Source organism: Phoenix dactylifera, chromosome 2 (assembly GCF_051530095.1).
Source record: "Phoenix dactylifera cultivar Ajwa chromosome 2, Ajwa_hap1_PhDact_Kaust_v1.1, whole genome shotgun sequence".
In the NCBI taxonomy this organism is placed as follows: domain Eukaryota; kingdom Viridiplantae; phylum Streptophyta; class Magnoliopsida; order Arecales; family Arecaceae; genus Phoenix; species Phoenix dactylifera.
In genome coordinates this window covers 10,486,626-10,558,714 of record NC_143191.1, presented here as the reverse complement: position 1 = coordinate 10,558,714, position 72,089 = coordinate 10,486,626, and the positions used below count along the sequence as shown (strand labels likewise).

Here is a 72,089-nt window from a genome sequence, read left to right as displayed (position 1 = left end):
CGCGAGCCGAAAAACTTCGCGCGCCACTTGCGGGTTTTCGAGGGCCGAATCGCCCTCGAACACCGACCAGGTGGGTGCGAAGGGCACCCGTTCTTCCGAGCTCAAAGGGCCCGGGAGGCCAGCGTCATCTGGCCTAGGTGGAGCCGACCCCGAGGCTCCTTGACTGCTCCCCGGCTGGGAGCTAAGGGACTGGGGTCGGGCGAGCGACCGATCTAACCGCCGCACAACTATAGCGGGGCGTGCAAGCACGGGACCCGCTGAACTCCTCCCCTGGTCGGCAACTGGAGCGTCCTACCGACCAGGGACCTGCGTCAAGGGTGCCGGGCATGGGGGCGCCATCGGGGCTCTGGAGCCCGAGCCCCCGGAGCCCGCGCCCTCTCTCCGATCAGCCTCAGGGCGCGCGGGCTGAGAAGGCCCCGCCTCGGAGTCAGCGGGGCGAGAAGGCCCCGCCTCGGAATGCGCAGGGCGGGAAGGACCCGCCTCGGCCACCACTGCCGCCGAGGGAGTCGAGGTTGCCGAGACCTTCTGCTTCTTTCTCGGCTCCGCAGGCTCCCCCGAGAGCTTGGCTGCCCTCTTCTGGAAGCGGGCGTAAAGGACTTCGCTCTTGGTCACCATTTTTGCGATGTCTGTAAAGATAAACAAAATTAGAACATTTGAACAATTAGGAAATAAAAAGTTGCTGCAACTATCCTTACCCTGAGGACGTGCCGAGCTCAGGCCCACGTTCACCAGGGCGTCCTCTCTAATGAGGCCGTTCAGCAAAATCCCGTCCCCAAGGCTGCGGATGGTGTCGAAGATCTCCTGCTCACGCGGAGAAAGCTGGGGGAGCCTGTTGATGGATTTAAGCTGGGCCGGCCTCCACCTGGGGTCAAACCCCCAGGACCGTTCAGAGCCCAGGAAGAAGAATTTCTCCTTCCAACCATGAATGGATGAGGGGGCACCATGAAAAAGTGGCCGACCCGCCCGGAGGGCGATGTAGAGCCACTCCCCGTCTTCCGGGTTCGACTTAAAAATAAAAAGTCGCCGGAAGACGTTGACAGAGGTAGGAATCCCCTGCAGTAAACACAGTGACAGGAAACCCATCACTGTCCTCCAAGCGTTTGGAGTGAGTTGCGCCGGAACCAACTGGCATACCGCCAGCAACTCATTCACAAAGCTGTGGAGAGGAAATCGGAGGCCGGCCCAGAGTGACTCCGAGTGCACTCCGATCCGGCCTACCGGAGGATCGGTTACCCGATCCCTTCGCCTGGCAGGTTCCAAACGGAACCCGTGAAGAGGAAAAAACCACTCTTCGGCCATCTCGACCTCCAGGACACTCATGGTGGACACTACTTCACTAGGCAAAGAGCCCATTGCAAGAGAGGGAAATCAAAAAGAAGGGGGACCTGGGAAAGATGCCGGAGAGAAGGGACTTCGGTCTGAGGAAGACTGGGAGAATAGGAAGCTGGAAGCAGAAAGCAATAGAGAGAGAACAGGGGGCCGGGGGAGAGTTTATATAGACCTCCCCAACGGCCCGGATCAGCGAAGAAAGCGCTGCGTCCTGGTTAGATGATAACACGTGTCGGTCTAAAAGACAGAACGACGTGATAGTCAACTTTAAAGACCACGCAATAGCACGTATCTAGTAGGATAGTGATTACGGGTATCGATCCACAGGGATTGGGGTACAGTTGTTTTTCTTTAAAAATAAAAATATTTGAAAAAGATGAATTTGTAAAGACTATTAAAATAAGCAATTTAATAAAAGAAAATGCGATTAAAGTGATATCAATTTAGGAGAACCTAGGGCAAGGAATTCACCGCTAACATCGGAACAAGGGTTATTTATATTTTATTTCATTCTTGGATTAACATGCAAATTGGCTACAAGCCTAATAAGCATTTAAATAAAAATTCACAAAAGTAATTTGGGCATAATCCATCTTCAGTAGGCATGAAATGTCTACCCTAATCTAAGGTGGCAGCACATCGCATCTTCCCTAAGCATGGACTATCTTATATTTACTTAGTGATCATGAAGAACAGTTGTACGAACATCATACTTAAAATCACAGAAATTAAATATGATTCAAAAGAAGATATCCATTAAAAACAATAAGTTCATACAACCCCAAGAATATAAAATAAAATATAAAATCCTTATCCCTTTGTTAGGGCTGCATCCAGCCCTTAAAGAGAAGATCAGCCCTGCATGGAGTTGGAGACGGCAGCAGCAGCACAGCAGCGGGCTCCCATCTCTCCCTCTTGCGATTCCCTTGAGAACGGCTCCTTCTTAGCTCTCAGGGGAAGTTATTCCCAAAATAACCAAGAAATCTTCTCTCTCTTTTTCTTTCTCTCATGTTTTTTAATTCTCCCGTGGGAACATAGCTGTGAACCCGAGCTCTTCTTCTTCCCGTCGTGAATTTGGCCTCTGAGGAGATGGGAGAAGCCTCCCCCCCCCGGTGGGGGGAGAAGGAATGGGATCAGCCCCCTCCCCTGGTGGGGAAGAGGAGGAATGCCCCCCTCTGATCAAAGTCTTCCCTTTATATAAGCGGCCCATCTCCCTCTCTCTCTTCCTTGTGGCCGTTCCGGATAAGGTTGTGGATGCTTATCTTACGGGAGGGAGCTTGGACTCGGTTGTATGATGGAATGATCTGGAAGTTGGGAGGAAGGAACTCGGGATGAGCGTGGGAGCTGTCCGTGAAGAAAGGGAACGGTTGGGTAGTTGGGATCTCTGTTCTTCCGTGGCGGATGCAGAGGATTGGAGTTTATCCGGGTTGTATTTGGACGTGGAGATCACATGGGATCCGGCTTTGGGATATAGATTAACGGGATGAAGGCTGGGATTCATCACAGATGATTCGGGAGGATATGGCTCATGAACGAGATGCACGGAGATTCGTGAAAGGAATTTGTTCGGGATGAGCTCAATGTTGGAAAAGAAAATTGGGCTCGACTCTAATTGGTTGGAAAGATCCAATTCATGGGGTGTATGCTATTTGGGTTCAGGGGTCATCCCAGATGAATTTGATTCGACCTGCATACATTAGATGGACCAATAAAATCAAGCAAAATCGAATTATTTTTAATAATGCAATGATGAAGGGGAACACGTTTTCTTTAGTTAAATTTATAAAATATGTGAATTAAAATAATGATAAGTGCTATGAATAAGATATTAATTTGTACATTATTTAGCACTTATCACACCCCCCAACCTACATTTTGCTAGTCCTCAAGCAAAATAAAAACTAACTCACTTTCGCAGGAATCGCGATTGCATTTACCGTATGCAATAAGGCTTTAAACCCCTAGGTGGCCCTAGTGGACGAGTTTTGTCTCGTGAGGGTTTCCGGCTCAGATACCCACAAACTGCTGTCGAAAGAATTTATTGTTTTATAAAATCTAATTTCAAATGCATTAATGCCAAGAATTTCAAAAGCACACAAAGTTTTAATTACTAAGTCAGCCCAAATCCTAAGTCAGTATGCAACTTAAGTTGAAGTCATTAAGTTTCCGTTAGGGAGTTGTAAGACTTCTTTATACTTGGGTGCTCGGTGACATCTGGACCATACACCAGCTAAGGCTTTAGATCCCCAAAATACTGCTAAAGCTAGTAGTTTCCAAGAATTGGTCAGATAAGACCTAATCACTGATTCAAAATCATTCTATCTTGCAGGATTTCGAGAGTTGTGGATGTTTACTTTAATACCTTATGGGCTTTATCTGTAATATTCCAGTTTACTCGAATTTTTACAACGATGGCTTTCACACTATCGTCTTTTTCAAGGTTAATATTATTTTCTCTTTTCTCTTTTTTTTTATTTTTTTTAATTATTTTTTATTATTTTTTATTATTTTTTTATTTTATATTTATTACGCACTTTTACTCTTGTAATGATTCCTCCATGTAACGAGCATTCAGTCAACACTCCCACGCCAGATGGCATAAGGTGTTGGGCATCAAGACTCCCCTACGGACCTATGCTCGGGTTCCTCATTACGAGCCCGCTGACCTTTGACGATAGGTAGCCCTTTTCGATGTACCTGACTAAATTCACCTTTTTTTTTTAAACAATAAATATGGGATAATAGTGAATTAGATAGGAATGATTCATCAGGACTCAAGGTTGCTACTAGACTTAGCAACATAATGTTGAACCTAATCCTTAGAAGTGCAGGCCATGTGTGTTGTGAAATTCCAAAGTAAAATTATCTTACAACTTGCTAAAAGAATTTTTAATGAAAAGAACTCAAATTGACTTATTCCTGACTAATCATTGGGCTTTTTAGATTTTATATACTTTGTGTATTTATCATTTCAGCACTAAAGCATAGAAATTAGGTTTTTTTTTTTTTGAAATTCACTTAAAAATGTGAAAATTTGAAATTCACTTTTTTTTTTGAAATTCACTTTTTTTTTGTGAGATTCACTTAAAAATGTGAAAATGCGAAAAAATCCTTCAAAAATTTGAATCCTATACCCCCCAACCTAGATCAGACATTGTCCTCAATGTTTTTTTAATATTATATTATTATTTTTATTTTTTTATTTATTTTTTTATTTATTTTTTTATTTTAGTTTGGACGAAAATATGATGCAAATGGAGGATAGAAGCATTTTACCGTAGTTGCATCAGTAATATGAGGATACCTGAAAAAAAACGACAAGAAAATATGCAAAAATAACCTACGAGAATTGGGTTGCCTCCCAACAAGCGCTAAGTTTAACGTCTTCAGCCAGACGCAGTGCATCCTTATCAAATCATACCGGGTATAGTTGATTCTAATGTTCTGATCTCAGCTCGAATATTCCTAAGGGTCCGTTCTATTTCAGGGTCAAAAGGTAATAGTTCAGGAGATCTGGAACGACACCCTAGCATGTACTAATACTTTTCAGATCAGTCACGTACAGTCAAGCATGCACTAAAAGAAAAATACATCAAATCCTTGTATTCGCCCTAAAATCACTAGACAGCTCCTAACTGGTTTGAAGATGGCACCTAAGCCTCCAATCCGGTCTAATGACTGAGTTGACCAGGTAAGCTCCCAGGTAAGTGGGGGGGTCACGATGCGTTGCAAAGGTCCCACTTAAAAACCACTTGCCTCGAACAGATGAACTGTCTCCCTTGGGACAAAGCTTGCCTAGACATCAACTGAGCCACAGAGCGAAATTGGTGCAACTTTCGGTGATCTTCGTCCTATTGAGCTCGAATGTCCCTAGGGGCCAACGTCTAATTGATTTTAATTAAGGTGATAGCTATGTGCAAATTGGTTCACCTAATTTGGGCAAGAATCTGGTGATGAAATCCAGTTCTTATCTTGATGGGGTGATTGCCCTTACTAAGTGCGGATTAATTGGTGTATGTGTATCAAGCATGCATTCACACTTTTACTAAAATTAAAATCAAACAATCACCACAAAATTTCAAGCAAACTGGGAATCAATTTCAATAAGAAAGGTTCAGATGTTACCAAAGGGAATTTCCTCAGCAATTTTTTTATTTTTTTTTCTTTCGGCAAACCTCTACAGCAGTTCCCTTTTTGATCGTCCCAGATGTCCTCTTCGATTCCTGATCAAGAAAAATCAAAAATTAGTGAGAGAAAGGAGATAAGAAAAGTATCAAAAATAGAAAATATTTTTATTTTATTTTAGATATATATATTTTTTGAAAGTTTTTTTTTTGAAAGTTCTTTTTTTTTAATGAAAAGAAAAACAACTATGCTAACAATCCCCGGCAACGGCGCCAAAAATTGATAGTCAACTTTAAAGACCACGCAATAGCACGTATCTAGTAGGATAGTGATTACGGGTATCGATCCACAGGGATTGGGGTACAGTTGTTTTTCTTTAAAAATAAAAATATTTGAAAAAGATGAATTTGTAAAGACTATTAAAATAAGCAATTTAATAAAAGAAAATGCGATTAAAGTGATATCAATTTAGGAGAACCTAGGGCAAGGAATTCACCGCTAACATCGGAACAAGGGTTATTTATATTTTATTTCATTCTTGGATTAACATGCAAATTGGCTACAAGCCTAATAAGCATTTAAATAAAAATTCACAAAAGTAATTTGGGCATAATCCATCTTCAGTAGGCATGAAATGTCTACCCTAATCTAAGGTGGCAGCACATCGCATCTTCCCTAAGCATGGACTATCTTATATTTACTTAGTGATCATGAAGAACAGTTGTACGAACATCATACTTAAAATCACAGAAATTAAATATGATTCAAAAGAAGATATCCATTAAAAACAATAAGTTCATACAACCCCAAGAATATAAAATAAAATATAAAATCCTTATCCCTTTGTTAGGGCTGCATCCAGCCCTTAAAGAGAAGATCAGCCCTGCATGGAGTTGGAGACGGCAGCAGCAGCACAGCAGCGGGCTCCCATCTCTCCCTCTTGCGATTCCCTTGAGAACGGCTCCTTCTTAGCTCTCAGGGGAAGTTATTCCCAAAATAACCAAGAAATCTTCTCTCTCTTTTTCTTTCTCTCATGTTTTTTAATTCTCCCGTGGGAACATAGCTGTGAACCCGAGCTCTTCTTCTTCCCGTCGTGAATTTGGCCTCTGAGGAGATGGGAGAAGCCTCCCCCCCCGGTGGGGGGAGAAGGAATGGGATCAGCCCCCTCCCCTGGTGGGGAAGAGGAGGAATGCCCCCCTCTGATCAAAGTCTTCCCTTTATATAAGCGGCCCATCTCCCTCTCTCTCTTCCTTGTGGCCGTTCCGGATAAGGTTGTGGATGCTTATCTTACGGGAGGGAGCTTGGACTCGGTTGTATGATGGAATGATCTGGAAGTTGGGAGCAAGGAACTCGGGATGAGCGTGGGAGCTGTCCGTGAAGAAAGGGAACGGTTGGGTAGTTGGGATCTCTGTTCTTCCGTGGCGGATGCAGAGGATTGGAGTTTATCCGGGTTGTATTTGGACGTGGAGATCACATGGGATCCGGCTTTGGGATATAGATTAACGGGATGAAGGCTGGGATTCATCACAGATGATTCGGGAGGATATGGCTCATGAACGAGATGCACGGAGATTCGTGAAAGGAATTTGTTCGGGATGAGCTCAATGTTGGAAAAGAAAATTGGGCTCGACTCTAATTGGTTGGAAAGATCCAATTCATGGGGTGCATGCTATTTGGGTTCAGGGGTCATCCCAGATGAATTTGATTCGACCTGCATACATTAGATGGACCAATAAAATCAAGCAAAATCGAATTATTTTTAATAATGCAATGATGAAGGGGAACACGTTTTCTTTAGTTAAATTTATAAAATATGTGAATTAAAATAATGATAAGTGCTATGAATAAGATATTAATTTGTACATTATTTAGCACTTATCACGACGCATTTAATTAGGGCTAGCGCTTCGAACGTCGAAGCGCCCCATCGGATCGTGCGGAAAGGCGTCCGCAATCGAAGATCGTGCGGCCCCATCATGAGCCCACGACGCGAGGACGCTTCGCAAAAGGTGTCCCAATAATGAGGCTTTTCGGGAAAGAAGAGACGCCGCCTATTAAAGGCACCTCGAAGCGTTCGATAACTCAAAATGCGCAACGAATTAAAATTTTCGGAACCCGTAATACCCCAACTAAAACTACTTCCCGCGCTCCAGCTGGAAGCCAACTGGAACTCGGAAGTCGGGGGGTAGTGTTGGGGGAAAAACCCCAAGTCATGCCATAACGGAGGCGCTCGGCCAAAGAGTGCCGACCGGAAAGGCGCCTGGCCAAAGAGCGCCGACCAGAGAGCTGCTCGGCCAAAGGATGCCGACCGAAAAGGCGCCTGGCCAAAGAGCGCCGACCAGAGAGCTGCTCGGCCAAAGGATGCCGACCAGGAAGGCGCTCGACTAGAGGGCGCCGACCAGAGTACGCGCCAAGAAGTGCCCAACCAAAATAAGCTGCTCGGTTAGAAAGTGCCGACCAAAGACAGCGCCGAGGCGCTCTGCTAGAAGGTGCTCGCCTAAAGGGCGCCGACCAGGAGTACTCAAAGCAGCCCCGCCACAGGGCGCCCCATTGGGCGACCAGCTCGGCTCGGCACCCTTGCCGAGCCGATGCCTTAACCAAATGTTCAACCTCCGCCTAAAGTCCAAGGGACTTGACAACTCCTACGGCTTGCGACCTGCCACTATCTCCAAGCCATCAAGGCATAAGATCTCCGCAGGCATTCGGCACGACCTGCCATTAATGCATGAGACTCCCTCAAGTCTCCGATGCACTCAGGCATTTAATGAACACGGCCCAAGACGATCTCCGGATCACTGGACCATCAGAGCGCATGGCTCTACCTGACCGCCGGTTCATTCGGTAATAAATGCACTTACCATCCACAGACCCCAGGCCCGCCACGGCCTGCGGTTCCACCACTCCAACAGGTCCGATCGACCGTGACAACTCCCTGGTTCCGGTCTGATTCGGCCCCGTTCTCCACTACGCCATAAATGGGCCAAATCGTGCCCAATTATTACGGACAGGGACAAATCCCCCGGTCACCTCCCAGGTAACGTAATCCCCTCCTATAAAAGGGAACCTGGGGAGAACTAAGGGGGGAGGACAACAAAAAACGGAAACAGACCCCCGGGACTGAACCCTCCGGGAAGCACAGACACAATTGATGACATCATTCCCTTCGTCTTCTTGATCTGATAAAATACTGTGTCTTCTCCATACACTTCCTCTCCCCCGCTCTCTCCACATACTTGCCCCCTCTGACTTAGGCATCGGAGGGCCGGCGCCGGGGAGCCCGGCCACCGGTTTTCCTTGCAGGACTTGCACACCCCCCGCGGCGGAGGACGCAGCCAGCCGGCGCACCGCCGTCCGCCTCCTGCAGCAGCGGAGCTCCTCCTTCTCCGGCTTCACGGCGGCCCCCGGGTCCAATTTCCAGCAACACTTACAAAAATAAAAGCTCATTTTGTCTCAAAGTTTTGAATAAGATTACAATATTGCATGCTTAGATACAATGTATTATGTTCCGCTCTAAAATCTTGGACCGTATAATATGCATATCGCATTAATTAAAAAAATAGATTACTCCTTATAAAAAGATAATTATTCTCAAATTTAAATGATTTTTAATTTTTCTAATTTTTTTAAACACACAAGAGTTTTTATTTACAACTCAAGCCTTGTTCACATATACTAAACCATAGCTGAAACAACATGAACTTGTGATAGATCCACCCACTGTGTCTACTTTCTCTCTTAATAAACATAATTCATCAACCAAAACAAGGAGTGTATTTATAAATTTGACTGCAAACAAACTATATCTATTATCCAATACTTCTTCCTCTTGTAAGTATAAAATGCCAACAATATATTTGATTCAAAATCTCATCATAGTTGTAGTATCTTTAAAAAAATGATGGGAGGTGATGTAACATCACACTTGTTGCTGGAATTTGGACCCGGGGGTGACCGCTAGGCCAGAAAGGGGGAGCTCCGGTTGGAATCGAGGATGAAGGGCGGCGGTCCGTCGTCGGGCGGCGTCCTCCTGGAGACCTGCAAGAAGCCGGTGGCCGGGCTGTCCGGCGCCGGCCCTCCGATGCTTAAGTCAGCAAGGTGTCGATATGAGGAAGAAGATGGAGACGGTGCGGGAGAGAGAGAGAGAGAGAGATAGAGCCAGCCCCCCCTTTTGGGTGGAGAAATTCTCCTTTTATAGGGAGGACCGGGTTACCTGTGGTGTGACAGAGCAGGTTGTCTGTTTGTACAATTGGTCATTAATGCTCGATCATGTAAGTCAATGCTATCATTGTACAAGATCAGGCCGAAGCCTTAAGCCGTCGAGGAGTCATGCCATCATTTGTAGGCTTGCGTATTTGCCGTAAGAGGCTCGATGTTCGTAGGTGATAGAGGCCATACGCTTTAATTGTTGAGTGAATCAGGTGTCTGCATAGCCCATACGCATTAATTGCTGCCAAACATAAGACGTAACCTTTCAACCATCTGGAGAGAAGGTAATCTCAAGCCATCAAGGGGGGTCTGCTCGGTCGACCTCCGTCCGAAGGGGTCTGCTCGGTCGACCCCCGCTCGGGGGGGTCTGCTCGGTCGACCCCCGCTCGGGGGGGGGGGGGGGGGGGTCTGCTCGGTCGACCTCCGCTCGGGGGGGTCTGCTCGGTCGACCCCCGCTCGGGGGGGTCTGCTCGGTCGACCCCCGCTCGGGGGGGTCTGCTCACCGAAGTATGGCGATGTTTTTCTCCTTAACACTACCCCCCGACTTCCGAGCTCGAGCTGCTTGGGAGTTCGAGCGCGGGAAGTAGTTTCGGTTATGCTTTAAAAAAATTTCGAATTATCGCGCGTTTCCAGGTGCCTTAAATAGGCGGCGCCTCTTTCTCCGAAAACGTTTCATCAGGGTGCCCTTTCGTTTTTCGAAGCATCCTCGCGTCGTGGGCTCATGATGAGACTACACGATCCGACGCGACGCTTCTGTATTCGGGTGTCGGTTCGGAGTGAATGCGGCGCCTTTAGTTTTTAGGTTGACGCGTGTCACGATCTGAGCGGGGGGCAGCGCTCCGGTTTGCAGATCCAGACTGTCGGCGGGGGATATATATATATATACATCCCTCGTCGGTCGCCTCCCCCTGTTGCCTGCATCTCCCTCCTTCCTTCTTCTCAGTCCGAAGTAACCGATCTCCGGTGAACCTCTGTCAGGTCTTTTTCGTTCGTTCAGAGTTTTCTTTTCCTTCCTTTCTTCTTTTCCAATGGGTTCTGGTCCAGGCGAGCTTGGGTCTACCATGGGCGAGGTTGAAGTCGAGATGGTCGAGGAGTGGTTTTTTCCTCGGCGAGGGTTCCGTTTGGAGCCCGCCGGATTGGGGGATCGAGTAACGAACCCCCCAGTAGGCCGGATCGGAGTGTATCGGGAGGCACTCTAGGCCGGCCTACGGTTTCCTCTGCATGGGTTCGTGAACGAGTTGCTTACGGAGTACCAGCTAGTCCCGGCGCAACTTGCTCCGAACGCATGGAGGACAATCGTTGGGTTCCTGTCGCTGTGCCTGGCGTACGGGATCCCGACCTCCGTAAATGCCTTCCGGCGACTTTTTATGTTAAAGTCGAACCCGGGAGACGGAGAGTGGCTTTACGTCGCCCTTCAGGCGGGTCGGCCACTCTTCCACGGTGCCCCGTCGTCCATTCATGACTGGAAGAAGAAATTTTTCTTCTTGGGTTCTGAGCGGACGTGGGGGTTTGACCCCAGGTGGAGGCCGAGCCGGCTCAGGGCTGTCAACAAAATGCCAAGGCTTTCTACGCGCGAGCAGAAAATCCTCGACGCCATTCGCAGCCTCGGGGACGGTATTCTCCTAAGCGGCCTCATAAGCGAGGACGCTTTAGTGAATGTAGGCCTGAGCTCGGCGCGTCCTCAGGGTAAGGGCAATAGTAGGAAGCTTGTCTCCTTTTCTTTTTTTTTTTTAACGTTCTGGGTCTTATTCTGCTCGTCCTTGCAGATATCGCGAAGATGGTTACTAAGAGCGAAGTATTATACGCTCGGTTCCGGAAGAGGGCGGCTGAGCTCGGAGGGGAGCCGCTTGAGCCGAAGAAGAAAGCAAAGGTCCCCTCCCCTCGAGTCGGCTCTCCTGAGGCCGCTAGAAGGGGAGGGTCGAGCTCCGAGCCCGCAGGCTCGGAGGGGGCGGCGTTGGCACTTGCGTGTCCGGCGCCAATCTCTCAGATCCCTAGTCGGCCTCCCGCCCAACCTAAGGGGCCGGCACTCGAGCCAGGGAGCAGCCAAGGGGCCGCGAGGCCAGAGGCAGGTGGGTCCGGCTGTCCCGACCCGGCGGGGAATCAAGAGCGGCGGTTCTACGTCGTGGAGTGGACATTGTTCGAGGACGAGTCGGCCCTCGAAAACATTGAAACGGCGCGGCAACTTTTCCGCGTCGCGCTCCTCCCGGCCGACAGGGCGAGGATTCAGGCTATGAGCCAGAACCAGTTCTTGGACTCGGCCCGCTTCTCCGCAATTCGGGTAAGTTTTTGTTTAGTATTTCCTCGCACAGTTTTTTTTTTTTTGTCCTCCCTTGGCCTAACTTTTGCTTTGTTTGCAGCATCTCCATGAGAACGAGACCCTGATCGCCCTCAATACGGACTACCGAGATCGGGCTCGTCGGTGCTCGCAAGCATGGGAGGGGGCCAAGAAGAAGGCGGCGGAGGCCGAGAAAAAGGTGGCAGAGCTCGAGCTCCATAAGAAGGAGCTCTTGCTCAGAGTAGGCGCCACCGAAGACGAAGTCAAGCTCCTGTCGATGGCGCTTGATGAAGAGAAGGCGGCCCATGCTCTGACTAGATCAGAGCTGCGGGCCGCCGAGGCTCGCCTAGCCGAGGCGCGGTCCCTGCTCGTCGTCCGCGAGCAGGCAATAAGGAGCGCAGAGCTCAAGGCCGAGGAGCTCCAAACTCGGCTCGGAGCCCAGGAGAAGGAGGCCCAGGAGCGGGCTCGGAACGCCGTCCAGCTCTTCCGTGAATCGGAAGAGTTTTGGGAGTTGCTCGAGGAGGAAGCTGTAAACGGCCTTATTCAAGGGTTCACCGACTTCCGCAATCAACTGCGCCGGCTTTGCCCCGACTTCGATCTCAATCTGCTTCAGCCCGGAGCCGGAGTTGAGGGCCTCGAGACGGAGTCGGCCGAGGCGACCGGAGAGGTTGCTACGGAGGCCACCACGGAGGCCACTCGGGGAGCCACTCCCGAGGTCGTGTCTAGAGGCATTGAAGGCGGCGAGCCCGAGACCACTGCCGGAGGGACCGAAGCTGGGGCGTTGAAGTCGAGCCCGGGGAGATCTCGACCGGAGATGCCCCCACGGCCGCCTCTTAGTCGTGCTTTTTCTTTTCCTTTTTCTTTTGTAATGGAGTCGGCTTGTGTCTACCGCACGGCCGAGGCAATTTTGTACTTGGTCTTGGCTTTTGAATGAAAGTTTTTCAATTTTCGTTGACTATAGTACACTTTCTAACCATCGTTCCTCTAAGACTTTGTTGCTCGGACTTCCGGGCTGCTGAGGCGCTAGATCGAAAAGACGCCCGAGCCCGTCGAGCTCTTAGGTCTAGGTTGGAGTTTCACGGCCGCAAAGCTCAGGGCCTCGGCCGTGGGGCGCCTTGCTCTAATCATCGTATCAAGCAGCTAGCTTGCAGCCCGAATCAGACCCTCCGAGCTCGGGGTTACATTTCACCGAGCGGTCGAAAGACTGACCTATGGCTTAAGTAGGCGCGTTCAACTATATTTGTAATCGACTCGGCGGAGGACCCCGATATTGGCCGGAGTACTTCCAGTAAAAGCATCCGACACGAAAATGAACGAAACGTGTAATGAACAAGGTAGGCGCCAATCAAAACGTACCTTGTTGGGGCTGCACGCCCCGAGCCGCGAACTGTTCGTAGAGGGCGGCCCCGAGTTTAATCCAACGCACGGGGCCGTAGCCTTTTGAGCTTGCACATGGAGCTACCACTGGCTTCGGGGTGCCCGGATCAATGGTCGGCGAGGACCGAGCCGAGCCCGATAATCGGTGGAGATCGAGCCGAGCTCGATAGAGGACCGCATCTCGAGCTGTTGGATGACCACGAACATTTTCGGGGAGACCACGAGGGTGCTCCATCATCCCAAAGTATCGGGGCATCCCGACCGTAGTCGAGGTATTTGATGGAGATCGAGGTGAGCTCGATAGCTGATGGAGATCGAGCCGAGCTCGACGGTTGGTGGAGATCGAGCCGAGCTCGATGACCGATGGAGATCGAGCCGAGCTCGATGACCGATGGAGATCGAGCCGAGCTCGATGGTCGGTGGAGATCGAGCCGAGCTCGATAGCTAATGAAGATCGAGCCGAGCTCGATGACTGATGGAGATCGAGCCGAGCTCGATAGCTGATGGAGATCGAGCCGAGCTCGATGGTTGGTGGAGATCGAGCCGAGCTCGATAGCTGATGGAGATCGAGCCGAGCTCGATGACCGATGGAGATCGAGCCGAGCTCGATGGTCGGCGGAGACCGAGCCGAGCTCGATAGCTAATGGAGATCAAGCCGAGCTCGATGACTGATGGAGATCGAGCCGAGCTCGATGGTTGGTGGAGATCGAGCCGAGCTCGATACCTGATGGAGGTCGAGCCGAGCTCGAGGACTGATGAAGATCGAGCCGAGCTCAATGGTTGGTGGAGATCGAGCCGAGCTCGATAGCTAATGGAGATCGAGCCGAGCTCGATGGTCGGCGGAGATCGAGCCGAGCTCGATGGTCGGCGGAGATCGAGCCGAGCTCGATGGTCGGCGGAGATCGAGCCGAGCTCGATGGTCGGCGGAGATCGAGCCGAGCTCGATAGCTAATGGAGATCGAGCCGAGCTCGATGACTGATGGAGATCGAGCCGAGCTCGATAGCTGATGGAGATCGAGCCGAGCTCGATGGTTGGTGGAGATCGAGCCGAGCTCGATACCTGATGGAGGTCGAGCCGAGCTTGGCGGAGATCGAGCCGAGCTCGATAGCTAATGGAGATCGAGCCGAGCTCGATGACTGATGGAGATCGAGTCGAGCTCGATAGCTGATGGAGATCGAGCCGAGCTCGATGGTTGGTGGAGATCGAGCCGAGCTCGATACCTGATGAAGGTCGAGCCGAGCTCGATGACTGATGAAGATCGAGCCGAGCTCGATAGATGATGGAGATCGATGGAGATCGGCGTTCTGAATTTTGGCTGAGGCGCCCGGCTTTGCTTGGTTCTATTTGTGCCCAAGCAGGATCGTATATACGAGCTGGGCCGGGTCGTCTGGAAGTCAGCATGTAGACATCAGGAGAATTTTATCACAACTAAGCAATTGCGAATAAATCATTGTAGCAAGGTGAGACTTATAATTGATACGGAGGACCCTTTGGGACACTATTGGTAGTACACCCGGAGGTTTTCGGAACTCCAGCTGTGTGGAATGGGAGTCCCGTCAAGAGATCTCAGCTTGTATGCTCCAGGTCGCTGGACGCGCGCGATCTGGTAGGGTCCCTCCCAGTTCGGGGCCAGCTTCCCTCGCTCGGTTGGTTGGGATGCTTCTGCCCTCCTAAGGACAAGGTCCCCCGCTTTGAAGGATTTAACCTTGACCCTGGCGTTGTAGTATTGCGCCATCTTTTGCTGGTATCTTGCCATGCGAACTCGGGCAGCTTCCCTGGTCTCCTCGATTAGGTCCAGATTATTCTGAGCTGCGAGGAGCTGGAGCTAGCGTCAAAATGCTCCACCCTTGGAGAGGGAAGCCCGATCTCCAGGGAGATGACGGCTTCTGTCCCGTACGTCAGATTGAAAGGAGTTTCGCCGGTGGGTACGCGGAACGTGGTCCGGTAAGCCCACAGGATGTTGTACAGGTCTTCGACCCACTGCCCCTTGGACTGGTCGAGTCTGGCCTTGAGCCCCTGCAAAATAGTACGATTTGTTACCTCGGTTTCTCCATTTGTTTGTGGATGCGCGACCGAGGTGAAGCGGTGATCGATGCCAAGCTCGGAGCAGAATTTTCTGAAACGGGCGTTGTCGAACTGACGACTGTTGTCTGATATGAGGACGCGGGGGAATCCGAATCTGCAAATTATCGACTTCCAGATGAAGTCTCGCATCTTCTGCTCGGTGATCCGGGCAAGCGGCTCGGCCTCCACCCATTTAGTGAAATAATCGATGGAGACGACTAGGAATTTCCTTTGCCCGGTCGCCAGGGAGAACGGCCCCAAGATGTCGATTCCCCATTGGGCAAACGGCCAGGGGGAACTGATCGAGGTCAGCAGGGCCGAGGGCCGGCGTTGGACATTGGCGTTCCTCTGGCATCGGTCACACCTTCGGACGAAATCCAGAGTATCTTTCTGGAGTGTTGGCCAGTAGTAGCCTTAGCGCAAAATCTTGTGCGCTAACGCTCGTCCCCCCAGATGATTCCCGCAGATCCCCTCGTGGACCTCGCGCATCGCATAGTCCACCTCTGTCGGGCGAAGGCACCTGAGGAGGGGAGAGGTAAAGGATCTTCGATAGAGCTTACCCTCGTGCAATATGTACCGGGCAGCCAAGCGCTTCACCCGGCGGGCCTCATGCTCATCGCTGGGGAGGGCTTCATCCTGCAAGTAGTTGACGAGCTCATCCATCCAGCTCGGCTCAACTTCGATGCAAAGGGCCGGCTCGGGCTCCTCTGTGCTGGATTTTTGAAGATACTCCAGCGCTGCTGCCTTCGGAAGCTCGCTCATGCGGAAAGACGCCAGCTTTGATAGTTGATCTGCTCTGAGGTTCTCCGTTCTGGCGATGTGTTGGATGTGGAAGGAGTTCAGAGTCGAGGTGAGATCCCGCACTTTCCGAAGATATTCTTGCATCGTGGGCTCTTTGGCTTCGAAATCACCCAAGATCTGGTTCACGACCAACTGGGAGTCGCTGAAGGCCCTTAGGTCCTTCACTCTTAGCTCCTTGGCCAACTTGAGCCCGGCGACAAGTGCTTCGTACTCTGCTGCATTGTTGGAGGCGGAGAATTCGAAGCGCAGGGCCTGCTCGGCGACCACTCCATCTGGACTGGTGAGGATGAGGCCCGCTCTGCTACCCCCCGAGTTCGAAGAACCATCAACATGCAGGGTCCATGTCGAGTTCGGAATCTGCTCCGCCGGCGCTAGCTCGGGCTCAGGCTCGTCCGGCACGGTGCACTCGACTATGAAGTCGGCGAGTGCCTGTGCCTTGATCGCCGGCCTGGGTCGATACTCGAGGTCGAACTCCCCAAGCTCGATGGCCCATTTGGTAACCCGACCGGCACGATCTGATCGCTGCAGGATCTGCTTCACCGGTTGGTCGGTCAGTACGGCCACAGTGTGAACTTGAAAATAGGGTCGGAGCCTCCGGGCTGAAACGACCAAGGCGTAGGCTGTCTTCTCGAGCTTGGTGTATCGGGTCTCAGCATCCCTCAAGACCCGACTTGTGTAATATACCGGCTTTTGGAGCTTGCTCTCCTCCCAGACCAGGACCGAGCTCACAGCTATAGGAGAGACGGCTAAATACAAGTAGAGGAGCTCGCCCTGTTGAGGCTTCGTGAGTAGCGGAGGAGAGGCAAGAAGACGCTTGAGCTCCTCAAAAGCCTGCTGACATTGGGCCGACCATAGAAAGTCTTTTGGCTTCTTGAGAGCCGCAAAGAACGGGAGGCAGCGCTCGACCGATCGGAAGACGAATCTTTCGAGGGCTGCGACCCGGCCCGTAAGCCGCTGCACTTCCTTCACTGTCCTTGGCGGCGTCATCTCCTAGAGCGCTCGGATCTTCTCGGGGTTGGCCTCGATTCCCCGCTGTGTGATTACGAAGCCAAGGAACTTGCCCGAGGTGACTCCGAACGCATATTTGGCCGGATTGAGCTTCATTCGGTACTTTCGGAGTATGGAGAATGCTTCGCTGAGGTCGGCCACATGGTTTTGCGCCATTTTGCTCTTCACCAGCATGCCGTCTACATAGACCTCCATGTTTCGACCTATCTGATCTTTGAAGATTTGGCTGACCAGCCTCTGATAAGTTGCTCCAGCATTCTTTAAGCCGAAGGGCATCACCTTGTAGCAGTAGGTAGCCCGCCGGTGATGAAGGCCGTCTTTTCCTCGTCCTCCGGTGCCATCCGGATCTGGTTGTATCCGGAGAAGGCGTCCATAAATGTCAACAGCTCGTGTCCCGAGGTGGAGTCCACGAGCTGATCAATGCTGGGGAGTGAAAAGCTGTCCTTCGGGCAGGCCTTGTTCAGGTCGGTGTAGTCCACGCACATGCGCCATTTTCCGCTGGCTTTTTTGACGAGGACCACATTGGCGAGCCACTCCGGATAGGATATCTCCCGGATGAAGCCGGCCTTGAGGAGTTTGTCGACTTCCTCGGCGATCGCTCGTTGTCGTTCTGGAGCGGTGCTTCGCTTCTTTTGCCGCACGGGCTTGCAGGGCTTCACCTGAAGCCGGTGGACCGCGACCTCAGGGTCTATCCCTGGCATATCTGCAGGCGACCAGGCGAAGACATCCATGTTGCTTTGCAGGAAGCTGATGAGGTGATCCCTCTCGCGGGTGTCAAGGCCGGAGCCGACCTGCACAGTTAGTTCGGGGGAATTTTCTTGCAGGGGAATTTGAACGAGCAGCTCGCCAGGCTCTACCCTATTCTTCTGAGGGCCGACCCGTGCCTCTAGGGTTTCGGCCGAGGACTTGTCTGTTGTTGAAATCGACGCCTCGGCCGGCTGCCTTGCCTCATGGGTCGCATGTAGCACCGTCTGGCTACCGTTTGTTCCCCACGAACTTCGCCGACTCCTTGGCTGGTGGGAAATCGCATGAGCAAGTGGCGGGTCGAGACTATGGCTCGGAGAGCGTTGAGCCCTGGTCGCCCGAGGATGGCATTATAAGCTGAGGGCAGGTGCACCACGAGGAAATCCATCTTCACGGTGCTCTCCGGGGGGCGAGTCCGACCGTGACTAGGAGGTCGACCTCGCCCTCTACTGGGACCGAGTCCCCAGTGAAGCCGACCAGCGGGGCGTTCATCCTCCGCAGCTGCTTTTCCGTCATCCCCATTCTGGAATAGGCATCAAAGTACAAAACGTTCGCCGAGCTTTCATTATCAATCAAAACACGTTTTACATCAAATTTGTTCACAACCATAGAGACGACCACAGCATCGTCATGGGGAGTTTCAACTCCCTTTAGGTCCTCATCTGAGAATGAGATGGCCTCCGAGGCGCGCAAGCGCTTCGGGGTGGTTCCTCCCTCTAGAGCTCCTCCAACCGAGGCCCCGCCTCGGATGGTGTTGATGGTGCCGGCGATGGGCCTGTTGGCATTTGGATCTTTGGGCTGTGGGGGATTCTCCGCTGGCCTTCCTGCGGGCCGGTTCCGCACGAACCGGTCGAGCACTCCTCGGCGAATGAGTGCTTCAATCTCGTCCCGGAGCTGGAAGCATTCCTCCGTGTCATGGCCGTGGTCCCGGTGGAAGCGGCAGTACTTTCGGAGGTTACGCCAGGCCCCGGGATCCCGCCTTGGGGGCGGGGGTCGGAAGTAGTCCCGGCCCTCGATCTCCATAAGGATCTCGGTCCGGGGAGCAGTGAGGGGAGTGTAATTTTCGTACCTCCCGTTGGGTGTGCGGGGCCGTATTGGTGGCCTCAGGCGAGAAGGGGACCTTTGCCGAGGCGGTCCTTGCAGCCGGGGTAGGTGCTTCAGGCGAGGCGGGCGCTCGGCTCGACGCGGGGACGGGCTTCTGGGGCGGCCACGGTCCTCACGACGCCTTTTCTGTTTCTTAGATGTCTGCTCGACCCCGCTCCGCCTGGAAGCCATCGCTTCCTCGGCTTTTGCGTACTTTCGCGCCCGAACCAACATCTCTGTGAGGTCAGTGGGGAAGTTCTTCTCGATGGAGAAGAGGAATCTATAAGACCGGGCTCCAGTCTTCAGTGCCGACATGGCAATTGACTGGTCAAGCTCCCGGACTTCCCATGTTGCAGCAATGAAACGGTCCAGGTATTCCCTGAGAGATTCTCCCTCCTTTTGTTTTATGTCGAGGAGGGAGTCGGAGGTCCGCCGCTGAGGTCGGCTGGCAGCAAAAGTGCTGGCGAACTGCCTGCCGAGCTGTTCGAAGGAGGAGACGGTGCTAAGCTTTAGCCCAGTAAACCAGAGCCGGGCTGCTCCTCGGAGTGTTGCTGGAAAGACTTTACAAAGAGAGCCTCCGAGGCTCCCTGTAGGGCCATTAAGGCCCGATAGCTTTCCAGGTGGTCGAGGGGGTCGGTCCTGCCGTTGTAGGGCTCCACCTGAGGCATCTTGAATCTTGGCGGGACCGGCTCATCTTCAATTTGCTGGGAGAAGGGGGACCTCGTGGTGAACTCGAAGTCACCATTGCGTCCCGCTTTCCTGCCGGGTTACCTGTGGTGTGATAGAGCAGGTTGTCTGTTTGTACAATTGGTCATTAATGCTCGATCATGTAAGTCAATGCTATCATTGTACAAGATCAGGCTGAAGCCTTAAGCCGTCGAGGAGTCATGCCATCATTTGTAGGCATGCGTATTTGCCGTAAGAGGCTCGATGTCCGTAGGTGATGGAGGCCATACGTTTTAATTGTTGAGTGAATCAAGTGTCTGCACAGCCCATACGCATTAATTGCTGCCAAACATAAGATGTAACCTTTCAACCGTCTGGAGAGAAGGTAATCTCAAGCCATCAAGGGGGGTCTGCTCGGTCGACCTCCGTCCGAAGGGGTCTGCTTGGTCGACCCCCGCTCGGGGGGGTCTGCTCACCGAAGTATGGCGATGTTTTTCCCCTTAACAACACTCATATATAAAAAAAAAATCAGTTGTATTTCTATCCACCTATCCCTAATTGGATGACAATTAATGCAATAAGAATATACTTCATCTAAACAGGCCAACAAGAAATACCGATTGTTGATGCCACTTCAATTGTCTCTGGAGAGTCAACATTTATCTCTAATCATCCAGCATGAATTCCAATATGGCTCGGAAAGCCCATGCAATCAATTATAATTTACCGTTCTTTCAAGCCAATAAGTTTACTAATTCTCATCCAACATATTGGCCGCGGAGAAGTGACCTCTCCCCTTTCTCCAACAACTCAAATCAAAAAGGATATTCAATAATAATGATATTAGCTTCTGAACCAACTTTCAATCAAATCAAAAACTATTACATAGTTCAGAAAATTCTCCTAAATTGAGCGGTCTCCTCATAAATAAGGTGTAAGCCAAGCCATGATGCACCTTGTCTGCATGCTACATCCTTAAATGGAGAAACTATTTCTTACACTGTGTATTAATCACAGTTGCTTAATTTTATAGCGATGCACCGAGATACATGCTTGATAAATAAGAAACATGAAAACAAACAGTGTAGAAAAATTTTTTTCTATAAAAAAATTTATAAAAGATTAAAAAATAAAAATATATTATCTATCATGCAAGCAGCTAATAGCAACTGTTAGTTTTTATGGACCCTATCCGTCAAGAATGTAATTAAGTTTTCACAAAAGAGATCGAAAACAGAGCTTCCAAATATATATTTAAAGAGGCCAATAGAGCTGTCGACTGGGTGGCTGCCTATGCGGCTAATCATTCAGTGTATATCTTATGGTTAGAAGAGGAGGAGTTGCTTCAGGCACTATGTAAGTTCGTAATTTTTGATTTTATTAGATGTATTTATGCAAATATTGTATGAGGAACCACCAAAGCCGAAAAAAAAAAAAAGAAAAAAAAAAAAAAGAGAAAAAGAAGAAAAAAAAGAAAGAGAGACCGGTAAAAAGTCCCCACCCCTCCCCGACGACGCAACGCCGCCCATTCACAAATGCCGTCATATCTCCCCTCCCCTCCCCTCCAAGAAACGACAAGAAAACCTTCTAGAAGAAGTTTTTGTGGAAAAAGGCTCTGAACGGGGCTTGAGCGGACCGGATCCAACCCGTTTCCGTTGTATGAATTCGCCAGCCGGAGTCTTCCGGTTTTCCGGGCGGACAGAGCCTAAGTGAGAGGAAGAAACGGAAGACCTTCGCCTCTCTCGTCCCTTTTCCGAGCTTTCCCTTGGGAGAAGAATCCAAACCCTAGAGAGAGAAGGGTTTAGCGAGATTTTTGAGTAGAGAGGAGAAGGGGGGAGAGAGCCATGTCTTTGGGTTACGCGGAGAAGCTGTCGTACAGAGAAGATGTGGGTACTGTGGGGATGTCGGAGATCTTCGACCCACCGGATGTTCTGCAGCAAAAGGTGGTGTTCTTGACCCTCCCATTGCTCCAACCTTCTTGATGGATTTCAGTGCTTTTTATGCTGTTTCTTTCTTTTTGTGATTGTCTTCTCATTGGGCTTTGTCCGAAGAATGGACGAGTGTTAATGGTGTTAATGGTTTGGCATTGATGTTTGCTTGGCGAAAATTGGACGAGTTCTAAAATGGTTTTGATCCAAGAAAGACTCAAACTCGTTACAGTTGATTTGAGGAGAAACAGTTTTTGGCGTTGTTGCGAGGATTCTGTGCTGGGTGGATTGCTTGAAGGAAGATTGTTATGAGGATTGAAAAGAGAGAGAAGGGTTTTCAACTAGGTGCTTTTTTTTTTACCGTGGATTATTGGATGGTTGTATAGGAAAATTAGGGATTTTACCATGATTGGCTCTGTGGTTTTTGATTTGAAAGTTTGTTTGGCGTGGAGTAGTTGTTTTGTTTTGGACCAACCTTCTATAGGCCTCTAACTTGAAAAAAATGGTTACAAAAAGGCTGAGCTATACATTTTTCTTGTCTAGCTGTCCTCTTTTGAATTGTAATCCTGATAAATCAGATTGTGATATGGTTAGTCGAAGCATGGTATTACCTAAATACCTTTGGAGGTCATGTTCATACTGAGGGGGATCGAGGTCCATTATCGCAAAGTAGGAGTTTTTATGGCTGAAGAGTGATTAAAAGAAGAAATTAAATAGGGATTTCATTGTTACAGATACAATATCAGCCTATTAGGCAAAGCCTTGTGAAGAATCACTAGTTTATTCCTTTATGGCTTGCTGCTTTATAATAAATGATTTATGCAGATGAAAGATGCCAGAATTAAAGGATTCATGGGTTCAATGTTGTTGCTGGAATCTGGGTAAGGCTGTGAAAAGAGAGATGTGGTGATACCACTGCCAAAGAAACTAGAGTTGCAAAGATTTTCTTTCTATTATCAAGGGTTATGTAGCTGTTGTAAAATGCTGTTAATTAGGAGATGTCATTGTTGCCTTGATAACAATGAAGGCAAGGAGTAAAATCTTGATATTGGTACCATAGTGACAGCTGGCTGGTATGATACGTTTTGCATTGCACACCACACTGATGAAGAGAATTGATCCATACAATTTGATATGGCTGGTCCACCCAATTTAGGGACTGTTTCAATCTTCTTCTTTGTTCTTTTCCTCATGTCTTTGATGCTGTGTTTCTGCAAATATTGATTTGAGTGTGTCATCCTATTCAAAATGTGTGTCAAAGCTTCTGCATTGCCAGTTTATCATGCAACGTTACACGGCTTGCAGTTAAAGATACATAGAAAGCATAACCATGTCAAAAATAAACAGTTATTTTACTAGAAGCCAACCTTTTAGGGTTCAACCGAAAACCAAGTTTTTGTGATTTTAGTCTGAGGTTCATGCTCCAAGTCATGAATTCAGTGATTGCACATTAGTAAATCTTCCTTCAACATAATCCTTAAAATATTTTCCTCAATTTAACAATGATTTGATCTTGGATGTTTAAATAACTAAAATAAGGGATAGAGAGAATGTTTACCAAGCTAGTAGCTTGTACTATCCTGAAATATTCATAGATCTCAGCTTGAATTGTCCAAAATCAGGTTGTAGGGACCTCCACCATTCTCTTTTTGCTTGTTCCCTTTTCAAAATGGTGGAGAAGGGGGTAAAGAAACCCCTTAAACTGGCACTCTTTTGTGGTTCAGAGCTAGTTTGGGATTAATTGACCTTAATATAGTTGACAAGGTGGTTTGGTCCTGATTTGTCATGACTGGGGCTGATTGGTCTGTCACGTACCAGCTCAAGGCTTGTAAGACCATTATTTGATTCCAAGGTGCCGAACATCCAATGACAACATGTCAACATGCGGGAGGGAATGAAAGTAGTTGGCGAAAGCTTTTCAAGCATGGTTTGCTGTACCACCCCGTATAATACCGGGAGAAAATTGGTACAAAACTTAATTTCAAGCGGGTACAAGCTCCATACCGTCCTGTACCGCCCTGCACCTAGGCCCATACCGGTCCGTACCGAGGCATACCAATCTGTATTGAGGCATACTGAGATAAGAATCGAGAAAAATGGTTAGAGAGCTATTTTTGTACAGGGGTGTACCGTACCATAGTGAACTGATAAGATTTCGATACAGTACCCGATACCGAGATTGCAAACCTTGCTTTCAAGTTTTAACAAAGTCCATGTTGGTATTCAGAACAATGTGGTCAAAGAATATACAATAAGAACTACGTAGTTTGTCTTCTAGTGATTTTACTAGGTTGATAATGGGATGATCTTTTGTAATTTAGTAAGGGGCTTTAAGGGAATTTTGGGGATTGATGAACTAATGCGTTCCAAAAAGAGATCTTGGTTTGGTGAATTTTTCTATTGAAGTGTAATAGACTGATTGGTGATTGCATTTTTGCACATTTGAGATACATGATGTGCAGAATCTTGTCTGTTTAATGGCTATCTTCAAAACTAATTAAATTTGTATATCTTCATCTCACTCTTTGCTTTCTTCCTTCTTAGTTTGGATTTTCTAGGCATAGGAACCTCTAAGGTTGCTCTTTGATTCATGAGCTTAAACCATAACTGATAGGTAATGGCTTTTTTAAAAGTACCCCCACAAAAAAACCCTCAATTTATTAATCTAAATTCCTAGGTGACAGGTCCAGTTGAGGACCGGATATCATATACAATACCCATGCCAGTTAAGGTTTTGCATGATGCACATCACCTCAACATTTGATATCTGTTGGTAGGACAATATATTGAAGCATATAAAAGGATATGGATGTGTGCTATTCTTTCAAGCAGAGACTAAATTTTGTGTTTTATATTTTCTAATAATAGAAATTGAGGATCGTAAATTTTGCTAGACATTTTCACTTATAATGAAAATTTTTAAGCATATGTTGCATGAGTCTTTATAATTTGTCGTACAAACTAATATTAAATGATTTTATTCAATATGAACCAATTGTTAAGCACATGTTGCATGGCTTCTTATATTTTTTTTGTACAAACTAATGTTATTCAGTATGAACGTTTTAAAAACAGCACAGATGAGCTCAAAATTCACGATAAAAAAACTGTAGGCAAATATGGAAGTATGTTTATAAACTAATAACCTTTATAGAAATGTTAAAATTGTCTAACTTCATGTGGAAAGAGTACTCTTAATGAACAGAAATATTAAGGTAATTAATGCACATATCCATTCAGCCATTTAAGCATCTATTTATATTTAATACTGAAATAAAGTTAAAAATAAATGTACTCTATAAGTAATATTTAATGAGCGATAATGCTGCCATTATGTCTTCATTAGCATGTAATTTGAATTGGTCTATCGTAATTATTATTAATTTTATTTTAGAAGTTTTGAATTTCATGGCACTGTGTTGATGGAGGTACAGAGAGGTTGAGTCAACTTCTTGTAGCTTTTAGTCTAGAATTTGGACTTGATCTTATTCACTTCTTCCATCTGATTGTTTCATTTTCTTAAAGGTTGTTCTGCATCTCAGGAGCTAGATTTGGTATTTTGAAATATTCGCTATTGTTACCAATTGGATTTATATAAAGTAACATGCCTGTTTTTTGTAATCTGGGTCTTACTTTAGGATCCAAGTTTAACATTGTTTTCTTATTCAGCTACTTGTTGGTTAAGTTGCATGAATTATGAGACTAAAATAACCCCCTTTTCTGGTACTGTAGAATAACCCTTCTTTGATTTGAATATCCTGATCTCCTTTTTTTTTTTTGTTTCTAACCAAAGAGGATTATTGAAATCTAATGGCATACTTTTTGCTACTTTTGAACTTAGTGATTGATATGCAAAACTTCTTCATTTGTAATACTTAGGATTAATATTTTCTTGTAATATCTTCAAGAAAAGGGAGTGCGAAATTGGATCTGATATGCATTCTATAATTGCTAAACATGAGAGAGAGAGAGAGAGAGAGAGAGAGAGAGAGAGAGAGAGAGAGAGAGAGAGAGAGAGAGAGAAGCTTCTAATCTCGAAGAGGAGCAACACTGCTGATGTCCTTCTTGGCCTTCTATTTTGATTATTTTCTAGGCTTTGATGTCAAGAAGGAAATAGAAAAGAATGAAGAAGAACGGAAAAGAGAATTAAAGAAAAAGAAGGGATTTCTGACTATCTAAATTTAAATATAGGAATGCAAATTGAGTACCTAAAGACAGTTATGATTTTAAATTATTCTTAACTCAACCTGGTTAAATTTCATTGAATTTGGAAACAGGCTAACCCCATCTATGCCCACTCTAAGTAAATAATATATTTAAACCCAATCACATAATCAAGTTGAATTTGCAAAAGCTAAGGCTATGTTTGTTATAGAAAAATGTTAGCTTAAAATAAATAGGGTAGCTTGCTCCTAACACTTTTTACTCCGGAATAAATTACCCCACCATGTAGGGTGGAGTAGTTTATTCTAGGTTAAGTGAAAAAGTGGCTATGCTTACTTTCCACAATATTTTTATCTTAGAAAAGCTATTTTTCTAGCATTTAGTTGGTTAAAGAGGAATCAGTTGTGCAAAAGGGCCTTATTTATAGCCTAATTGGCAATGCAATCATAAATCTTTAATTTGCTTTTCTTGGACATGACATTTGGATGACATTTTGTTTGTGCTACCATGGTTACTTAGGTGATGGAGTGAAAATTCATTTAATTTCAAATCGAAGCAGTTATACTTATTCATTTTCAGTGTGCAACGTTTCTTAAACTAAGGATACATATGACTAATTTCTTAGGAGGCAATTCTTTGATTTGAAGTCATTATAAATTCAATTTGATAGAACCATACAATTACATGTCTTAGTATAATTTTAAACAAGCAAATAACTGTCTTAAGTTTAACTCTATGTTAATGATTTTTCAATGCAATAATATATAATGTGATATTAACTTCATTTTGCTTAACCAACATTGGCCTATATATGTACATATATAAAGTCCATATGCATGCAAATATGATTTATATACTAAATAATTATTTGTAGATATATACCAAAGGATTTGTCACATGCATGGCACTGCGATATACTAGTGAACTAGAAATGTCATACACATACCGTTGGTAATGCTGGAAGCTTATACTCTATGATCTGCACATTGGCTGTACTCTATGCTCATAAATGTGTTATATTTTACTCTATGCTAATGATTTTTTAATGCGGCAATATATAATGTGATATTATCTTTATTTTGCTTAACCAACATTGGCTTATGTATGTACATATGTATGTATTATGTTTGTTTTTATGCATGTATGTATGTATGTATGTACATATGCATGTAAATATGATTAATATACTAAATAATTATTCGCCGATATATTCCAAAGGATTCGTCACATGCGTGACATGTGCAATATATGAGCGAACTAGAAATGTCATAAACATACCGTTGGTACTTGGTAGTGTTGGAAGTTTATACTCTGATCTGCCTTGATTTTATCATTGGTTCCTGTGTAGAACAATAATCTTATTTCATGCTGTGTTCATACTAGTCATCAAACCTTCACATTGTTAAAAAAAAAAATAAAACTTCTAGATTTTCTCTGTAGAAATATAGCTGCTTAGGAGATGGTCATGAAGGTTTCTAGCTCTGGAAGAGGAGGCCAGGAGGGTAAAGCTTTCTCTGATATATATTTGTTCATACTAGTGTATATCACTTTGATACAAACAAATACACACCAATATAGGTTGGTATAAATGGTATAGAGGCATGCACCCTTGTATCATGTCTATAAACTTTTGGCATGGCATGTATCATAGATGTGCCATGTTATAGACAGGAACTTTAGTCCTTTCCAATAAGTTGGATGTTCTGCTTACTGATGGGCCTCTTAATTTTTCTGACAGGTTTCTTTTTTGCCTATAGTTGCCTCAGCTAAGAATACGAGACTGTTTCATCGATGTTGAGAGTTGACATTAGATTGATAGTTGCTCTCAAGACACTTAGACTTCTATGGTTCATAACTTGATGAATAAGATAGAACAGTTACAGATGGGATGAGCCTTGTTAACTAAGGTTAAAATCTTTAGACTGGTTATAATGCCTCGCACTTTGGAATGAGTTTAGGCAAAGCTAAGAAGGTATATAATTTGGAAACTAATTAAGGTTCGCTGTCTCAGTACTAGACTCCGTATCGGTGCCACACCAGCACTATGTCGGTACGGTATGGTATGTGGTCTTTTCGGCATATCGAATATCTGTACGCCACCTATACTGGGTATCGGTACTGAACTGGTACGGTATAATACGTTCCATACTGCCCAGTTTGGGCCGGTACGGCGAACCATAAAACCAATCCTTTCAAGTACCATAGAGCTTATCCTTTTAACTATAAAGATTGTCTAATTATGGTGTTCCTTTTAATCACTCTATTCCTCTTAAAGGGAGGAGCTCATTGTGATATTTGAATTTAAGAAATTCTAGCTTTATGCAGTGAGGTAGGCATGAATACTTGTTGATTGATAACTTGATAAACAGTTGTTAATGTGGACTTATTGAGTGCAAGTTGGTTGGGCAGTGCTGGAATCAATGCAAAGCCAACAAAAATTAGCCCAATCCATACCTAGATTTTAAATTCATGAGTTAGTTATGGGTTGCACCATCCTTTAGAGATTGTCACAGCAGCAAGATGAAGATGGATAACACCGCAATCATGTCATTTGCTGGTACTTGTCATTAGACAATGTCATGTTGATATGCTACAATGAGCTAAAGGAATATGGGAAGGAACCGTGGAAGTTTAGACAGTCCTTAAGTTTTGGGAGAGCTTTTTCTGGCCCAAGCTAATGTGCCCAAAGTTCAATTGATATCCACCTGAGTAGCGGGCTGGATTTCTTTGGGGTGTCCTTGCTGGAGGTATTCTGGCCAGATATGTTCTCGGCGGAAAGCTGATCTCTTTGTTCATAGCGTGGGCATTGTTGTTCATAGCTTGCTGGTCATCTTATTTGTCCTTGGGTTAATGCTTTTATGCTCCTATTTTGTTTTATTTTAATTTGACTATTTTAATGAAAATTATGATGGTACTGCAGCAATGGCTCATCTCTGTTCTATAAATGTTATGATCATCATTGTAAATAATTCATTTTTCCAAATTTCCTTTTTGGTTGACATCCCAATAGCATTTCTCTCTCTCTCAATTATTCTCAGCATAGAACTGACCTTGTGTGCTGGAGTTATTATTGTCCAGACTTAGCTTTATATTTATTAGGTGAACCTTTTCATCCTTACATAGATCCTGATATCTTCTGGCTTTATGACTTCTGATATCTTTTGGTTTGGTTTGTGATTGCAGATTGAAGAGCTTGCTATCTTGATACAAAAGGTAAAGAATTATAGTATTGCCACTATATGTGCCATTTGTTTATGTTCGAATTTGATCATTAAGATATTAGCATCATTATGTTGATAGCTGTTATCTAACTTTATTCAAAATTTCTGCATCCATGATTGCAGAGTAAACATCTGGTAGCATTTACAGGGGCAGGAATATCAACTTCTTGTGGCATACCTGATTTTCGAGGACCTAAGGGGGTCTGGACTCTTCAGGTAAATGGTAAATGCATTGTTAATGTATGCATAATGATCCAACCAACCAGCCTAATACAGCTTGAACTTTCGGTTATTCTTCCATTGTGCTAGTATCGTATTGGCTTGGCATTTGCGCAACACTTATTGTGCTATGCCAGTGTTTGGCATGTTTTGTATGTAGTCAATATCGTGCCAATGTTGCCTGTGCGTAAGGCATTGGTGTGTTATGTATTGTGTGGTATCTTGCATGCTCAGACACCCTAGGGGGAGTTTGGTATGAGGTGATCCATCTAGGATCAAGGGTGATTTGACAGGAGGTGATGAGATCACTATGTTTGGTTTCACCTTAGTAATCTTATATTACAGTGATTCTAGATCACTCCCACTTCTCAAATCACCGTCCAACCCACTGATTGGAAGCCCATCCTTGAGGACGGGTATCCAAATCACCTCAGCTTGGTGATCTTGGTTTAAATTATGTTGACCAAAATGCCCTTCATACTTGCCATCGTAAATCTTTTCCTTAGTTGAGTCCCAGTCATATTTCATATTTTTTCCAAGCTTTAGAGTTAAGCATACCTAGTAATTTAAAGCCTCGGAACTGGAAATTACATGAAATCAATACTTATTGCTTGTTTTGCTACTATTATCTAAGTCATAATGAAGTGGTTATGATATTCATCCTCAATCTACTTACCTGTTTATTACAGATTTATTCACTTTTTAAGATTATTTTTAGAGAACAAGATGCAAATTGCAAATTGCTTCACCCCATGGAAATACCTGAGGTCCTGAACCATCTTACAAGTCAGTTTTATAGATGTGTCTAGTAACCTACATATTAGCATGGTTTGCAGTTTCACTTGGAGCTCCAAAACTGAAATCATAATGTATTGGTTTTGGTCAGAACTGATTTGAAATTGGGCCTAGTTTTGGAAATTCACGGAAACTAATGGGGCTGACTTCATTATATGTATGATTTACTATACCATTTCTTTTTTCCCGGCATTTCTCTATTTCCTTTGGGAAGAACTTTTAGTATACCTAGATTTGTAAGTTTTCAGAAGATATTTGGAATCATTGCAACATTAGGTCCAATGAGATTCAAATGAAAGTCTATTATTATGGCATAGGCTTGCCTATTTCCACTAGGAATTTAGGCTGTTCGTTTTAGATTGCTGCAGAGAATAAAAAATGATAAACTATACCTAAACATGCTTTTTTTTAAACATATTTTTTTGAATGTTTCTATGTAAAACCACAAAATCAGTCCCAGATGACATATTGTACTTTGGAATGATGTCTTCTTAGGTTAGTTTAATTTTCTTCACTTCTATATTTTGCTAATATTAATTAGGTATTTTTTAAATAATTTTCAATCAAAATTGCTGAATCTAAAGAAAAACCACTAAAACTGCTGAAACTGAATGATTTGGTTTGGCTAAACTGAGTTTTGAAGCCTTGATGTTCAGCCCCTCGCGGCAATGGACCTTACTTCCGGACCTTACTTCAGCCCCTCGCGGCACTGGATCTTTGAGTAGATAATTGTGAGCAGCCATTGTGTTATTCCAGACCTTACTTCTCCATTAGAAGATGCACGATTCTCTCCATTTTGTGGGAACAGTCTAAAATGATCTTCATCATTTTTCCGCATTTCCAGACAGCCATTCACAGGACTGAATTCTCTTTCACTATGTGGCAAAAAACTACTTGTAATTGTCATTCTGATAGTTATGCGAGTTTTTTGGCAGCTAAGACTTTTCTCAATCTTACTTCGACACAAAGTGCTGGACCTTTATTGTCCAATAAAAAGGTTTGCTTCTTAAGGATAAACAGATGAATGTGGCGTTAATGCTTGGTACAGAGAAAGAATGCTTAACAATCTTTAGCAGATGCTGGAGTGGTAATCAAGTGACAGTTGCAATTACTTATCATTCTTAACATGGCCTGACCTTGATGTTGTGATTTTTTCTTTTTGAGAGTTCTGCTATATTTGTCAACAAATTAATTTTTAACATAATTTTGGTAAATCTATGGATTTATTCTGTATGATTTACTAATGCTCTGATTTTGAGCTGCAGCGTTCTGGCAAGGGTGTGCCTGAAGCATCTCTACCATTCCATCGTGCATTGCCAAGCTTGTCTCATATGGCATTAGTTGAATTGGAAAGAGCTGGCATCTTAAAGTTTGTTATCAGCCAGGTATGCTAATATGTCGCTTGTTTGAAATGTCTTCTAATGTTCAAAATTTCAAATCATATATCTTTAATCTTCTTTCTTGGTCAACATTTAAGATAAATCATGCAATGGTCTTGTTATTAAGAAGAAAATCTTTTCCTTCTATCTGGGAGTGAAGTCATCGGTGCATTCCTTAGCACTTATTTGAAGTGGCGGTATTGGTAAATAATGCTTTACAGGTTGGTGCAACGGAAATTGATGTGAACTGGAAGTTAGAGATTCGATGACTGTATTGATGTGGCCAACTAGTTGACTATTAACATGTGTTTTGAATTTATATTATCATGCCTTTTGATGCTGCAGTGAATATTTAAGATAGTCCATGCTGTAGTTTTGCTATTGCCGACTAAATCTTTCCCGCCAACTTGGGTGACAAGTTGCACATCCGTGCTGCTTACAGGCTATATTTGCTGATTTTTTTTTGGCTGAAGTTAACTATCAGACGTTGGGTTAGTGGAACTGGATGTGATCTGGATGGCAGAGAGCTGATGTGCAGCTGGATCTGTTAAATCAAAACACGAAAGAAATGTTTCTTGGATCAGATCTACAACAGAAGGAAACATCCTGTCAGATCATGGCGCAAATGAAGGAGATTATTGGTTGAAACTAAAAAAAGGAATCCAAATTTCAGTTCCAAAACTAATGGATCATCTTACTCAAGTTGGAGAAGTGTGACACGAATGGGTGAAGAACATTATCCTAAAGCTTTTAACTTACATATCCTTAGAAAAGAATGAAACTTGGAGGTGGACAAGAGGGTGAGGAGGGGGCAAAAGCAATGGAAAGAATTTGGTGGAATTTGTAGAGTCACCGAAACTTTTCTTTTACTTGACACACATAAAAAGAACCTGGACCAAATTCAGACCAAAGATGAGACAGCAAAAAGGAATGAAAAAGAAATTGAAGAGTTGGGAAGATTTGGAATAAATCGTATTATATAGAGGAAACGAAATAAAGCACACACTTTATTTACCATAGCATTATAGCCCTATAGATGTAATAAACCTTAAATATGTAATTCTCAAAGTTGTAAAAGGATTAAAGGGCAATGACTCTTTAAGTAAAAACCTGCTTAAATCCGTAACAAAATTGTATTCATTATTCAGTATAAAATACTTTGATGTGAAAATCTTTCTGGAAGATAAGCTATCTAGTATAAACTGAAATAATTCTGAAGTTCACATGGATAAATAGCTGAATAGCTGTTATCCTTCTAAAGACAAAATTGCAGACTTGCAAGATTGTCAATTACTTAATTGATGAAAACAACAATACTTGTTAAAAGAAAGACAATTGAATTTGATGCTTCACCATTGATCCTCCATAACAACTTCTGTAATGACCCAAGACCTCACTCAAAAAATCTAGCCAAAAGGTATTAACTGGGATCCATGGCGTGTTCAAGTACCTAAGATCTCCTCAACACAAAATGATCCATCAAAGGCTCTCATAAACTCTCCCTATTTCAACTCTGGTGAGGGCCAATTGTGGTGTTTGTGATTGGATGCTAAGACTTAAATATGGGGAGTTTGTGAGGATTTGCATGGGTGTGTTTTTTTCTGCATCGGTTGTGTGTTGGGGAGATATTGGGTACTTAAACAGGGCTGTGGATTCCAATTAATACTTTTTGGCTGGCCTTTTTTTGTGAGGTCTGGGCTTGTGACAATTCTGGACACTTTGACATGACATTCCATAGCACTCTGAAAATGGAATGTAATGCTTACATCAAACTTGAAATGTTAGTTCCTGGCATGACATTGGGGATTGATCCGTTAGAGGAAGTTCAGTGGAAGTGATTGCAATTCAACTTTAAATATTTTATATGCTAAAGAATTATTCTTGTGAAGTGTTTGGCCACTTTCTGTATCAGATTTTTTTTATTCTTTTTCTTTTTTGGTAATGTCTTTCTTCTTTTTCTTTCATGCTACATTTCATGAAGACACGCACATACGTACATACATACGTACATACATACTTACGTATATATGTATGTATGTCAAAACAAAAAGTGCTGCTGACCAGTCCATTTAGTCTAATAGGTGAGATATTGATATATTTGTAAGTTGTATTGTATGGAAATGTCTGAGTTTTGGGGGCTGAAACATCAGGAACTTAGGACAATTACACATTTGGCATATATCGCAAGTTCTTAGGAATGCTAATAGCCATATTAATCGCTCACGTACTTTAGATATTACCTTTTACTCCATTGGGAAAACTATGATAAAGAGTGCTACTATAGACACTGTATATTCTTGTTTGCTTGAAGGGCTCTTTTGGTTGTAATGTGTTTTTCCGTTTATTTTATACATTGGTTCTAAAGTTGTTGAGACCATTTTATGAACTTTATGTGTTAGGCATGTAAGCTTTCAATTTTGATGGCACTCTTATCTTTATGTGTGTTTTCCAGAATGTAGACAGCCTTCATCTTCGATCTGGTATACCAAGGGAAAAACTTGCTGAATTGCATGGAAATTCCTTCAGAGAAATTTGCCCTTCATGTGGTACCGAGTATGGCTTTTAACTTTGTTCTGTTCTATAAAATTATGCTTAGCATTTAATGGCTCTTTATGTCCTTTTTCATAACCTTTTTTGCCTTCTGCAAATCCTACGTTTCTATACTCATATGGTTGACATTCTTTATACTTGAGTGACTGAGTCAAACATGAAAAATTTGTTCTTCTCACTCTTTGATGCTACTATGTTCTATGACTGAAGGTACCTTAGAGATTTTGAGGTTGAGACTATTGGAATGAAAGAGACACCAAGACGTTGTGCTGACACAAAGTGTGGAGCCAAACTTAAGGACACGGTTCTTGATTGGGAGGTGACATGCTGTTGATCTAATTTGTTGCATTTCATTAGCCAACATGCATAATGTAGATGCATTTATTTTGCAATTTGGAATGATTCTTAATGAAAATGTCTTTTCAGGTTATTCTTGATAACTCCAACAGATCATTAGAATTTATATTATTTGAACAAATTTTTCTTCTAATTTAATTCAGAAGGTCATCTTAAAGTAATCAGTTAGTTATTTGAAATTGATTTTCAATAATATATGTTTCATATGCATGTAATTCAGCAAGAGAATTTTTTTTGTTACTCTATTATTTTGTTGAGATTTATGGAAGGAAATAATCAGCTTGATTGTTTTAACAATTATAGAATTGGTCTTTGACATGATTTTGAAGAACCAAATATTTCTTAAAATGTATGAATCTAAACATCTAATCGCATTACTTGACAATTTTTGTAGTACATCGAGATGACCATTTCTTGGATGTTTTGGAAGGAGTATCATGGAATTTATTTTTGACCATGCAAATGCCATCTTGGTTGGTCATTCCTTTAGAGTCAAAAACTTGTGGATTTTGCTCTTGGGATCTCAGAAGTTATTCATGTTCAGTGGGTTTTGTTAGTGCATGGGGATGTTTGGACATGGTATTACTTTTGAGAGCAAGGTTTTAAAAACCAATGTCGGGCCTGATACCCACTTTGCCTGGATTGTTATGGTAGTAGGCCATCTTGTACCAACACATGGCACAAGACTTCATAAAGGTCCCATATCGGGATGGCTAGAAATTGATTTTTTTTATTTTGCATGAAATTTTTGGTTTTCTTCACCTAAATATGAACTTGTTTTGCATCAGTATTCAAGAATTATTTTTAATGGATATGGATAATTAAGGGTTTATAATGGTATGGTCACTTGGTTTTCAATTAATTAACATCATTTATGAGTGAAGAATGGAAAATACAATGTAGTATTGTAAAAGGAAAATCATAGTAACTGATTTTGATAGTCTTAATCTCATGGAGAATGTTGATGCCTCTTGTATGCATCTGGGTCTTGCCGGTGGTTCGGCATGTTTATTGTCCCCATCCTTGTTGGTCATAAGATGTCGGATAATGGCCTATTGTGACTCCTAATGTCGTGGATGTGTAGATCTTGTACTTTTTAGAGCCTGACCATTCGTGCTTAGGATAATAGGAAGCAACATCATACTCTGATCCCTATCTATACTCGTAAGGTGCAGAGTCGGATCTCACAAGATATTATAAGTGGAAGAAACCAAATGGATTGTATGTGGATGGAGCATAATGCCCACTCTAACTATCTAGTGAGCCGAAAGATCCACCTTCAGTTTACGATGAGATCTGTTGTCGACTATAGCTATCTGATGCATAGACTGATGTGTCACTGATGTTGACTTTGTCTAATTTATGTAACAGCTCCTTTTTTCTCATGTTTGAGCTTTTCCATCAGCTTAGCTTCTAATGTGCCAGGTGCACATATAATCTTCTTCCCTTGAACGTAGCTTTTTGCAATTGAGCCTCCAACCTCTTTAGATATCTATCCCCATAACCTTGATCCTAGGTGCTTTGGCTGCATCACTCCTGGATCCTCTCCTTGTGCAGGATAGTGTCTTCTTTTTAGGTCTAGTTTGAGTCTAGGCTCTATGGTCCTTATCCTACATGGCATGTGTAAACTCTACCTCGCTAGTTAATGGACTAAGCCTTGAGCACCACCACCTCCTCCAAACTATCCATCATATCCACTTTGGTCTCCTAGACCCATCACTCGAACTATTATTATCATTAATGTTATTATCACGAGACGACCTAGGCAAGCTGAGATTTGATGGCTCTGGAGCCTCATTGTCATCTTCTCGGATTCGTGTGTTGTCTGGATCGATGACTAGTGAGTGCCCCTTAGACTTGCCTTTCTCACCATGCTGACTAGCCTTGAAGGCTCGTATGCCATGTTATGACCCGAACATCTAATGATCGAGTCGCTGATTAGAATCCTCATACTAGAATCCTCATACTCCATTCGAGTCTCTTCTATCGGGTCTAACTCATGGTGGGTGAGATATGCATCTCTACCCATTTGTCTACATGATGCACCCTCAACTCCTTTGCCATGGTTTTGTCCAGTCATGGAAGAGCCCTTGGCTCATTTAGCATCTACGTCTCTTGAGACAACTGATCCAACACCAATCCAAACATCGGATCTTCCTTGTTATGAATGAAGTCATCTACCAATGGGTCTTCCCGTTTCTTTTCCTTGCCCTGATTCAAATACTTCTGTATCAATCTCATCTTATAGTGTGTGAATACCAAGTTGTGCAGCCGCTTGCTCGTTAATCAATTTCACACTTTATTATGGATTAAGGACAGGCTGCAATGGGACTCGGATGGCAATCTTCCTTAAGATAGGTGCATGGGTGCCTCACTGCACCCAGCACTCCCTTGCTAGGATGACAAATCTCAGGGGCAATAAAATTTTATGATTTCCTATTAGAATAATTTCCTAAGGGTGCTTGGAGACATCCTACTTACTGATTGTTGAGCTCCATTTTCCACAAAACTTCGCATTTTTTGTGGAATATTTCCCCTGATCAGATACATAGGACTTCATGTTAATGCCATTTAAATGTGAAATATAGTGCATTTCTATGTATATTACCTCACTAATTACTTTTGCAGTGTAGCCATGATCTGGGGACATTCGCTGCATGAGTGCCTTGACTACTCAAAGCAGCTCCTTATTGAAGCCTAGCACTTCTTCCACTGGTACTTCGGATTCAACTTGTAGGTTACGTATAACAAAGTACAAAATTTGCAATAATCAAGATGTAAGAAAGATTAGTTAAAGTAAACACTTCACTTAAGATCATGTATATCTGCCAGGTGCAACTCCTTGTCCATCTGCGGTCCCATCTATCCTCATTCCTCAATAATCTGAATGTAAGGGGACGTTTCCTTATAGCCACTGCATCAATAATATGTTGCTTGGCATCCCGTATCTTTGGATAAAGAAAACCAATCCATGGAAACTTCTCATGGTCAACCATTCGCAACTCCCTATGCAAAGTCTCCACTGCATTTACAACATTTGCACATCAATCCTAGAATGCATTGTTCAACACGATCCCCTTGATTCTCATGCCATCAACAGAGTTACGTACTTGCTTGTCTTCCACTCATTGAATGTAAACATAGTTTTGAGACCGACTTTATTATTAAAGAGGCTCCTTAAAGCTAGGTAATATGTGGCAACTAAGTCACCCCTGGCCATGGTAGTTCCTCACCTACATGTTGCCTCATCAATGCAAGGACGCATGTGTGATTGTATATATACTTTGAGATAGCCTATCCGTACTCTACAACTAACTTAAATCGTGGTAGGTCCCCAATATCTTTTATCATCAGATCAATACAATGGGCTGCACATGTTGTCCAGTAAATATGTTGCATGTCCTTCATTATATTCTCACCTCCTTATTTGTACTAGGGACCATTATCTGTCACCACCTAGACGACATATTGTGACCCAGCATCCTCAAATATCTTCTTCATCAGACCCAGTATGTATTTAGAATTGTGGATTCAGTTAGATGCATCAATTGATGTCTAAAAGAAAGTATACTAGGAAGTAAATGATGCTCTTAGTCAACCTAGACCATCCTTCACACATCAGTGTCATGCCATATAATTGATATTGTTGCTTATATCTATTAATGCGCTTCTTCAAACCGTCAAGCAAGCTCTATCTTCAAATATAGCCTGTGTATCTCATACTGAGTGGGAGGCTCAATATCTGGACTTTGCTTCTAGACTTAGGTAATCATGTTTTGGAAGAAACCACTCATTGCAGCCTAAGTCGGTATTTGATAGTAATCAAACCTGTTGGCTATAATGACCCCTATCATCTGCTGCTTATCCTTCTTGATATAGTCATCTATTCGAAGATGTGTAGCTAATGGATTTGGGTGTGTCGCCCGATCGATGTCGTAATTCCTTCGCTTTCAGAATTGTACTAAATAGGTTTTTGATCCCGTAACAGTCACCTTTGGTTGATTGAGTCCGGCATAGCTATGTGCCTTCCCCTGAATATACCGGACCCACCACCTCTTGCATAATGTGAAGCCCCAAATTGTTTATGATGCCTCATGTTCTCTTCGTACTTCCATTGTGCTTGCTTAGAGGCCTGAATATCCTCCTACATCTCAGAAGCCTCCATATCATTTGGATCAAACTGCTCACTCCCACTACCTTCATATTCCTGCCATATTGACTATTGGCCTCAATTGCCCTACGGTCCTGCGAAGCCCGCTTATGTTTGGCCACTTACTTTGCTTCCTTTAGAATTTGCCCTCATTGCTTATTTAACGTCCTCGAACATGTTGGTACACTTTTGCACATCACTATAGCTATTTGCTAGATATTATTTGAATCAGGTGAGTCCCACCTCCTTTATTGTCCATGCCACAAGGATTATATTACCTAATGATGTCTCTCCGAGCCCATCCTTCTATGGCGCTATCTGGTATTGTGCTCGTTCTAACCTTTTTTGTTAGAAGCCATTGGCCAACCGAAAATTTGTGCTCCCTACTTATCATCCACTCAAATCAAGTTTCACAAGACATTTTTTTGATGCCCGTTTTACTTTGCTAGAATCTTATCATATATTATTCATGATTCATAAATAACTTTTGATTTTTTATTTTAAAAATAATTTTAAAATTATGTTTTTTTTTGTCGATGAACAAAATGCAAGGTAAGTAGTCTAGTGTTGTTCTCACTAATTAATGTTTGTTCCATGTTTTTAATAATTAAATCATTTTTTAATTTTAAAGTATTTTTTCTAACATGTTAATCAATAAAATACAAGATGGTAATTCCATGTCTGTTACAGTTAACTAATCTTTCTCAAATTTTTATTTATTCTCCATTAATAATAGTCTAAAAAGCATGAAATATCCAATAATTATTGAAATGCATGATAATATAATTTAAAAATTACATTGATACTTTAGGACATCTGGTAATAGTATTTCAGATTTTGAATAAATTTGGAAAATATTAAATTATTTTATTAAAAACTAATTAAATGATTATAAATTAAATAAATGATTATAAATTAATTAAATGCATCATGCTGCAATTTTTTCACACTAAATTCTCATATGTTTTATTTTTATTAATATTTTGATGGAAAATATGTAATTCATAAAAATATATTGCCAAAGAGAAAAAATAAATATCAACATGTTGTAGGCTACTCTCCACCCTACAACATATCCAAAATTGAAATAAAAGAATTTGACATAAGTTCCTCCTTTTTTTCTGATTTTCGCCTACTTTGGGAAAAAAGATCAAAGGGCCTCACCCAAATGAAGTGCCTTTCTCTTGTTAATCCGCTGGTGACCCCTCCCTAGGGAGAGCAAAAACCACTCTCCTTTCCCTTCATCCTCTCCTCTCCTTTCTCTCCTCTCTTTCTATCTTGGGGTCAAAAGTTTGTTACAAGATGCCTAAAGGCATCAGAGTACCCAACTGCCCCCCGCTTTTCCCACATTTCTCTTTAAAAAGAGATTAAATGGGGCATCTTCATTGGGATGCCTTGGTACCAGTAATGTTGGGTTCAGTACCATTTGGTACCAACCCGATTTAGTCTAGGCGATGGATACCAGCATCGTCCCAATTGTGTTGGCCACTACCGAGCTGTCCTGATGGGACACCTATCTTAGGCTCATTTTGGTGACCTAGGCCCTATCCCAGTAGGAATCCCAACAGAATGGTATGGTACTGGTGGTACCGTCCTATTCTGCAAACATATCTGAAGGAGATACTAAAAAGTTGTGACATTTGTTAATCTATTTCAAGGATGAAAGGTGTTAGATAATTTTATTACTCACTATTAATGAAGTAGCTCTACATTGGTGAAAAGGAAGCTATTAAGGGGTTCTTTTTAGATATTGAACATCATGGGTAACTTAAAAATATTCTGGTGGTGGACATGTTTTCATGACTTATGAATGCTTACGATTAAGCATTTGTATGTGATGTTTAAGTTTTAAGTTTACATGTTGTTACCATGAATATGTCAAATCTGATGATCAGAGGTGAAAGTGGAATGAGGTTTCAATCAGTTTGGTGCATGTCTTGCTATGCATAATGATGAACCCAAAATGCTACCCAAAATGTTTCTAATATAGTTCAACAACTAGCTGATAGACAACCTCATTTCTATCTTGTGTGGTTTCTTGTTGTAGACTCTTCACATCAAATGTTCCCCATGGTGATTGATCCCCTTTTGACAGCTCTATCATACAAGGTTTGACATTTCCATCTCCCACCCTGACCATATCAATTTAACTTTCTTCTGTCATAATGGTGTAGTAGTTTAATGAGGAGCTTTTGGTTGATGTTTTATCTTGAGGTGCAAGGTTCACATGTCTAGAAGTTTACTTAAATATCCATCAATGTGAATGGATGAATAAGTCAGTTTTTTTTAACCTCAGTCTAGTATTTGGGTCTCTTAGATACTGCAGGGTTAGTAAAATCTATCAACCAATGGACTTGACCAGCATACCAACAAGACGAGTCATTATTGAGCTAAATTAATGCAGCATGGGTCTAATGGTTAGATTTCATTCAAATTTCAGTAAGAGTAAAATTAGAAGCTCCAGAAAAGTTATTTTCCTTTCATGAATTGATATGTGATTTGCATGAGAATCTGAAGACATTACTATAAATTTTGGGAAGCTGTCAGCAGTTTCTTAATGGACTTATAATTTGATCTGGCTTCTTTGTTCTACTGGTACTTGATAATCTCTGGTCATGAATATTAATAACAAAACGATGCATTATTTCCTTTTCAGGTGACTCACTTCTATGGAAAACTGAGCTGATATTTATATATGAACAAATTTGTAGAACATGTATCATTTTTTGAGCATACTGAAAATCTTAAAAAATTTTGATCAAACCTGAACTATTTTATGTGCATTGCCTAAGGTTACTAGTTGATGATTAAAATATCTGAGTCTCTTCTCTAGGTTCAATTATATTAGGAGCTTTACAACATTCCACAAGCATTCCATGCTTCTTTAAAACTTTAGTGGTCAATTGATTTTCCTAAGAACATCATCTAACAACGGATTAAGATTTCTTGAGTTCATAGAATGAACTGGAGAACATGTGTCACTTTTGATATCTGGACATCAGATATGTGCAATTAATGCAGGCATTCAATCTTGCCCTCTTTAAGCTTCAAGAAATATGTGTATATGTGGATGTGCATTAGTTTCAGTCTATAGCTTCTAAACATGTTATACGACATATATTTTCTGTGTGCATGTCAGGTCTTTCCTGCCTCCCCACATGCGTCAAATATGAATATTCTTACACATGTTGCAGGATGCTTTGCCGCCAAAGGAGATGAATTTTGCAGAGAAGCATTGTAGAACAGCCGACATTGTGTTATGTCTGGGGACTAGGTAATGGTCACATTCGCACTGGAGCAACAATATTATCACTTATTTAGTGATCATTTCCTGGTATCTGTTTCCATCATTTGAATCATTGAATACAATCTAATTATTCTCCCTAAACATTATGTAAGGAAGTTTGCATTGAGAATTATCTGATAAACTCATAGTGAAGGCGGCTTAACTATTAATTTCCAAGGATTTCATGTTATCATCCATGTTATCATCCTTACTTCTATCTATGACCTTATGGACATGCGTTTCTCATAAAGAAGCATATAAACATGATAAAGTGCATGTGTACCAGTGATGGGAAACCAGCAAATGCATTATATAATTCAGAATCAAAATAATTCTGTTTGACAAAATGAAAAGGATTAGGTAGTAAAAGCTGATGGTTAAAAATGCTGGTGAAGCTCAAAAATTTCTTCATATAATAGTGAAGGAAAACACATTATATTGAGATGCTGGATGGAATCAAAAGAGATGACAATGTCAAACCAGAATTTGCCATTTTTGTCTTTTTATGTTGTCAAAAATAGCTCCAGTTGTGATGTACCTTCAAAATTTTTCTGTAAACATATTTTAACCTTTTCATTTATAACTGCCCTAGTATAATCTGTAAGACTACTCAGTATAAGCTAGTTGAAATATAACATTGCACAGTCTTTCATTCTTTTTTTGTCTCAAGGCAACATGGAGGTGTTCACCAGATTATGTGAAGTAGTTAATCCAAAAGGATATGGAGATAGCATATGAAACAAGCAGTACTCAACCCAACAGAAGATGGAGATACTGAAGCACCTTTTAATTGCACTTACTTAGAAGAACGCATGACCTGATTCAGAGTTTGAGATGGTTTCCAAGTTAGGGAAAAATATAACTCTAGTAGTTCTAGAGGAGCATATGCTCAATTACTGGCATACAAGATGTATTTTCTTAATGAAAAAGAAAAGAAAAATGATATTCTACCTTATCAATTATCAAGTGTGAATTGATTGGCCCGGCTGAAATATAGTCTTTGGAGAGCTCGCAAGATGCTTGACTTTCTGCTATCCTTATTCTATCTGGCCATTTTCATTTTTAAAAATATTTTCCTATGGCCTACACTCTTTATTATGCATAAGAAGTTTGCAGTCAGGTGTGACCCATGATGTCCTGCACTGCTGTTTTGATGCTTTCTCAGGCAACAGGGCCTTACGAAACCTACTCTGTGCAGTTTGCAGATCACTCCTGCTTGCAACTTGCCTCTAAAAACTATCCGCAGTGGGGGGAAAATTGTGATAGTAAATCTTCAGGTATATAAGCTAGCATTTCTGTATTTATGTATCAAATAGTATTAGGCCATTAATGCATTGCAGCAGTACTCTATATTGAAATATTTATGCATGAAGAATGCTGTATAAAATAAAATATTGAGATGTAAGGCTTACATTTAAAGATAAACTGATGTGCATATGACAGTATGCAGGGATAAGCTTCTTTGTTTTCATTGGTTGTCTCAAGACATTCCCATCTACATATCTTAATTTTACTTGCCTATGATTTTAACGCAACTTTTTCCATCATGATCATATTTTCTCCTTTACAACAATAGGATAGTTTTGTATGTTCAGGAATATTGTCTCAGTGGATAAGCATGTGAATAATCTGCGTGCCTCCACCATGTAATAAATCAAAGCATCTGTTTGCTGTGGTGCTGCAAATTGTCTATCAACTGATATTGAGGCGCTTCTGCAATAAGTACTTTAGAAGTGAGGTTGGCAGAAGCTTCCTTATGTCACTTTTTGGTTAACATGTTGCTGCAAGATTGGCAGAAAAGAAGTGACAAGTTGTGCTTTAGTTATGTTCAATCTTCAGTTAGTACTGACTTCTCCTAATTTGATCATTAACTAGTATTCTGCCTATAATTAGACTCTGCTATCTTAAAAATGAGATTTGTACAAAAGATGTAGTTACCTTGAACATGCAACTAGAAATATGTAATCTAAATTGTATCATATTCATCTTTGTAACCTGCAAATTCTTGACATAAAATGATATAGTAAAATACATAAAATAAAAGACTTTAAAGCACCATGTAAAAATAATATCTGAGGCCACTTTATGACAAGATGGATCCCCTAAGGAACCTGATAACTGGCTCTTATCCAACTTGACTAAAATCAGAAAATCCTATTTAAGAAACAAGTCTACTGCTTGGGCCCATGCTACTATTCCGTATACTGTAATATAAACTGTGCCATGAATATTAAACCTTGCAAAGGAAGCTCCATATACAAAATAGAACTTGTTACCATCATCATAGCCAACCATTCTTTCCCCAACTAACTGGGTTTGGCTTTATGGGTCTTCATTTGCCGAGCACTCCCATGTAGGCTGACTTCTAAAGTTTTAATGACTTAATTCAAACATCCACCACCATCAGGTCAGGTTGTGGTGTGTCACATAAAATAGGAGATGCCCTAGCATTCACAAGTATCAATTTTCATTCTGTTTGATATGCGTTTCACAATTGTCTCTGAATGTAATGTCAAACTTGACTTTTATCATCCTTTTATGACTTAATTTATACAAAATAAAACTCTCTAAATCTATAGAAAACTTGGGCTGTAAGTCAGTCTCTTTTTGTTCATTGATTTTGAATTTTTGATGCTCTAGATGCTGAGATTTGCCGTCTCAGTATCAGATCCCATACCGGTACCATGCTGAGACAATGTCGGTACACTCAATAAGGGGGTTAGTTTGGCATACCGGGGCTTGGTACGCCCCCGTACCGAGTCTTGGTTCGGTATTGGTATGGTACGAAACTTTTAATACGGGGTGGTACACAACTGGTGGGCGAACCTTGCTAGATACTCGTGTACTTCAATGCTTTGGACAGCTAGATATTGTTCTTGATCATCATCGAGCTTCGTCCAATGGGCAATTTAAGCTCTTGACTACATGATTCCATAATTGCAGGCGTTCCTATGCATACACAATCCAGGAAGCTGCTTTTTATAAACAGTTCCATCCACCTTCTCATGCTCGTCGTGCATCTAGTGCACGTGCATCCCTGATATTATGTACTTGATGAAGCTGCTTTTTGTGAATTTGTCAAGGCTATCCCAGTTTCTTGTCCAATTGCAACTTATAACACGAATTGTTCCTAGTCTTCTCGTTCTGCAGTGAATTCAAAATGTTAGTAATGTAACTATCATGCACTCGAATTCTATTGAAATGAAAAGGGCCAAGTTCTTCGATGAAAAGGCCTATGGAATCATCTGGGAGCAGTGGGACTACTCTGCATCTGTAGGTCATCAAAACATGTAGAAAAAAAATGTGTATTGATTTCTTACAAGGTGTAGCATAACTGAATCATCTTATAAGTTGTTTGATTTATATAAATAATCTCGTCGCCTATATCATGTGTTTATCTTTGAACTTTATTGGCAGCATTTTCTTTAGTAAACTTCAATGTTAAAGAAATTTGAGAGGCTACATTTCTAAACATGCTTGGATTTGACATGAGATGAAGCTTTGGCATGTAAATGTAAATATTCTATCACAGTGTTTCAAATTGCCTTTTTGCTTATTATTTGTGGCTTAGAGATGAGCACAATTCTCTATGCAGAACCTTGTTATCCTCTAGGCTAGATTCTTCAGGCAAAGGGAAATTTTGGAAGGTAATTTCCAGGATGGATGAGCTTAAAATCTGACCAGCAACTCAGCAAGGTAGGTCTCCGTACCGGCTGTCCTTACTAGGTTTCATTGCAGGCCCCTTCCTTGCCTGCAGTTTCCTCACCAAGGGATTTAATATTGATTCTTAGAGTTCTGACTCCAATTTTATAGCCATTTGTAGATATCTGGTCAGCCTTCCATGAAACATTCTCCATCTAGAGTTGAGTGCACATAGAAAATTTTGTCGGCAGAAGGCTAGAACAGGGGTGGTGATGATGGTCAAAAATCATAATTATATATACACACAAGTGATGATAGTCGCTTGTGTGTGTGTGTAGATTTATCCATGTATTTGTTTTCTCTGATACTGATTACGTTCGTTCATTTTCTTTTTTTAAGAGCACATTGATTTACAATGTCATGGGTTGATAGTTTTTTGAAGCTTCATCTTTAATTCTATTAAATACTGAATGTATTATATGCATTTGGTTTTAATTTTTGTACCTATTCTAGTTGCATCTCCTTTTTCTCCTCATTCGTTGATGTGGGCGCTCAAATGCTTGCACTAGTGACTGTTGTTCATTTGGCTTTTGTTAGATAGCTAAATGGTCCTCTCTCTCTCTCTCTCTCTCTCTCTCTCTCTCTCTCTCTCTCTCTGAGCGCTAAATGATCATTCACAAGCAAGAACACAATTTGACAAATAGGAAAGATGTTTTCACATAATGTGGACTAAGGTACGCCATCTCGATACCGGAGTCTGTATCGGTGCCACCCTGTTACTATGTTGGTACGCCCGGAACGGAGCTGGTTCAGTGTACTGAGTGCCCCCCTCTCCCCCACCCCCCGCACGCACGCGCGGCGTAGTGTGTACTAGTACTAAACCGGTATGGTAACGTATGCTACATACTGCTTGGTTCGGTATGGCATGGCATAACTTGATGTGGACTATTATGGTAAATCTCATTAGCACAGATTATAAGATGAGCTGATTTTGCATACTATCGGATCTACCCTTCTTTCCAAATCCTTTGAGCAAATCCTAGCTCTTTCTTCATCAAGGTTCTTATTTCTTTGTTTGCATTGTTGCAGATAATTTGATTATCTCAACTGCTTCTTTACCATCTCATCCTCACGCTGTGCACCTTTGTATTCCTCCATTACACTTGTTCCAAATTGCATTTGTAATTATACTAAACATGTTCCCTGACTTCATGCATGTAGGAGATTTAAGTGTTTGTAATTGCTTCGTCATCATTTTTACCTCACTCAACTAGTATCTTAGCCTCTTTACATGCATTTGTCATCATTTTTACCTCACTCAACTAGTATCTTAGCCTCTTTACATGCATTTGCCTTGATTCTGTCTTCCTATTTGTACTACATCCACCTCAGTTTCAATTTTAAGCCTTTTGTTATTCTCTGCCTTTGATGTGCAATCTTAAAAGGATTCAAAAGTAAATTTCATATTGCCAAAGATTGTGGTTCAAATAGAAGGGAATATTTACAAGATTGAAATTTTAATTACGTATTGTCAAAAATTGTGGTTCAAGATGAAGGGAACATTTGTGGATGAGTCGCAGAGTTTATCAAAGAGTTAAATAAAATTACGTAGGAAGTAGGGGAACTTTATGGAGGATATTGTTAGGAAATATAAGAAATTTGAAATATGGGGAAAGCTGCAAGCTGCTGTCAAATATACAAAGAATTTATCTTCAAGCAAAGTTTGATTAGAAGATGTCTTAAAGAATTTTAGCTGAGAGAACTTTACTAGCTTGCTTGCTCTATATTATTTTTCCTTTGAGTTGATTATCCTACATCCACTCAAGAAAATTAAAGGTTACAAGAAAAAATATATTCATTTCTGTGTTTAGTTCATCGACATTTTAATCCAAATTTTTTAAGCCCTAGATTAATGAGAAAATTGTATTTGTTAATGTAAAATTTCCCAACCAGTCTTAGGTATCGTATTTGAATTTTTGCAGCCAACGCCAAAGGACAAAAAGGCTAGTTTGGTTATCCATGGGCTAGTAGATAAGGTATGTAGTTTTATGATTATAAAGAATCTCTTTGGCTATCTTTTTCTCTGAGCTCTGTGTCTCTCCTAATGCAGGCTATTTATTGTTATTTTGTTTGGCAATTTTTATGCTTTTATAAGAGAATGCACTTTAGCAAGGTTTTAACTCCGTACTGTTTTTCCATTGGAACAGTACGATATCAATATGGTACTGATGTGGATGGTACATACTGAAACTGTCACCTTCAGAAAAATTGAAAACTTCTCGATATTGACAAGTATGGTCGGTACGATATTGCCTATATACATTGGTATGGACTGGTATAGATTAGTACAGTTGGTAACTACCAATACAGCTGTTTCAGCATCCCAACATTTATACCAATGCCAATTTAGCGCTGAAATGATACAATGCCGGTTGTACCATCCCATTTTGGCTGTTTTGGAAACCATGCACTTCAAAATATCATTTTGCTGCATTATATAGTTGAAAACATTTAAGTGCATGCTTGAGGAAGTCTACCTATGCTTACCCATATTTAAATGCTCATGTCAAAGAGTAAAAAAAATTAGATCATTCATCTGGTTTAATTAGTGTGCAATTGTAGATGGCAAAAGAATCCTTGAGTATGTTAATGCAAATTTTCGGATTGCCATAATCAGATAGAGCTAAAATAGGATTTCTGACCAACAAAGTCAATCTACAGTAGTTAGGTCGTTGTTTGAGAAACCAAATGCACCTCTCCTTTGTGGATATAACCATCTGCACTTAAAGCAAGTCAAGAGTAAACATAGCGGCTGCCAATTGTCAGTACTCATTATATGGCAATGCTTTTACTTAGAAAACAATTATTTAGTGCTTATCAGGTTTGCCTCATTGTTTGAAACATATTATGTTAAAACTTTAAATTGACAGAGATCTAACATGCTGTCACTATTCACTAATATGGAAGACATTAATCTCTATCATCTCCAGGTAGCTTGGGTGTCAGGAGCATATTGCAGTTGCTATATGAGTTTTTCTAAAGCATATATTAAAGGAGTATACCAGAACATAAAAGAAAAGATATAGTAAAAGAAAAGTTACAGGAAAATTCAGTAAATTTGCCATTCTGCAGCAAATGGCATTTTTCATGGGGCATTTATGCCTGGGAGTTGTACCATCGAATGGATATTTTATGCCTCCACAGTTCATTTAGTTTATGATGGATGAGTAGATTAACATCAGGAACAACTAAAACCGAGATTTGTAGATTGCTCAGCTTGGTGCATGCACCACCGAGCATATCAATATACTTTTTTTTTTACCACTCTGCTAGTGCACAGATTAGCTGGATTGCCTTTCCCAGATAAGACAAATTAAAGCAAAAGAATAAAAGATTCCTCCTACTAGTGCTCTTCTTCCTTCCCCTTCCTCTGCATGTGCCATGTATTCTTATCACTTCTCCCAGTACCATCTTTACCTCTTCCTCGCCCTCACCCTGCTTCCCTCTTCCTTCACTGCTAGCATTTTGCCTTCATCACCACTAACAAACCCCCGGGAGGTGGCCACCAAGGTTTTGGTAGTTGTAGTCAATGGGGGCACTTGGTGGTGCACTTGAGGGAGAACCATTGATGTCAGAGTTGTCAAACGTGGAGAACCGCACTGAAGGTGTCGAAGGTGGGTGCCGCACCTGAGGTGTCGAACGAATCTATCGATGGTAGGAAAGTAATTAGAAAAAGCTTTCCATTTCTTTTTGAGTTAAGTCAAACCGACATAGGAAATAATTCGCCATATCACTGCTCCCTCTTTTTTCTCTTCCCTCCTCCCAAATCTCCCACGATTGTTCCTGCTATTTTATCATTGTTCAACTACGCCAACTTACTTATTGCCACACTCCATATGTCGATCTGTCCCGTGGGTCCGTGCCAAGCTGAGTGGCTGCAAGATATTGGTTTTAGTTGTTTTTTATGTTGGTCTGCTCATCTAATGGTAGAGGAATGAGGAGGGCAAAATCGTCTGCCTGACAATATGGAATTTGCTGGCTTCAATGCGCCGTAAAAGATGCATTCACGTAAGAATGACATCTTGACTGAATTTCCCATATTTTCCCCTTTATTAATGCTACTTTATAAAGATTAGACTTTCAATTTTGTCCCTCTTTTCATTTATCCTACTATTAAAAAAGATGATCAACAGACATTGCTGAAATTTTCATTTTTATTTGGTTTTTTTTGGATTTTGTTGCTTTATTAATGATGGAATGAATCATAACAGGTAATTGCAGGTGCCATGCACCTCCTTAATCTCCGGATTCCTCCTTACATCCACATTGACTTTGTCCAGCTCAGTCTCTCTCATTCCCCAAAAAGTAAGGTTAAACTCTTTTATTCTTATGTTCTAGTTCCATGCTCAGCTTATGTTTGAGGATTTATCATTGTCATATGGCTAAAAGTCGACGGCTTTACAAATGTTTCAAGAATGCTGGTTAATAAAAATCAGGGTATGCCGTACTGGCCCGTACTGGCCGGTATGAACCGGTCCGGGCTGGGACCGGTATATGATCAGCGTGGGATCCGATATTGAAAACTTTTTATTGGGATCCGTACCGGCCGGTATGGACCGGTATCGGTACGGCGGACTTTGATAAAAACTGCAATTGACCACAAGTTGTATATAGTTTCTCGGTGAAAATTACTATGTATAATTCTATGGCCTTAACATGTGCAGCCAACATTGTAGTTACATGTAACATCCAATGCAATGTAAACAACTTGTATTTCACTCTCTCTGATGTCCGCAACTCGCATCTTTTTATTGGTATGATATTGTGATGTAGCATGAACCAAGAATTTGCACAATGATGAATTTACTCTATGGCATATTATAGTGTATAAGAATGTAAGAGATTGATAGAGGATAGAGGGAGTGCAATGACTGTCTTGAGAACGATTGAATAGAAACATGCCATTGCATAATGATGAATTTACTCTATGGCATATTATAATGTATAAGAATGTAAGAGATTGATAGAGGGAGTGCAATGACAGTCTTGAGAAAGATTGAATAGAAACATGCCATCGTGTTGGCTAAAATTTAAGATGATGATCAAAATCCATAGACAAATGACCAAGATAATGCCTGTCAGGAACTGCCGGATGGAAGTTATTGATGTTGATTGAGTTAGCAGCATTACTAAAGACAAGCTATGATGCAATAGGAAACCAAAATTTGCATAAATGATAATAGTGATGTGATTCAAGTTGCTGTTAGGGAAGTCCATTATTCAGTGAATAGTCAGCCATGTGGAACTGCTGCTTTACATAATTGATGAACAGAGTTGGCATCAAGGTGTAAATGCTAGCAAACTTATCAGGCAGTGAAGATTTGTTGATAAAATTGATATAGCAAGATAAGCTACCATTCGAGGTTTAGAATTGTAATTTGAAACCATAACCATATGATGTCTAGTATCTACCTAGAGCTACCATGAATAGGAAATAGTGAAAAATGTAGCTTAAGTTTATGAATGACTAATTAAATCCAAAGGCTAATACGGCAAGAAAGGAAAACATGTAGAAAGTTATGACTTCAAAATTTGTCTTCCTCAAAAGAAATGGGTGTGTGCAAGTATACTAGTCAAACAAGCTGAGCTAAGGGCAAATTGATGAGTTGTGAAGTAGGGAGGAATATCAAACTTGAGAAATGAGACAATTGCTAGGCTTGTGTTGTTGTATTAACTTGAAGAAGCTGAAGGGCATATTGATAAGTCAGATGCTATATGGAAGATTCGGATTTAATGAAACAAATATGGGTTTTACAGATTCCTAAGGATGGCAAGGGATATAATGAATGAGAACAAACTGTCAAGCAGGGGGAACTTGGATATGCACAGAGGTTCTAAAGTATTGGATGACCAAGTAGAACATAGGTCTCAAAATATTTAATGTTAGCAAATTAACAAAAATCAAAGAAAAAAGATTTCGTGTGTGGGAACGAATAAAGATATTATAGATGCCAAATACTAAACACAGAGTGGACCCAGAATATTGAATGAAGTTGCAATCTCAAAATAGGGGACTGTACAGACACTTGGTATGCAGATACATACTAGTTCAGTGCTGGTTTCCTTTTTTTCCTTTTTTTCTGTTTTTTCAAGTTTTTGGTTCTTAAGGTTATTTAAGGTTTATAAATATTTAAATTATGATTTTAAGGTGTTTTAATATTATTTTATTTCATATTGATCCGAGAGACTATATGATTGCTTAATGGATGCAGTTATAATAATTAAACATTTGACTTGTAATAATTAAATAGACAATGCACTTTATTACAGCTCTTTTGCCCTAACATGCATTCATAGAATGTGTGCAGCCACCTATCATATACTAAATTTTTCTTGGTATCATTATTGATCCTACATTTCCATGTTACTTAAGAAAGACACGACTTTTAACGAGAAGTTGACCTAATTTATCCTACTACTTTCCCAGTGTGTATAGGGTTTTCCCAACTAAATTTATCAGTGATCCTCCCATTTCTACTTTCTGCATCTATTTTTTTCTCCTAACGCTTGTTATACAATCTCAAGCATATGAGAAATCAATAATATGATCCTGTGATTAGACAAACTATAAAATCTCTTGTGGTGTCACTGACTTTGAGCGAATCTACTATTCATCCTTGATATAGTGTTGAGCATTTGGATATCAAAAATATGATACCAAGTTTAGGCAATTTCAAGCCTTTTATGGTTTCTCTTTCTTTGTACACATTTGCTATATACCTTTGCATATCATTGTATGACTAGTTTTAGTGATCTACATCTTTCTTTCAGTCGTTATCTTCTTCATGAACTCTTGCTTTTGACTTTTGACATCCTCCCATTCTTTTAACTCTAATATTTTTGCCTTCGTTTCATGCATTTATATATGCTACATTATTTCGATATAGGTGGACAAGACACCCAAGGGTCTAGTTATTATCTTGCTAGTAGGCTTATGGTTGCACCTCTCTGTGTTTCTCTCTAATTTTTGCTATGTGATTTACAATTAAAGTATACTAGAGAGACAGTGGTTTAAACTTTAAACAAACAATCTTAGGGTTTTCTTAAGCTTTCATTTTGTTTATGCAACCATTCCCATCACGAGTTAAACATTATAGAAGGCTTCTAAGGCTCCTAAATGACAAAAAGCTATGGCTAAGTTGCATTATATTCTTGGACATGCTAAGAGCTTGCCTTCTCCAATCATTATTCATAGAAAGTGTTCATTTTTTGATGGTTGAATCAAGCAACACAAAGCTTAGATGGTGGTAAGTTGTTTTATTTAAGGGCATGACATTGCTTATGAACAAGAAATGCTGAACCGGCCCATACCGAACCGGTCCGGTCAGAAGTACCAAACTGGTACGGTCTCTGACCGGTCCAGTTTGGTGTAAAAAAATGGTTCCAGCCCTTATGGGGTCGGAACCCAGCGGTACTAGGCCGGAACCGGCCTAAACCGGCCAGTACTAGATGTGTGCCGGACGGAACTAGACGATTCCATCCGGTATGGCTAGGAACCAGTGCGAATCGGTTTGCACCGACTTCGGTGCCACAACGGTGCGCTGTGTTAAGGTGACCGTTTCGGTACCGGGCCGAGCCAGTATCGAACCAGTCCGAACCAGTGTCAAACCGGTTTGGTGGCCGACCGGTATGCCTACTAGTACCGACTTAGCGATCCTTTCTTATGAAAAAGTTTATTAAAGGCAGGAAAGCTTTTATTCAAATGTTAAATTTTGTGGTTGTGTATTCAATAGTCCCTTGTCTAGATGAACTGAAGAGAACCTCTTTCATAGGGATCTATACGAGATCTACATGTCGGATTCTGCCATTCTCTACAAATTTAGAAACTGATTATAATTAGGGCGATCTCCCTTTCAATGCCTCTTAATTAGTGCAAGGATTTTGAATTTTTATCATGGACCTATCTTATGATAGAATGTATGAGTTTTTTCTTACAAAACCCATCCTTCCCTTCAAATTTGAAGAGATGAGAATGGCATCTTGTAACCTGCTCCTCTCTTTTTGGTTATGGCATGGCCAGAATCAACCCGAATTGCTTTGAACCAAGTGGAATTGGGCGGTTTCTCACGGTTCAGAGTTGTTCAGGCCGGTTTTCGCCGGTTCTTGAACAGAGAGGTCAAATGGAACTGGTTGCATACTGGTTCAAGTTAGTATGTCCCAAACCAAGCTCTTCGGGTTAGTTTGGCAAACCATGGATTGAAGGCTTCAAAGCTCTCAAGTTAGACTAAAAGAAAAAGGAAATCCATATTTTGAATTAGTTAGGCTCAAGAAGATATAATTAGCAACCAATGGGATGAAATTGGGTGAACAAATTAGGGGACGAGAAGTTGCTTTCAGGATCAAGAGTAACATAGAAAAGTTAGCTTATGCAAATTGGTTGAGCAAGCAAAAGGAAAATGGATAATTCCCTAATCAATATATCCAGCTTGTAAGTTTCATCAGGCGGGTGAAGAGCACATTGCAATCAAGGAGAGGAAGATCACCTCAAGCACTTTGGATGATAAGGTCTTCCATATAGTTTTCTCAAGCTTTGTTACAAGTGAAGAAGTGATCGTTCATAGGGGCTCGTCAGATCTTCGCCATCCTATAGCATTCATTGACTCCATAATAAAGTAAATGTAAATGATCTTTAAATATATATGATTGAAGACCACTAATGGACTGCTCTCTTAAAGTCTTATGATTCAGATTGATTTTTAAAAACTAGTTGTTAGGCGTTCTGCTAACGAGTCTACTTGTATGAATGATGTGGACTACTAGTCTCAAACAATCTTCAATCTTTGAAGGTCATGAGATGGTGATACAAACTGTGATTCCATGAAACTTGAGTGGCAAATATTGATTGTATACACTAGGTCATTGTGACATTAAGTGAAATATATTTGTTAAAGGACTCTCATCTTATCAGTCGGGCACCATACAGAGGAAATTGTATTGTAGAACCTACATACAGACTCTGATATATAATCCATTTATAGGCATTTACTGGATGAATAAATCTGCACTTAACAAATATGCCAGTACTACAGGAGTTTAGGTTACATTTTTCCTTTCATGGTCTACCTACTGTATCTTCTTCTGGAATTTGCATGAGAAACATGTATTCTTGTTCTTATATGTTATAATTTATTTTCATTTAATGTTTCATCAATTTGACTTTGTGTATCCTTTCAAAACAATTATGAATCTTGATGATCCCACATTTGCTTGAAGTTGCATCATTGGGTTTATAAATATGTTGCAAATCAATAAATGCTGAATGTTTAACAAATTTTCCTTTCTTCCCTGGACATGTCATGCTCAGATAATTTCTATGCACCCAAACCTTCTTTTTTTTTTTGTAAGAATTTTTTGGCAAATTCCTTTCTGTGCACATCTCGTTCTGCGATTCTTCAACTTTCAACTTTACTGAATGTTTGTTGGTTTCTTGAAAAACTTTTGGTTTTTCCTGATTTATATCAAGAAAGGTGAGAGATCCTCACCTGACAAATTTGTTTTTATTATTTTATTCAGAATTTTATTCATTGAAAATGCAGAGAAAACTTATGTTAAATGGAACCTCAGAATTGCAAGCATACATGGACAGAGAGCCCCATTACCATTTCTGAAGTCAGTTGAGGTAAAAAGTAGAAATAATGTACATATTTGTACAACTTGTACACAGACGCACACACACATGCATATTTACATTCAACATACATGTTATATACCTATATAATTAAATATGTGTTTATATATGTATCTATATTTGTTTATTCTTGTAATGCTAGCTAGGTTTTTCTTTGTTGTCAGTGCACTTTCTGGACTCCAGGTGCATTTCGTTTTTCTTTTGATTCTTGCTGATAAGTGAGGTTTTGGAAGTAGTGTTGTACTTATATAGACAACTTAAGTTGCAGCAAACTTTCTCCTTGTGTGCATGCGTGATATTTGAAATCTGAAAATTTCATTTTTTTCAGTTTCTACCTATTTAATAGAGAAATCTGAGTCTATCAAAAACTGGCAAGAAAAATTATTGCGAGGGTCAAGTGGGTTGCTAGTTCCCATGGATACCACCACCTTCCACTCCGAAGGCATATTGTTTGCTGCAGGTCCAGCTTGGAGAAACTACCATTGTAGTATTGTCCCATTCTCGTGAAAGAGTGAAGAAAAGCTGGACTATGCAACTAATCTTGCAAGATCAAACTCTCTGTAGGGCTTATGATTTCCTTGAAAACATAAAAGTTGAATGGTGATCAGATGAACTCGAGATGTTGTACCTATGTTAGTCTGATTGTCAATAAATTGTTAGTAGATCTTATATTTGCTTGCTCTAGTCATGATCGACCGACAGATCAAATGGAATGATAGCGGTTATGTTGTTAAAGAAAATTTTGAGTAATGTGTAAGTTTATGTTGAACACAGCATTCTATCTATGCATAAGAAGCAAGAAAAAGTAAATAATATATTCTATTTTTAGTTGTTTACTAGGAGGCAGGGGACTTATGCTATGCTGTATGATGAGTTAAAAATTTTGAAATTCCTTGCTCTCTGATGGATCAACAAGTAATGACATCATTGACGAATCAGCATCTTTTGATGTGAGCTGGAGTTGAGAACTTGAGATGCTGAAAGAATGAAGGTGCTAGAGATGACACCATAATACCATGAATGCTTTGAACTTCAAGAAGTTGTTGACAAAGGAAGCTCAACAAGTTGGAATGATATGTTTTTTTTTTTTTTGAAACGTTTGTAATGATGTAATTTTGTGTTGTTTACACTTATTTATTGCCTTACTTATGTCATTTACATTTTATATGAAAGGGTTTGGCTAATTGTAATCTTATGCATTGGGTTTTGCCTATGGTCGGTGGAACCGTCCCGACTCGGGCGGTTCTACCCGTTTCGAGTTGTACTGGTGGCTCACCGGTACGGTTTGGGTTCGGCACGCTACCGGAGAAGGAGAAGAGAAAGAGAGAGCGAGCGAGGGAGGGAGGGAGGAGAGGCGGCGGACGCCGGCGGAGGCCGCCGGGGTTGAGGCTGCGGCCGGTTTTTCTGTTTCGAATGAAACAGGGGTTCGGCCGCGGTTAATTAATTTCAAAATTTTTAAGTGAAGTCGGCAAGGCTGCAGCCTCCGCCGCCCCCCCGCAGCCCTCCGTCAGCGTCTGCTGCCTCTCCTTCTCCCTTCCTCCTCCACTCTCTCTCTTTTTCTTTCCTTCTCCGGCTCCGGCAGCGTGCCCTCTCTCGGTAAGGGCCTGACATGGTTCATACCAAGGTCCGCCGTACCAGTACCGGTCGGCATACCGGTGGCGGCCTGGACCGGTACGAAACCGGTCCCGTACCGGTGGCGTACCGGTTCTTCAACAATAAACTACCGGTACCGGATTCCATACTGATCCGATACCGGTCCCAGACCGGACCGGTACGTACCGGTCCCAGACCGGACCGGTACGTACCGGCCCATACCGGCCGGTACGGACCAGTACGGTAGACCATGGTTTATACCGACTCGTCCCGCTAGAAAATCGGTACGGTGCCTGATACTGGTTCCTCTGACCTTAGTTTTGCCTAATTTTTTGGACGATTGCATCATTACAATGCATCCAACACTTGTTCTATATATTTTAAAGTATCAAATCCAAGATTTAAAATCTTGGTTGTATACCAGACTGGGATGGTACTACTACATACTCTACCTTACTGACACATTGATTGTTCGTTCCGACACCAAAGCTGGCATAATTCTCTTTTGTTTTTTTTTTCTTGCACCAGTACGAATGGCGTTCCAATTATCGATCCTTCACTTGTTTGGTACAGTCAGTATGTTCTGGTACTTAAAATCAAGGATCAAAACTCTCTGATGTTTTTCAATATATCCCAAGTTCTCAATCGCATGTTCTGACTGTTCCATCATCCCTGTGCAAATATATTTCTCTGAATGGTTTTTGGCTGTGCATTTTGCTGAATTGTTGCCAGAGCAAGTGATTTGAATGCCAAGAAAAACTAATTGTTGCTGGTTTCTTGCATTTCTTTAGGGTTTTCTGTCCATGGCTCTTTACTGATATCATATTGGTTGTATTTTTGATGATTAGAGTAAAATGTCGGGCAAGGTTCGCTATACCGGTCGGTACCGAGCGTACCGTACCCGTACCGATGGGTACCGGTATCGGTACACCAATATCGGTACGGTCGGTACCGAGCGTACGGTACCGTACCGACACTCGGTACGCCTATACTAGTGCGGCACCGGTACGGGGTTCGGTACCGATACGGCGAACCTTGAATTGTCGGGTTTGTGGGTTTCTCTTTACATCAACGAGCTGCAATATGATCAACATGGACAAGAATGTATTTTCTGACTCCAGAGATGAGTGGGCTGATGCAGTAGTTTCCCAGTATCTGGATATGACAACATAGGGGTGTATGTGGACAAGCATGGGTGTTTTAGCATGAAATAGACTATCATGTGAATGTCATAATATTTTAGTACATTATGCATGTTTTGGCGCCTGCATTGACCTTGCAAACATGGACATGCATATTCACCAAATCATATCCTGTTACTACCATTATCCTTGGGAGAAAACAAACTGTTTACTGTCTATGAACCTTCAATAGCTTATAGCTTAATAGTATAACTAGTTTCCTATTGCTTTTGTTTACCTTTCTGTTTATGGATGTTGTTTACCTTTCTGTTTACTGTCTATGAACCTCAATAGCTTAATAGTATAACTAGTTTCCTATTGCTTTTGTTTTACCAAATTGTTGGCTGCTGAATTTCCTTGTTTAAATGGTTATGCAATTAGTATTTTGATTGTTGTCATAAAAATACATGGTTTCTTAGTCTTGCATAATTTTGACCATTAGACCCTGACATCAACTTAATTTCTGTAAGGTTTCCTTTCCTGAGAGACCAGACTTGAAGACTGCTTTCCTACACGAGCAGCCTTTTTATTTGAAAAGGTTTCTTGAATAAGTTCATTCAGTGGACAACTTAGTTTCTTGCTCAGGTTTTGTATAGAATCTTTTTGATCCATTAAGATATATTTTCTTGACCTATTGTTTATATTGTAGAGAGACATTGAGGAAAAGACCATTCAAAATGCTGTTGACATTCAACTTTAGTGATGGTTGCAGCTGTCTATGTACTACAATTGAGTGGCCCATCAATTTTCAGGTGAGAAATATAGGTTAGTCCGTTAGATGTTCTTTGCTAATTTACATTTTCACTTCTGTTTGGTGCTCCTTTGAATTAGAAAGGCTAAAATAATTATGGTTGATTTGTTACTCTTCTGACTTATTGTAGCATCTATTCAGTAATCTCTTGTGTCATTCAACCGATGTACTCTCAAGTATTTTTATTGAAATGCTTGCTTTCCATTTTTATGTGTCAGCAGTCTGAACACATTGACCTACAATGAAATTTCTGTTATAATGATCTTGTTTAGATCCACCTATTTGACAAGATGCCATACTAATGGACCATTAGAGAGTTAATGTCTATTAAGTATTATTGGACTTGGTTCAATGTCCTTGTGTGCTCCTTTTTTAAAATGCCATGGAAATATTTTTTAATAATATTGTTTTAATTGAATTTTAGACTGAAAAATTGACAAATTTTGCTTGTGCTTTAGGAACCTCCTTTTTCTTTTGGTTTATATATAATAGCATATAAACTGGTTTTCGGATCTTTATACTAATTCTGTGGGATCGCTTTTAAACATAAAATGTCTCTGACATGTATGTTATTCTTATCTTTGATAATGATGATAATTACATACCTCTGGAGTATAATCAAAGCACCTTATAGGAAATATAGAATCTGAGAAAGATGCAGAGATATTTCTAGTCTCACCTTGCTGGTTTCTGGGGCCAGCTTTTTCATTTTAGGAACCAAGTGCTTCCACATGTTGAATTCAGGAAATGATGAATGTCAAAACTTTGAAGAAGTTAGAACTAAAACTACTGGAAAACAAGAGGTTAAAACTAAACTGTTTCTTATATTTTTGTATTAGTAGAAGCAGTAAAATATGGGCCTGAGTTAGTTTATACTGCCCTTTAGTTTGGGCTACACATCTCGAATTAAGAATTATGCTTCTAAATTTGTATTTGTTTTTCATATTTTTGTGGAACTTCAACATGGTTGTCTTGCCTTGAGTTTAATTGCCTTCGTAACATTGTCGCTTGCACTTTGTTGAAACATGCATGCCTGGATATATCAGTGATGTTAAACTAATTATTGTCTTGGAAAGAAAATGCAAAATAAAAAAAGAAAGTGCAAACGGAATTTAAATTGAAGATGTGTAACACTTTATGCTGTGCAGGTTACAAAAGACAATTTAGTTCGTGAGAAAAATGAAGTCCTTCGAGAGCTCAGGGATGCAGCAGACAAGGAATCTCATTGTGGGCAGCATGCTGTTTTGGAGAGAAAGGTCAATCCCAGGTCTGAAGTCACCATATATGCTATTGTGACAAACATTCGTAGGTATAATGACCCAGAAGAGGCCAATGGAGTACTAGAGATCACCCCTAATAGCAATAGTAATTTTATGATTAAGAGGTGCAGTGAAGGTGTGAATGGCAGCCAAACGTCTCAGAAAAGACCCAAGTGGTCGTAAGCACCTACCTTTTCGCTTCTGGCTATTTGGTTTTGTATATAAGATGATGTAGATACTAGCATTAGGAAAACTCCAGTAGACTGATCTATAGGTACTGATAGACTGGAATTTTGGTGCATATACTTGGATAGGTTGGGTGAATTTGGCATACCACCACCTAAACTGCAATTGCTGAAAGGGAAAAAAAAATATCTTGAAATATACTGTCCTGTAAAGTTTGTTAGTTCTTACAAGCTATATTATATTTAAGCAAGGGTACCCAAATTTAATTTAAGGATATTCTTTCATTTTGCTGCTGCTGCTGCTTGGATGTGAATGGCGAAATGAGTAATGCTTAGTTCCATTACCTTAAAAAACGTTGATCTGTGCATCCATCACCACCTTGTTTTTTACTTGCTAACTGGATGAAGACCTAAAGTGCAGCCATTTTATAATAGATTGACTTCATCGTTTGGATCGAAGTACATTTAATGGAGCTGGAAGATGTGGGTGCAGAATACTGCCTCTTGATTCACCTCACCTCCTCTTGGTCAGGAGCTATGCAGGGTGATCATTTAGCTCCAATTTGTTTGATCAATTAGAACTTGGACTAGCGTTGATTTTGCAGTACTAGCTACAGTTGGGATCGTTCCTGTGGTTGCCTAAGAAAACCGGTTCCAATCCTAAACTTGTTTAATTGCAGATCAAGCCTCATTTGACAAAAAATAAATAAATAAATTGTGGGCATAATTCTTGAGGGCTGAAGTATCTATCACAGCTGCGGTGCTTATTCTGCGTCTTCTTTCTAATGGTTGGCTTCTTGGATGTAAGGACCAGTGAGTTAATTTGATTTGTTTGAACTACTCTTGCTCTTAACCTTACCTTTCATCCAACTCTTTAGCCTCTCTTTTGGCACTGTATCAAGTTCCAGCCATCAAAGCTGCCCAACCAACCAAAGTATCCAGTAGGGTGTAAGGTGGTGATGCTAATCCGGGAAGAGAGCTACAGAGGGAGGTTTTAGTCTTCAGAGTCGTCTCCTGCTGTGGGAAGAATGTGAGGCCTGTAGCCCTTGGCTACTGTCGTGCACGGCTGTACTCGTGGTCGAGACGGCTGGACTGGTTCTTGAGAAGTGTCATGGTGTACGTAGCTAAGTTCCATAGCCTACAGCTAAAATTAGGGCTGGAAATGGATTGGTAGATCCCTTTTTGAAATTACTTCGGGCCACCCTGAACCGACATTAGGCTGAGATTTGAAAACATGACCTGTTTCTTGTATTGATTCAATTGGATTCATAGATTTCCATTGACTTTTAACCTTCTATAACGCATGATGACTCTTGTGACCTTTGGCCTTCTACTTTTTTTTGACGTTGTCTTGACTTTTACTCTCCAACTAGAATGCTAATTGGATGCCACGTCATCTTAGGAATCAAGTTTATTATGATATAGATTCTGCAGTTTCTTGGTGACTAGCCAGGTGAGAAAAATAAGGAGCAAGAGGAAGTTAAAAAATAACCACACGATGCTGATGCTGCCTTGTAATTCCCGAGTGCTGCCTGCGCCGAAAGCCATCGCCAATGTGAGCAGACCTGCAATCACAGAACCCTGGAGCGCTATCAGCCTCTTCTTGGCATGGAAGAAGCTCGGGTGCAAGAGCATCATGATGGTGATTATCGACAATGTAAAAGCGGTGGCGTTGGCCGCAAAGAAAATATTGTATCGAGTCGGACTTTTGTCAGCCAACACCGGATTCCCAGCAGTGTGTGCTTTAATGCTGCTAGGCTGATAGGTGGTGGTGATGTTGGGATTGCTGGTATTGAAAGAGGAAACCGGAGATGGCGTTAATGAGTCGTCCTGCCAGAAGCCACCAGGCGGGTTTAGCCTGGCGATGTATGTTACGGAGGCGATGAGGGTGGCCACGACCATAAGCCAGCCTTGCATCTTCTTGAGCCATTCTTCCACCTTTTCTATTTCTTTTTGGTTCGACCTTTCCCCCTTCACTATGATCACCGTGTCGCCACTAGCTGATGACAAGGAGCGTGATACGTACCGTTTGAGCGTGGATTTCGGTTGCTGCCGCAATCTGATCGTCTGCCGCTAGGAGGGTCGGTGGGGAGGAGAAGTAGAAGAAGAAGACGAAGGTGGCAAATTCGTGGGCATTTTAAGGCTTGGGTCGTTGCGTTGGTGGTGGAGGTTTTCGGAAATATGGGGAGGCTTTGAGCCAAGCTCATGGTGACATATCCATGACATTAGATAGAGTTCTCGGGCTCGGAATCTCGGGCAACTTGTACTGTTTTCAAAGCATTCTAGTAATAATTTATTTTGTTAAGTTTGCGCATTCTGCAAGGGGAGAGAAATTTTAGCTCGAGATGAATAAAAGTAGTCGCTAATTTTTTTAATGGCTTGTGGGCTCCTAACTCGCTTCCTATACTTTATTACCTTGCGGTCTCTTTACTTTTGCCTCACCGAAGGCATCTCCTTATTCCTCTCTAGCAAACATGTTTGAACCAGTCCTAACACAAACATCCTAGTGTTCAAATTAGATCACCAGCCCATGGTTCATGCCCTTCACTTATGTCACCATAGGGGAGCATGGGTATTGGCTCATCAAATCACTGCAATATGGTGGCATATTAACTGGATGGTGGCACTTGAAGAAGTTATTTGGATGCTGGGGAGGACCACCTCATTCCTCTATGGCATCACAGCGACCATCCTAAAGTTGCTGAAAGTTTCTAGGATGGGCTTCGTCTGCTTGGTGGATGGACTCAACAGGTTGGTGGTAGATGGGCGAGTTAAGGGTCTCGAGCAGCCATTGTTCATTTAAATTCTTCTATATGAGCTGGCTGTAGCCATCCATTTGCCCTTCTATGGAGCCCTTTTTCAGTCTACCCCTCTCTGTTACATTTCTCTTCCTTGGTCTTGCAATGTTGGCATCTCTGCTAACTATAGCATAAATCACTTGTATCAAAATTCCAGCATTAAAAAAAAAAAGAGGATATGTAAATAACTCTACTGTTGTAATGGTTATATCTAAAGCGATTAATTAACTGCTTGTGTGGTCCTTGCATAGCTTCACAATCCTGAGAATAATGGTATAAAGAGTCTAAGCACGTCTTTAATAGCATTTGCTGGGGTCATGTTATTTCTGTAGCCTTTTATGCTGGATGAGAGAGGCAAGCCAGGCATCCATCCATCTTTCTTTGGTTTTAGTACTGGGGGAATAAAAAAAGGCATCCATCTCTTCCCTTTGCTCTTTAGAATTGAAAGCAAAAGTTATTAATCTTATATATTAGCAGGTGCCCTTCTCTAAAGCAGTATTAAATCTTAATCAAGATCATAACCATCTCCTACCTTCACCAGGGTGGAGAGGGAGAGAGAGAGAGAGAGATGGCGGAGGACTTTGTGACAGGGATGGCGACGACTGCCATCGGTGCCCTCTCAGAAAAACTGTACGTCAGACATGTCATCAGAGATCAACATGTCTGGACTCGTGCGTCAAGATGTCCAATTTGTCGAGACTGAGCTCAGTAGAATACTATGTGATAGTGGACTATTTAGTGGGTTAGATACCTTGAATAATTTTTTATGTTATTTTGGTTTTGTAAGAGAATATATATATATATATATATATATATATATATATATATATATATAGATAGATAGATATATAGATATATATATAAGGGACATGGATGTTTCGGTTCTTGTAGCGTTGCTGACAAAACGCATTAAGAAGGAAGAAAGAGGAGACCGAGGAAGAGCTGAAGAACGAGGAGACTTGAGAAGCAGCCAAGGGCCCGGAGAAATAAAGTAAAACTACGAAACGCATGAAAAGGTGGAGTCGATCGAGCACCCGTGCGGACCCCTGCGTGGAGCTGAGCTCATATTACTTGGGAACAACTGACGAGCGAAAACAAAGAGCTCGGTAACTCGAGACGAAGGCCCTCTTAAGAATTGGCATTGCCTCCAGTCTCATATTACTTGCTATCGAAAGGAATTAAGTAGATATTAACAAAGTTTGTTTTGTCTTGTACGTTACCACATAATGGCATCATGTATGTGTACTTCTTTACGCATGTTTTTCAGGATTATATACGACATGATGCCTTTGTTTGGTTGAACTTCATGGATGTCATCATCATGGCTATCTGGCCATGAAACTGAATCCACTACATGATAGCTTCATGTGCATATGTAACACTTGGTACATAACATATTTTTCATATTACATTGGTATCTTCCCTGCGTCATGGAATTGCATAATTTTGATGAGAATAATTTGGCGAATACAATGGAATAAGATGCAACTAAGGCTGTCTAGGTATTGGTCATGTGCGAGAAAAAGTAACCAGAGCTGGCAATTGTCAAAAAAGAGTTGCGACGTAAGATGGTCTACTACTTAAGTGATCTCTATCTCTTTACGTTAAAAAAAAAAAAAGGTGACGGTAGTGCTTTGTTGAGTAGGTCCAACGAAGCTTTTGCATGAGGTTCTTGACTCCATTTAACAAAATATTTGATTCATTCAAAATCCAACGTTCGTATATTTGATCTAAAATTAAAGAAGCTGGTCAGGTAGGAGAAGCTCGCAAAGCTGAGAATTCAAAAGAGTTCTGACGTAAGCCAGTTCCTCTTTCGAGGAATGCTTTAATTGTCGTGCTTTAAGCGACATTTTAAAGTTTTGTTATTGGGAAAAAAACAAAAAGCCCATCAGTTTTTTTTTTAAAAAAAAAAAGAAAAAAGGGGGGCCCGAAGAGGAATCATCAACTTTTATGGAGAGGATGAAACGGAACAAAAAGAAAAAGGATGTATGCAGGTCCGCTAGGGACCAGGTTGAAAAATACAAACAGAGAGAAGAGATAAGAGGGAGATGAGGGGAATGCCTTCCCTCCAACTATGCCATGCTCATCATGCAAATTAGTCATGAAGTTAGGGCAGAATAGAGAGGTTCAGGGATTGTATGAGAAACTAATGCATGGAAATAGACCTCGAGATGCTGGAATATTATCAAGTAGCAATGGTTGCAGAATAAATTTTGAAGAGATAAGGAAACTTATTCAAATAATTAAGTTTTAGATGTAGTACTTATTTTGTAGAATATAATAGAAATTTTGTGCATTTGATCAAAGGGGTAAGTGTATATATTTAATATATATTGAATTTTATTATAATTTAAATTTTATAATAAAGATGAAATTGCCCTCCCACTATTATGTATGTTTAGAGAGTAGATGAAGGTATAGAATTGTGTACTTATTTCGTAAGGTTAAAATAGAAGTGAGTTGGTATGTATGTGAATGTATACATGATGATCTTAGCTCATGCATAGATGACATTTTATGAAAGACTAGTGCATCAACGTGGCATTCTAAGGAGTGCATAGTGTTCATGATAATCCATAAAGAAATTCATATATATATATATGAGTCGATTAAGGTGAGAAAAGATTAAAAAAGGAGGATACAACTCAAACAAAACTTTTTTTTCTTTTGAACTCAACTCAAACAAAACTTTATAATTCTGTTGCAGTGCTACAGTTCCCTTCCGGGCTGCAATTCTTTATCAGCACTCCAACTTTGTGATTTCTTTCCAAGCGTTCATAAATTCCAACCCCTCGCAATATCTCTTTTTTAGTGACATCACTCTCTTTGTACAGGCTACAGCATAACGTGCCCATGAGTAAGGTTTTAGTTTTGTGAGCCTCACTGAATTTTTTCTTCGTTGTTAGCCGGATTAAATGTAGCAGGGATTAAACTATAAAGCCAACTTAGGTGTTAAACAAAAGGACGGATGCTCTACTTGCATAACTAAAAATAATTTAATGAACTGGCCACAAAAAACACTTTTATTTGTGAAGCAAGCTAATTCCATAGTTTGTAAATTTGAAAATTTGTCAACTATCATGTTTATCCAGCAAATTAAAAATGCTTGGCTTGTTGAATTTTGTTTCCCCCATCCGATAAAGTAAACTTTCTTCATGACGTCGTTTCTACGGCTTCACCCTTCTAAAAGTGCCACGCGTATTTAACTAACGTGTAAGGGCATTTTATAGGAGCCTCACTCCCACAGAATTCACCATCTCCACTCGCTCAGTGAGACAGAGAGAGAAGAGAGAGAGCAATGGCAGGAGGTGGTGATGGCATCCCAATCTTCCCACGGCTACCAAGGATCAGCTCTGGTAATGTAGAATAATATGCTCATATATAGTACCGATGATGAGTCTTACTCATGTCTTGCTTTCTTCTCTAAAGGCTTCCACTTTGTTCTCTCTCTTTCACCAAAGCCCACACGCATTTGCATGTTCACTGAAAACATTTTCATCTTCGGTTCCTGAACTGCGCTAATTTCCACGGAAGTCTTGCCAACTCTCTCTCTTCCCCCGTTTCTCTTTCGTGTGTGTGCTCTTCCATCGAAGCACACACCCATGGCCCGTCCTTTATTGGGTGTTTCTATTGATCTTCTGTTCTCTATTCTATCTCATTTCTAGTCCTAGTAGTCTCTTTTTTATATATATATATATATATATATATATATTATTTTTTGCTAAAGCGAATATATCATATATGGTGGGTACAGCTACATCTAAGAAAGTTACAAAATAATAATTTTCGGAGCGCTTCAGATAAAGTTCTCCTCTAGTCAAAGGGTCTTCCTAAAATGGTTAGTCTAAGAGGTTACTCCGTCCGTTGGCCTCTCATTTTATAACGAGATAATTTTTTTGTCTTTTTTTTTTTCCCTTACCACGGTTTCTTTAACATCCTTCGGTCAACAACCTTTCCCCCGTCAATTTCCATCGGAAAAGCTCGAAACCTTTTCAAGCAGGCAACCTAACAACTGGCCACCTGTCCTCATGCAAACAGGCCTGCCGCAGGCCTGCGCCTTTGTAGGCTCGGCAGCCAACAAAAGATCGACGCATAAAACTAAGTGAGCGGGCACCCAAATGCCTTCGCCGTGTCCTCGTGGACGGGGTTGTATGTTTCGCAGTGCCAAGGAAAGTGGGCGAGGCGGAGTTGCCGAGTGTTGTATGATACTTTTGCTGTCAGAAACAGAAAAGAAGAAGAAGAAGAAGAAGAAGAAGAAATCCTTCTTTGGGGTGGAAGATGCAACCCCTATCCCTTGTCCCCATAGGACGGGGATACACAAGCGGCGCTTGGAACGCCTCTCTTCTCTAGCTTCTTACCAATTTATTCCTTTGCTCTGACTGGACTGTTGCGGCTTGCAGATACGGCCAGGCCGTTCGCTGGCGGGATCAACGCGAGCCAGGCCGGTCCTTCCGGAGGAGTCAACACCAACCTGCAGACCGGTTCAGCCACTCGGACCCCGGTCCGTCCCGGCGGCGCGGCCGCCCCTGCAGCCCACCCCCAGCTCAACCTCCGGGAGATGGAGCGTTTCATGCCGATCGCCAGCGTCACCCGTATCATGCACAGGGCCCTGCCATTGCATGCAAAGATTTCCGATGATGCTAGAGAGACGATCCAGGAGTGCGTGTCGGAGTACATTCGCTTCATCACTGGCGAGGCCAACAAGCGGTGCCGGCGGGAGCAGCGCAAGACCATCACTGCCGAAGACGTGATCTGGGCCATGGGAAAGCTTGGCTTCGACGACTATGTCGCCCCCCTCAGTCTGTTCCTGCAGCGCTACCGAGAGAGTGAGGGTGACCAGTGCATCGGTGAACATTTTCCGATCGTCAAGCATCGTCGCCACCCGCAGATGAGTGACACCATCTGCGCTCCACCGGTCCTTTCACGGCCTCTTGTAATATGCTTGTCGACGCTGCCGCTGCCAACTCCATCGGGCCTCATCATGCCACCAACTGCGCCCCCTCCTCGCATCAACCATCTCGTTGACAAAGGCTCGGGAGCAGGCTACTTCCTCGGGATGCACGGGGATGGGGACGGTGCCGGGCCTGTTAGAAATTAAGCTAGACCTTTTATTTTCCCAAGTCATTTATGATGTGTTGTTTCCCTATGTTTGTAATTTCTAAGCGTCAAATGTCTTTTGGTTTCCCGAGTGGCATGGGGAGATGGTTTTTCTCTTTATTAGGTGGTTATTTGATGCTTAGGGAATGCTAACGAAATTAATACTCTTAATTTCGGATTAGCTTTGGAGGGCCTATATAAGGGTCATGTAACTTGTTGTTTTAAACATATGAGAACCTGAGAAGAAAAGTTCATTTGTAGTACAACCCATTGGCTTGCTATTTTCACTATTCATCAAGAGAACAACTTTCTTCTCTTGTTTTCTTCCCACAAAATTTGTTTGATTCCAACAAATTGGTATCAGAGCTAGCTTACAAGTTTATCTTGATGTCTTCCCATATGTTGCAACCACAACTTCCCAAATTCACCGGAAAGAATTATAGCCAATGGAGTCTTCAAATGAAGGTTCTTTATGGATCCCAAGAATTATGGAATATTGTAGAGAAGGGTTTTGTCGACTTCGATAATGAAGCCTCTCTTACTCAACAACAATTGCATGAGTTGAAGGACAATCGCAAGAAGGACAAAAAGGCGTTGTTTTTTATTTATCAAGCTGTTGATGAGGTTATCTTTGAGAGGATTTCTCAAGCTACCACCGCAAAAGAAGCTTGGGAAATTCTATATGTTGCCTATAGAGGATCTGAAAAAGTTAAGATGGTTCGTTTGCAAACTCTAAGAAGTGAGTTTGATATGTTGCGAATGAAGGAGAATGAGACGGTTGAAGAATTCTTTAACCGTGTCACATCTATCATCAATCAAATGAAGATAAATGGTGACCAAGTTGAAGAAAAAAGAGTTGTAGAGAAAATTCTACGAAGTATGACAAGAAAATTTGATCATGTTGTTGTGGCCATCGAAGAATCAAAAGACTTATCCACTCTAACCATGGAAAGTCTTTTAGGTTCTTTACAAGCTCATGAGCATCGTATTGTTCAAGCTACTCCACCCTCACTTGAGCAAGCCTTTCAAGCACAAACTTCAATTCGAGGTGGCCAACGTGGGGGGCGTGGAAATCTTGGAAGAGGAAGAAACATTAGAGAAAGAAATCAAGTACAAGAATATGGATCATCTTTCAACACAAGAGGAAGAGGAAGAGGAAGAGGCAGAGGTCGATCTTCTCTATCTCAAGTTCAATGCTATCATTGTCAAAAGTTTGGCCACACTATCAAGTTTTGTAGAAAGAAAATGACAGAAGAAAATAACAAGGAGACAAATTTCATGCAAGAGAAAGATCAAACTCAAGAAGAAGGTACTCTCTTTCTTGCCTGTTCGGCACAAGAATCTAATTCTCTTGATGTTTGGTATCTTGATAGTGGTTGTAGTAATCACATGACGGGGAATAGAAATGCTTTTGCAACTTTGGATGAATCTCTCCAAAGTGAAGTCAGAACGGGTGAAGATAATAAGCTTTTGGTGAAAGGAAGCGGAGATATTCTTGTCCATACCAAGAATGGTGACATTAAGCGTATGGCTAATGTCTTCTATGTTCCAGGCCTAAAACACAATCTCTTAAGTGTTGGGCAACTTTTAAAGAAGGGGCACAATATTCAATTCAAAGATGATTCATGTGAAATTAAAGACATGAACAATGCTCTTATTGCCAAGGTGAAAATGACTCCAAACAAAATGTTTCCATTGAAGATGCAACATGGAGGTCTTCCTTGCTTCAACACCATCATCAAAGATTCATCATGGCTATGGCATCTGCGTTATGGGCACTTGAGTTTTTCCACTTTAACTCATATGTGTAAGAATCATATGGTGCGTGGCATGCCTAATATCATTATGCATGATCAAGTTTGTGAAGGATGTGCACTTGGGAAACACCATCGACACTCTTTTCCGGTAGGAAAAGCATGGCGTGCATCAAAGCCTCTTGAATTGGTACACTCAGATCTCTGTGGACCTATGAGGACAACTTCTCTTGGAGGTAACCGATACTTTCTCACATTCATTGATGACTTTAGTAGAAAAATATGGGTGTATTTTCTCAAAGAAAAATCAGAAGTTCTTAGTTTTTTCAAAACCTTTAAAGCCTTGGTCGAGAAGCAAAGTGCTTTCATGCTAAAAACTTTGCGTTCCGATCGGGGTGGTGAGTACATTTCCCATGAGTTTGTGGATTATCTTAAAGCAAATGGCATTTGGCATCAACTCACAACTCGATACACTCCACAACAAAATGGCGTTGCCGAAAGAAAAAATAGAACCATCATGGAGATGGCTAGAAGCATGCTCAAATCAAAGAGAATAAGCAATCATTTTTGGGCGGAAGCTGTGGCATGTGCGGTTTATCTCTTGAACCGTGCTTCATCCAAAAATGTTCAAGGAAAAACTCCTCAAGAAGCTTGGAGTGGTTTTAAACCTTGTGTTAGTCACTTACGAGTATTTGGTAGTATTGCTTATTCGCATGTGCCGGATGAGAAAAGAGGCAAGCTAGATGACAAATCTGAAAAGTGCATTCTTCTTGGTTATTGTGAAAATTCCAAAGCCTATAAGTTGTTCAATCCCATCACCAAGAAAATTATCATTAGTCGAGTTGTCAACTTCAATGAAGAAGAATCTTGGGATTGGGATGGCGACCATAGGAATGAAGAATCAATCATGGTTGATGTTAATGAAGACAAAGAATTGAATGGTGGTGATGGTGCAAGAAATGAAGAGGATATAACCCCACTTTCCTCTTCATCTTCTTCTCCATCCTCATCATCATCCTCAAGTGATTCAAATGCTCCAAGAAAAACCAAAAGCATAAGAGACATTTATGAAATGTCTAGGAGACTCTCTGAAGAAGACATGACTAATTTTGCTTTATTTGCTGATGCCGATCATCTTACTTTTGAAGAAGCATCTCAAGAAGACAAGTGGAGGCATGCTATGGATCAAGAAATTGATTCTATTCAAAGAAATAACACTTGGGAACTCATGGAGCTTCCAAGTGGTAAGCATTCTATTGGTGTGAAATGGGTATACAAAACAAAGCTAAATGCAAATGGAGAAGTTGAAAAACACAAAGCACGACTTGTTGCAAAAGGGTACAAGCAAAAATATGGAATTGATTTCCATGAAGTCTTCGCTCCTGTTGCTCGCCTTGAAACAATCCGCATGGTTCTAGCTTTGGCGGCGCAAAGAAGTTGGAAAGTTTTTCAAATGGATGTCAAATCGGCATTTTTGAATGGAGTTCTAGAAGAGGAGATATACATTGACCAACCACCGGGTTATGTGAAGAAAGGTGAAGAGAACAAGGTCTGCCGGCTCAACAAAGCTTTATATGGCCTAAAACAAGCTCCAAGGTCTTGGTATAGTCGGATTGATGGGTATTTTCTAAAAAATGGCTTCAAAAGGTGTCCTTTTGAGCACACACTCTACTCAAAGGAGAACACTCAAGGTGATATTCTTATCATTTGCCTCTATGTTGATGACTTAATTTTTACCGGCAATAATCTTAGCATACGTGAAGATTTTAAAAGAAATATGATGCATGAGTTTGAGATGACCGACATGGGTCTTCTTCATTTCTTCCTTAGAATTGAGGTAAAGCAGAATAAAGATGGGATTCTTATATCTCAAAAGAAATATGCACGTGATTTGTTGAAGAAGTTTCATATGGAAAATGCTTCACCTGTAAGCACTCCAATGGAAGTTGGGTTGAAGCTAACTAAGGATGATGACAAAAGAATGATTGATGCAACTCTTTATAGAAGTCTTGTTGGTAGTCTTATGTACTTGACTGCAACAAGGCCGGATCTCATGTTTGCTGTAAGCCTAATAAGCAGATTCATGGAGTCACCAAGGAGAATCCATTGGGAGGTTGCTAAAAGAATCCTACGATATGTACGTGGAACAATTGATTATGGCATACACTATGCAAGAGTTTCAAATTCAAGCTTGGTTGGCTACAGTGATAGTGATTGGAGTGGAAGTATTGATGATAGCAAAAGCACTTCTGGCTTTGTCTTTCATATTGGTTCGGGTGCTATCTCATGGGCATCAAAAAAACAACCAATTGTGGCACTCTCTACGGCGGAAGCGGAGTATATTTCCTTAGCCTTGGCGGGTTGTCAAGCATTATGGCTAAGGTGGATTCTACAAGAACTCAAGCATTCTCAA

At 41.6% G+C, this 72,089-nt stretch overlaps 3 protein-coding genes across 6 annotated transcripts; 2 read left to right on the top strand and 1 right to left on the bottom strand.

The window, feature by feature from the left end:
- Positions 1–15,791: 15,791 nt before the first annotated feature.
- LOC120105176 (uncharacterized) lies at positions 15,792–17,165 on the bottom strand. Its single transcript, XM_039117415.1, has 2 exons — positions 16,502–17,165; positions 15,792–16,393 (listed from the first exon to the last, which is right to left on the bottom strand). The coding sequence occupies exons 1-2, from the start codon at positions 17,163–17,165 to the stop codon at positions 15,792–15,794; spliced, it is 1,266 nt and encodes a 421-aa protein (XP_038973343.1).
- A 3,966-nt stretch (positions 17,166–21,131) lies between these two features.
- SRT1 (sirtuin 1) lies at positions 21,132–60,312 on the top strand. 4 transcript variants are annotated; one of them, XM_039120660.2, is made up of 14 exons: positions 21,132–21,622; positions 28,955–28,984; positions 29,116–29,208; positions 31,272–31,391; positions 33,838–33,938; positions 34,146–34,254; positions 41,637–41,716; positions 42,927–43,005; positions 47,353–47,406; positions 49,642–49,735; positions 54,967–55,049; positions 58,303–58,370; positions 58,482–58,584; positions 59,732–60,312. In XM_039120660.2, the coding sequence occupies exons 1-14, from the start codon at positions 21,524–21,526 to the stop codon at positions 60,023–60,025; spliced, it is 1,407 nt and encodes a 468-aa protein (XP_038976588.2). In that variant the 5' UTR covers positions 21,132–21,523; the 3' UTR covers positions 60,026–60,312. The 4 variants fall into 4 exon arrangements, with proteins under 4 accessions (XP_038976588.2, XP_038976586.2, XP_088571400.1 ...); XM_039120658.2 differs by having other exon boundaries at positions 42,894–43,005; XM_088715274.1 differs by lacking the exon at positions 47,353–47,406.
- Positions 60,313–63,393: 3,081 nt separating this feature from the next.
- LOC120105175 (uncharacterized) lies at positions 63,394–68,030 on the top strand. The gene is made up of 2 exons (XM_039117414.3): positions 63,394–63,486; positions 67,132–68,030. The coding sequence occupies exons 1-2, from the start codon at positions 63,394–63,396 to the stop codon at positions 67,921–67,923; spliced, it is 885 nt and encodes a 294-aa protein (XP_038973342.1). The 3' UTR covers positions 67,924–68,030.
- The last annotated feature ends 4,059 nt before the right edge of the window (positions 68,031–72,089 follow it).

Excerpts from the sequence above, each read along its gene's own strand:
- LOC120105176 (XM_039117415.1), bottom strand. The coding sequence starts at position 17,165 with ATGACGCCGCCAAGGACAGTGAAGGAAGTGCAGCGGCTTACGGGCCGG. Across the intron at positions 16,394-16,501 it reads ATGGACCCTGCATGTTGATG|CAGAGTACGAAGCACTTGTC; the intron begins GTTCTTCGAACT and ends CCAACAATGCAG.
- SRT1 (XM_039120658.2), top strand. The coding sequence starts at position 21,524 with ATGTCTTTGGGTTACGCGGAGAAGCTGTCGTACAGAGAAGATGTGGGT. Across the intron at positions 43,006-47,352 it reads TTGTGATAGTAAATCTTCAG|CCAACGCCAAAGGACAAAAA; the intron begins GTATATAAGCTA and ends GAATTTTTGCAG. Across the intron at positions 55,050-58,302 it reads CATTTCTGAAGTCAGTTGAG|GTTTCCTTTCCTGAGAGACC; the intron begins GTAAAAAGTAGA and ends AATTTCTGTAAG.
- LOC120105175 (XM_039117414.3), top strand. The coding sequence starts at position 63,394 with ATGGCGGAGGACTTTGTGACAGGGATGGCGACGACTGCCATCGGTGCC. Across the intron at positions 63,487-67,131 it reads ATGTCATCAGAGATCAACAT|GACGGGGATACACAAGCGGC; the intron begins GTCTGGACTCGT and ends TTGTCCCCATAG.